The sequence below is a fragment of the Sus scrofa genome, chromosome 7 (genome assembly GCF_000003025.6).
Source record: "Sus scrofa isolate TJ Tabasco breed Duroc chromosome 7, Sscrofa11.1, whole genome shotgun sequence".
In the NCBI taxonomy this organism is placed as follows: Eukaryota; Metazoa; Chordata; class Mammalia; order Artiodactyla; family Suidae; genus Sus; species Sus scrofa.
The window spans coordinates 34,548,692-34,617,362 of NC_010449.5; the positions used below are offsets into that span (position 1 = coordinate 34,548,692).

At 48.9% G+C, this 68,671-nt stretch overlaps 1 protein-coding gene and 1 long non-coding RNA gene across 5 annotated transcripts; one reads left to right on the forward strand and one right to left on the reverse strand.

The window, feature by feature from the left end:
* On the reverse strand, window positions 720-6,895 carry SAYSD1 (SAYSVFN motif domain containing 1). Its single transcript, XM_021098658.1, has 2 exons — window positions 6,590-6,895; window positions 720-1,462 (listed from the first exon to the last, which is right to left on the reverse strand). The coding sequence occupies exons 1-2, from the start codon at window positions 6,794-6,796 to the stop codon at window positions 1,085-1,087; spliced, it is 585 nt and encodes a 194-aa protein (XP_020954317.1). The 5' UTR covers window positions 6,797-6,895; the 3' UTR covers window positions 720-1,084.
* On the forward strand, window positions 5,548-54,088 carry LOC102157750. 4 transcript variants are annotated; one of them, XR_001303288.2, is made up of 6 exons: window positions 6,574-6,707; window positions 26,580-26,745; window positions 32,241-32,347; window positions 33,076-33,139; window positions 46,935-47,329; window positions 49,025-54,088. It is a non-coding gene; the product is annotated as an uncharacterized LOC102157750 (long non-coding RNA). The 4 variants fall into 4 exon arrangements; XR_297197.3 differs by lacking the exon at window positions 32,241-32,347; XR_297198.3 differs by lacking the exons at window positions 32,241-32,347; window positions 33,076-33,139 and having other exon boundaries at window positions 5,548-6,707.

Consider the following 68,671-nt stretch of genomic DNA (forward strand, 5'->3'; position numbering starts at 1 on the left):
GAACCTCCGTATCCCGGGGGATTGGCCCTAGAAAAGGCAAAAAGACCAAAAAAAAAAAGTATTTAATGGTTTGCTTTGCCCAATTTTAATTTACATCATTTCTCACCTGAGGCCCACAGTCAAATGCACTGCTGGCTCTAAGCCCATAGTATAAGAAACAATCCAAGAAGCCGAGAAATTCCACTTCCAGAGATCCCTTGTGTACACACTCAAGAGTTTTTGCTTGCTGAATTCATCACTGATAACCACTTATCAAGTCTACCAATATTGACTCTGTGGAATCTCTCTCCACACCTGCCACTTAGATTATTGTCTAAGCGGGGCCAGAGTAACTGAGGAGCGTGGAAGATGGTAATAAGCAATCAGGGTCTGCTTCCTTTTCTTTCTTTCCCTCTTTCTTTTCCCCTCTGTCTCTTCCTTCCTTCCTCCCTTTCTTTTTTATCTTGGCCAGCCCCCGGCATGCAGAGGTGCCCCGGCCAGGGACTGAACCTGAGCCACAGCAGTGACAATGCTGGATCCTTAACCCACTGAGCCACTAGGGAACTCCTGGGGTCATGATTCTGAGAAGTAGATGTTTCAATAGCATTTAATGACCAAAAAATCAAGATTTAAGGCAGGAAGGAAAGGTTACCCACAAAGCAAAGAAAAAAAAGAAAGAAAGAAAGAAAAAAAACCCAACTTGCCACTTACACTTTTCAAGGAAAATAACTGCTATAAATGATATGAAAAGACTTGAGAAGATTTACTTTTAATACACGGTCCTGATGCATGGAACCATTACTTCAAACAGCTGGATATTTTCAGCAGTTATCTCCCTGAGGCCCTTCTAGTGCTCTAAAAAATCACCTCTCTCAAAGAAACAAATGGATCTCCTTTCTTGAGCGTGGAATTTTTATAAATTGCATCAGACCCACAGTGAGTGTCTTTCAGGGAGCTTCCCCCAAACCAGGCAGAAGCTCTTTCCACCAGGGAAAGCAGGTGGAGTGGTGGGGTCACAGAAGCGGCCCGCAAGCTGTCCTCGGTCTTGGGCACCTGCGATCAAACCCACAAGCGGGGGCCCCGGGAGTGGGAGGGCGGCACGGGGCTAGCCGGCCGCCTCCATGGGTCTGAGATGCAGCTCCCGCTCCAGCTGCTCGGCGCTCAGGGTGCCCTGGATGGCCTCGCAGCCGGGGTTGAACACAGAGTAGGCGCTCTTCTCCCCCTCCGTCCTCTCCTCCGGGCCTCGCATCCCCACGTACATCCAGTAGAAGAGGGACAGGACAAAGTAGGCCAGGCCGAACTCCAGTTCCACGAACAGGCCCAACAGGACCAGCCAGAGGAGCCCCTTCAGGAAGCCGATGTTGGTCAGGAGGGACTGGTCCCCCGGGGCTGGGGCCGGGGCCGGGGCCGGGGCCGGGGCCGGGGCCGGGGCCGGGGGCTGGGCTGGAGTCCGGGCTGGAGTCCTCGGCGGCGGAGTCGCTCCCTAGGACACACAAACAGACCACAGTGAGGCGGATGGGGGATGGGACAGCGCGGGGGGGGGGGGGGGGGGCCTCTCCTCCCTGGGGAAGACTTCCGGCTCATGGGTTTCTATTTTCCTGCTCTACAAAAATAAAAATAAAAATAAAAAATAAAAAAGATCAAGGAGCTCTCTCGAGTCCTGCGCCGTCTGAATCAAAACGGATCAGCACTGGATGACCCTAGGAAAACCTTTCAACCTTTCAGAGGCATCCACCTCTGAGACAGACTTAGCCTCTGAGACAGACTTAACCCGGGGTGAGCCTGCGGCTAACAGATGCTAATTCGGGGCCCATATACAACACGCCCCTCAACTAATAATGCAGCAGCCACACACATGCTTCCCACACTGAACCAATATGTTCGCTGACTGGATTCCATGCGTTAACATTCTGTTGAGTGACATGATCCAAGATGAGGCCTACCCCGGAAAGAGGCAAGGAAAATCCCTTCGAAAATCACTGTGAGTTCCCACTATGGCTCCGTGGGTTCCGGACCCAACTAGTATCCGTGAGAATGCGGGTTCGATCCCTGGCCTTGCTCAGTGGGTTAAGGATCCAGTGTTGCCGTGAGCTGTGGTGTAGGTGGGCAGCTGCAGCTCGGATTTGACCCCTAGCCAGGGAACTTCCCCATGCCACAGGTGCGGCCCTAAAAAGCAAAAAAAAGAAGGAAGGAAGAAAGAAAGAGGAAGGAAGGGAGGGAGGAAGGAAGAAAGAAAAGAAAGAGAAAAGAAAGAAAGAAAAGAATTCGCCATGATAGTCTCTCCATCACTGAGACCATCCTGCATGTCCCCCGGCGCAGGCAGGATCTCCCAACGGGACTCCCCCCAACTCTCCCCTGACTCCCCCTGACTCTCCCCACCCCAAGCCTATCTGTACAGCTACTAAAATCTCTTAAAACACCCACCGACCTCCTGCTCACAAACTTGGACAAATTTTTATTGCCTACAGGTTAAAATTTAAACTTGGGCCGGCATCCAAGGCCTTGCATTCACTCAACAGACAGAAATGCCAGCAGGCAGGTGCCCATGTGGGTACTAACGGCAGACATAGAGCTGTAGGAAGCTTGGTTTCCAGTCCAGTAGTTTCCAAAGTTTTCTGGGAACGACCCACAATACGACATACATTTTGTGCAGCTTATATATAAGTAATAGGAAAAAAGTCACACATCAGGAAATACCGTCTTTACATATGAAGCTTTGATTTTCTATTTTTTAATGCGTTTTAACAGAGAGCCGGATTCTCTAAATGGCTTTCACCACCCACTAATGAGTCATGACTTGCAGTTTGGAAAACAGTGGTCTAAAATTTTCCTGAACAACTCAATCCACGATCTGCTGCTCTAGAAATGAACCCTCTACTTCAGTTCAACTGGTCTCGCGACCCAAAGATACTGCCCCTCTATGGCCCAGAACAGCCTCTGCTTCCTCTCAGTCCTCAGCCCCTGGCTTCCTCCAGATGGGCTCAGCTGGTGCACTGTGTATGCCCTGACCTCTGGGGCCGTCAAGGACTGTGCCCCCACCTCTGCCTCCCAGAGCTCCAACTGTTTCTCCAGCTTACTGAGCACCAAACTATTTGTCACTCAACTGTCTCTTTTTTCTTGCTTTTTAGGGCTGCACCTGCGGCATATGGAGGTTCCCAGGCTAAAGGTCAAATAGGAGCTACAGCTGCTGGCCTGCACCAGGGCCACAGCAACTCAGGATCCGAGCCACGTCTGCAACCTGCACCACAGCTCATGGCAACACCGGACCCTTAACCCACTAAGTGAGGCCAGGGATCGAACCCGCAACCTCATGATTCCTAGTCAGATTCGTTTCTGCTGTGCCATGATGGAAATCCCCCAAAGCCCTTTCAAAGGCCTTCGTTGGGGATGGTAAGGGGAAGGCTTAGCGAGCAGAAGGAGATGAGGTGAGGGTAGGAGTCTCAAATGAACTGGCAAAGGGAATGAACAAGGGAGAAGGGGGTAAGGGAAATGCCTCTGCCTCATTTGGCATTTGTTTAAGTACCATTTGTTTTCTCTGCTGTAAAAGCTGTGTGTGGAAGCATCCGTGGTCACCACAGCATCACTGTGGTTTAAGGAGGGCACTTCTGTTCCTCCAATACCAAGCTGCCTCCCACCTCAGGGCCTTTGTACCTGTGGTTCCCTCTGAGAGGAAAGGCCCTTCCCCTCACACTACCTGGCTAGCCCCCTCTTCTACAAACCTCAGCAAAAAGTCCCCACATGTGCCCTTGGCCTTGGCCCAGGTTTCTGCAAGAGTGGCTCCTTCTTAGGAAAATGGTGAAGTCACCTCCTCAATGAGCCCCCCTGCCCCCCCAGTTTAAAGTGGCACTTTGCACCCCCCAATCCAGTATCACAGCACCCTGGTTTCTCCCCCTTCTATGGCATTCATCATTCTGTTGTTTAATTTCCCCTGCCTCCCCAACTCAGAGGCAAAGTCTGTGACAGCAGGGGTTTGTCTTCATCACACTGTCTCCTGGCATATATAGGACAGTAACTGGAACACGGTAGGCATTACTGCAGCATTTTACTGAATGAACAAATGATGGTGAGGGTAAGGGAGAAATTAAAAGCTGACTCCCAGGAGTTCCCGTCGTGGCTCAATGGAAACAAATTTGACTAGTACCCATAAGGACGCAGGTTCAATCCCTGGCCTTGCTCAGTGGGTTAAGAATCCAGCGTTGCCCTGAGCTGTGGTGTAGGTCGCAGACGTGGCTTGGATCTGGTGTTGCTGTGGCTGTGGCACAGGCCTTCGGATACAGCTCCAATTTGACCCCAGCCTGGGAACCTCCATATGCTGCAGGTAGGGCCTTAAAAAAACAAAACAAAAAAAAAAAAAGAAAAAGAAAAAACCCACACCTGACTTTTTGATTTATGGGGGTGTTGCAAAGGCTGTGCTTGGTCAGGTGATGTCAAGGAAGGGAGCAATTGAGCAGTGGGCCCACCTGAGCCAGGGCTTGGAGGGGAGGAGTTGAAGGATGAGTGTGGGCAACAGACTTGGGGGCTAGATGGTGCACTGGGGGCTGGTGTGGGAGGGGCCTGGGGAGGGAAACAAGGGAGGTGGGGGTCGGTGGGTTTAAAAAAAAAAAAAAATTACAGGCATTTTTGACCCAATGTGGTAGAAGCTTGTCACAGAAAGAAGTATTTTAGGGGATTGGTTTTCCCTGAGCTAAATCTGAGAATGAGGGGAGGAGGAGTGGATGCTTCCTTATCAATGGCCAGCAAAAAGAAGGATTTGCAAATAGATTTGCTAAAGAAGTCTCCGACAAGCCGCTGTGTGCCTCCAAAATTATGAGGTAGAGATTGTAAATTAGAAACAAAACAATTTAATGAGAATTTCACACCAGAGCAAACCTAGGAATGATAACTGAGTCAATGAAAATGAGCTTAAGATAGAGACCCTTATGAAAAAACAGAGTAATTGATAAGAAGCGCTGGAGATCCAGCATTTCTTCTCATCCTCTTGGTCAGGCCATCAGCTTTTGGACTTTTAATAATGGAAATTTTCTCCAAGTTCAGCTTCTCTAGAACCAACTCAGTGATCTCATATTCCTTTGGAAATGAGACATACAGTCAAATACTTATTGTGTGGGCTAGATACTGTTTTGTAACTGCAGGGAGGGAAAGGGGTAAGGAAAAGGATTCTAAAATCTAAGACATTGTGCTCAGTGAATTCAAATCAACAATAAAGTCAACCAGAGGCAAACTACATGCAAGGAAATGGATTGATTAAACCCTGCTGCACACTCTCTTTCTGCAAGTCAGTTGGAAACTTGCATGTCATGGAGAATAATATCTAATCCAAACTGGGTAACAGTGAGTTGTCCTTGATTTACAAAAAAATTTTTTTAAACCTGGAGTTCCTGACATGGCTCAGCGGAAATGAATCTGACTAGGATCCATGAGGACACAGGTTCGATCCCTGCCCTCGCTCAGTGGGTTAAGGATCCGGCATTGCCATGAGCTTTGGTGTAGGTCACAGACGAGACTCAGATCTGGTGTTGCTGTGGCTATGTTGTAGGCCATCAGCTACAGCTCCGATTTGATCCCTAGCCTGGGAACCTGCATGTGCTGTGGGTGTGGCCCTAAAAAGACCAAAAAAATAAATTGTTAAAACCATATGTGGTGCAATTTATCATTTAACACTATGAATGAACTTGAGAGAAGTAATTATAAGAGGAGTCAGGTGCACTTCTCCTCCAATACATTTTAATTTTCAAAAGGCATTTTTAGTTCTTATTGCACTTGAGGTACAAAGGCCTTGCCACACACTGCCTCACAGCGCTGATTTCCCCTTGATGTTTTATCCTGTATTTCCACATAGATACTCCAATTTCACATGCAAGTCACCTAGCCACTTCCCTCATGAGTGAAAACGGTGAAGATACAAAGAGATGTGAATGAGAGATTACCAAAGAATCACAAGGTGAAAAGGCTGTCATACAATCTATAAATTGTTTTTGCCTTGAACACTTGTTAAACTGGAATAGACAAGTACATGCCACCACCGGCAATTACAGTTACCGCACTTTGGCAAGTTTTCTATTCAAATGCCATTTCTAAAGCGCAGGCTATTTGGGCGACTGGTTGCATGTGGCCCAGGTGAGAAATCAAATGATGCCTTAATTACTGCCACTTTTTATCAGTATCCAATTAGACCTTTTACCCTCCATTAGCAGAGGGCTGTGTCTCAACACGGTTATGGAGAGGTTTCCCAAAGCCACCGAGCGCACAACGATAACTCAACTCGCTATGAATAGCTCAAGGGCAGAGGTGCTTTCTTCCAGGTCCCTAGACCCTCGCTTCCCACCCAGGGTCGGAGCGGCGTGGGTTGCCGGCTGGAAAGAAAATGTCAAAGCCACTTATCAGCGCCATAGGAGTGGCTGGAGACGCGAGGCCACGCCCCTGAGATGGTGCGTGGTGCCGCAGCCCCGCCCCGCCAGCAAAGGCGCCACAGGAAAGCAGTGGGGGGCGTGGCCTGCGTACCACCACGTGGTGTCGGGGGCGGGGCCTCGGCCAAAGTTGTCCCCAAGGCCAAGTCGGCTGCCCTGAAGCCCGGTTCGCGGGGGTTGGGGCGAGGCTAACTTCCTCTCACCTGCGTGAGGCTGGGCTGGGTCTGGGCACTCGCGGGCCTCGGTTTCCACGCCAAGAACCGTTTGAGCCAGCCTGGGGCTGCCTTTGGAGTCGCAGCTGCTTCCGCCTTCTGTCCTGAGGTTTGTGCACTCTGACTCGAAGTGGTGGGTTCGGCCGCCAGCCCTGCTCTTTTCCGGGTCGCCCGGAACTCAGCTAACCGCTGCTCCATGGCGCGCGCCCGGTTTCCCGCGCACCCGGGCGCGCGCGCCCGCCCGCAAGGCCCCTGTCCCCGCTTTGCCCGGCGCTAGGCAGCTGTGCGCCTGCGTAGCGGTGGCTCTCTGCTGCGCGTGCGCGCTTGGGGACCGGGACTCAGAGTGCGCTAGGTTTGTGACGTTCCTTAGGCTCTTGGGTACAGCTGGTTGTCCCCTCCAAACGTGTAGACGCGGTGTTCGCCTCCTGAGGCTATGTCGTTAAGACTCCAAAGCATAAAGACTGTCTCATTGTTCCCCTCTCTTGCCCCAAGCTAAGCTCTGCCGTACTCCACATCACTTTGGGGATCTGCTCCCTAACAGGGGTGGCATCCTCTAACAGTCAGGCACCAGACTGAGAAGGTGGTCCCAGGTTGTTGAAGAGGCCCATGATCTGTGGGAGGTTCCGGTGGCAGAAGAAAGGCAGGATACAGCCTACGCTTTTCCTTTTGATGGGTCTGCCATCCTAGCTCCTTGGACGGTGGCTTTCTCGCTGCTCACTTGGCAGGCAGGCTGTGCAGACCTCTCATTGCTCTGCCTCGTTGGAAACTACCGCTAATATGACTAGGTAGGCCACAAACTTAAAGCAAAACAAAACAAAACCTTTTGAGGGTGCAGCTTAAAATACACAAACCTTAAGTGTTAGAGTCAATAGGTTTGGACTTATGTGTATACCTATATATAACTGCTACCCAGATAAAGAACGTTTCTAGTACACTGAGGGCTCCCTCGCGCCCACTCCCAATCACTATTCACCCAAAAGGTCACAGTCGGGGTCAGGGACTATTAGATTTTTAAAGCTCTAGGCATGGAGCTAAGTGCCATTCACATAATTGAGACTCAGAGACTTGTTGAGTTTGAGTCAAGAAACTAGATGAACTAGAATGGAGTCTTTCATTCATGTAGCGAATATTTACCAGGAGCCTGCTGTGTGTTAAGTATGGAACCAGGCACCAAGGGTGGTGGGTGAAGGAAGGAAACCCTTGTTTTCATAGTGCTTAACATTCTAAATGGAAAGACAAATGCATAATTCAGTGCCAAGACCAGCTCAGCAGGATGGGGCTGAAGAATGGGTGCTATGGAACTTAAGGAAAAAAAGTTAACATAAAACAAGACACAGAGACATTTATCTTAAGTAAAGGCGGGAACCGGGGGACTCAAGTTCTCAGGGACCAAGATCCCTGCCTCAAGAAACCACACTGCTTTTATTGTGCTCTTGAGAATTACCTCAAGTGAAAAGGGGGTTGTAGGTGCAGGATATAGGGGTTTTTTTATTATTTTATAAGTTTTTTTATTATTTTAAAAGTCACTTCGCTGGTAGATGGTTAAACTTTTACTCTAAACTTTAGGCATTTAAGAATCATTAGCATTTGAGTTAGCTATCTATGCATAGCATTTCAGAGAATCCTCACTGTGCTTCTGCAAACGTATGCCTATTTGTGGCAACCCTGTGTGCCTAGGTTTGCACCTTGGTTCTCTTTCCTAATGCATATTCTGTTAACGACCACTCATAAACCACTTGGCCATGAGGATGCTCTTTCTCTTATTCTTTAGAGGACATATCATGCTTGTGCAAATGGCGTGCCAATCTGCACAAGTCCGGCTTACCTAGACCAATGTATTATGTCCTCATTCAGCTGACCCCTCGAATCACCCATGCCTTTAGGTCTTTGTTCTTAAGCTTAAGTCATTTACTATCGCTGTGACTGTTTCTCAAGCAGGAAGATGGGACAAAGTAAGGAAGGACAAGATGGAGTTTTCAGCAAAGAGGCTAAGACAATATTATAAAAACATGTCTCGCAACAATTCAGTATTTATATTTAATGTAATGTCAGGCACTGGTGAGCACTGTGAAGAAAAGTAAAGTAAGGAATGGAGATGGTGGAGCTGTTTAGAGCCTTTGACCAGGGAAGGTTTCTCTAAGGAGTTGCCATTTGAGCAGAAACCTAAATAAAATGAGTGGAGGGAGGCATGTAGATATCTGGAGAAGACTGATTCAATCAGAGGAAATAGCAAGTGCAAAGGTCCTGAGACCTCAAGTAGTATGTTTGACCTGCTCACAGAACATCGAGGGTCAGGTCATATAAGGCCTTACAGGTGGAGACTTTGTACTGCATCCTGAGTGTGATGGCAAGTGATTGGAGGATTTTGAGTAGGAAATGACATGATCTGACATCTTTTTAAAGGATCACACTGGCTGCCAGAGGAGGGCCCTTGAAGAGTACAAGTATAGAAGGCAGGAAACCAGAAGTGTAAGAGAGACCGCAGTTGGGCTAGGGTGGTGATGGAGGTGGTGAGCACTGGTTAGATTCTGAATAGATTTTTGAATATCTGAACCAACATGTTACGCAGTTGGATTGGCTATGGAGCGCAAGAGAAAGGAATCAAGGATGATAGATTTCCACCAGTCCTCCTCCCCACCAGTTCACACACCCAAGCCACCAAGTGAAAGATGCTTCAGTCCTCTATTGAAATGGAGGAAGACTAGGAAGAGAGGACAATGCCATAAATGTGGAAAGTTTTGGACATGCCCAGAGTTCGAGGTGCCTATTGGATATCCAGTGTTAAGCAACTGGATAGTGAAACGTGGAATTCAGGGAAAAGTCAGGACTGGAGATGCGATTGGGAGTCATTAACATGTGTGATATTTAAAGCCATGAACTTGGAGTTCCCATCGCAGTGCAGTGGTTAATGAACCTGACTAGGAACCATGAGTTTGAGGGTTCAATCCCTGGCCTTGCTCAGTGGGTTAAGGATCTGGTGTTGCCATGAGCTGTGGTGTAGGTCACAGAGGCAGCTCAGATCTGGCGTTGCTGTAGCTCTGGCGTAGGTTGGTAGCTACAACTCTGATTCGACCCCTAGCCTGGGAACCTCCATATGCCGAGAGTACGGCCCTAGAAAAGACAAAGAGACCAAAAATAAATAAATAAATAAAGCCATGAACTAGATGAGATCGACTAGGAAGTTAGTGTGGATAAGGAGAGAAGATATTTGAGGACTGAGCCCTGGATAGATAATTAGAGATGGCCTGTAAGACGGAAAAGAATGGGGATGTTATACCACAATGACCTGTCATTGAGAAACTGCAGAAAATTTCTTGCCCATCATGGGTGTCTGGAGTAGTTCTGCTTCTCTTGAGGGACTGGAGATTCTATTAGTTATGTTTCCCACTTGATCATCACACTAAGACCTTAGAGCTGCATTTATGATCTACTTCTAGGAGGCGTTTAGACTTAAGGCATACCCTCTGTAAGCTATTGCAGTCAGGGTCTCTGGCAGGAAACATGGCACCTTCAAAAGGGAAGGGAAGTAAAGGGAGCCATCCTGCACTGTTGGTGGGAATGTAAATTGGTAAAACCACTATGGAAAACAGTATGGAGGTTTCTCAGAAAACTAAATATAGAACTAGCCTAGTGTACTCAGTGTGTGAATTTACATTTTATTGTGGAATACTTTGCACATACCAAATTTTATACACACACACACATATATATATACACACAGAGAGATAATAAACATACACATAATGTGTGTACTTGTAAATTATAAGTAATAAAGTACTCATATACCCTGTGATATAGTAAGTCTTTGGCCTCAATTCTTCACTCCACCTAGTATCCAGGCATTGGAGAGTAGACGTGCCCATTCCTTGATTTTGAACTCAGCCTTGCAGTTGTTTTTGCCCAATAGATGATGGCAGACATGGTACAAGGACAGGGCTTGAAGTGTGCTTGTCCTGTTGAGTCGCCCTCTTAATACTCTGCGCTGCCAGGAGATGAACTTGCAACAACCAGCCAGCTGTTCCAAGAATAATGAGAGTCCTGTGGCTGTGGTCACCCAGCTGACTCACTGACCAGCTAAGCCCAGCCTTAAATAGCTGCCCCTGGCTTACCTGAGATGTATGAAAAAAAAAAATACTTGTTTTATATCACAGAAATTTTGTGGGTTTTGTTACACAGAAAAAAATTACTCAAAAAAAACCCCAAAAAACAAAAAAACCCAGAAAGTTTCTGGGTTTTCCTGTGATCCATTCCTAACTCCTACCCACCTCTTCAATCTATTAATGTACTAAGTTACATTAATAGACTTTCTGTAAAACCATCCTACATTTCTTGGAATAAATACAACTCAGCTGCTTTATAAAACAAAAATTCAAAGCTAGATCCAGTTTCATAATCTTTAAGGAATTTTGTATCTATATTCATTAAGGAGGTGTTCCTATAATTTTTTTTCATGTACTCTTTTTGAGAGGTTTTGGTTTTAGGATAATTCTAGCTTTTCAAAATAAGCTGAAGTCTCCATCTCCTCCCCTGACCCCCCATTTTCTCGAACAGTTTGAGTAAAATAGGAATTGACTGGTTCTTGAGTATTTGATAAACCTTAACAGTAAAACCATCTAGACCTGGTGTTTTCTTAGATCAAATAAATATGTGTAAGCTACAGTTAAGTGGATTCATAGCTGGTCAGCACAGCCTTACCCAAAAAGTATTAAGAAATGGATCACCCTCAGTCTGCCCTGTCTGATGGGCTTAAGAGGAGCATGGATGAAAAAATAAAAGATAATTTATCATCTTTCAGGTAACAAAAATTTGATAATCTCCAGTTGTGTCTTTAACGTAAAAAAAAAATAAATTATACTAAAACGAATTTGCTTTAGTCTCTCATGAGTAAAGGGCTGTGTAGATGCCCAGAGGGAACTCTGCCTCCCAGATTTGCATTGATGTTTCGGTATCATTGTTTTCATCCCCTCACTGTTTGTCCGAGCCCTTTTGTTTCAATAGGACTTAGAGCTTTTCCCTGACCCCAGACTGGGGAAGAGGGGCCTGTGTGGGGGATGTTTCAGCTGCTGCAGTCAATCCCATTGGCAGCGTCGGGGAGGACCCCATGCTCTCATGCTGTCTTTGGTCCTGTCCCTGCAGGTACCACATGGAAAGATCTGAGCACCAGATGCCATAGGAATGTCCAGGGGAGAGTGGCCTGGATAATGATGTTTCTCGGCCCTGATACTTTAGACGTTTTGGGGCCAGATAATTCTTTGTTGTGGGAGCTGTCCTGTATCTTGTGGGATTCTTTGCAGCATTTCTGGCCACAGTCAGTACTTGCTAGTAGCACCCCCTGGTAGTTGTAGCAGCCAAAAATGTCTTCAGGCAGTGCCAGATGTACCCCCGGACACAGATAGGCCCCCAGTTGAGAACAACCAGCCTAAAGACCATGTTTTAGTAAGAGTAGTAAAGGCACTGGGTGGTTTAGGCCTGAGAAGAAGAGTTGTAGTGAAAACGTACCAGTTGGCTTTCACAACGATTAAAAGGGCTGTTGCGAATGGGGGAGCCGAATCATTTTGTGGGGCTCTGAAAGGCAGAACTAAGGCCAACAGTTGGAAATGACAAGGTGGCCAATGTGGAATCTCTTTTTTTAAAAAGGAATTTTTCAACAGGTCAGTTATTCCAGGAATAGCAAGTTGCTGGAATAATTTCAGTGCAGCGAGTTCCCTGACATTAGCAGTATTCAAGCTGAGGCTGACAAACCACTTGTCAGGAATGCTGTGGAGGGGATTCTGGACTGAAGAGAGGGCTTGGTTCGTGTAGATGATGACCAAGTCTCTTCCAACTGGAGAACTTTACGGTTTAAGTAGAGCACATGGGGCTGAGAAAATGGAAGACTTTGGGGCATCGGTCCAGACATGTTGCTTGAGGCATTGGTGCCTCTGCCCAGACCCCCTCAGATCTCACTATTGCTGTGTATACAGATGGCTTGTTTCTGCAGCCCCCCGGGGGCTTCCTCTGGCTGCAGGAGAGTATTCACTAGTGCAAGAGGCAGACTAGCAGTGGGATGGGGAATTCTTCCCCCCAATGCTCAGATCGCCTTCTACCAATGGTGGATGGGAGTTGGTGCCTAAATGCCCCAGCTCCCTCACTTCTCCTCAGGATCGTGCTGAGGTGTGTTCCCCAGGGGTCTTCAAGGAGGAATGAGCCGCAGTTGCTCATAGCAGAACCTGCTCAGTAAAGCATCCTGTGTCACCTCTCCTCCCTTTCCTGTCTCACCTCCTTGCTCCCCCATCAGTGCTCCCAATAAGCCTCTTCCATCAGGTTGTTGTCTCAGAATTTTCTTCCAGGAGAATCTAGGGTTAAGATCTAAGCCAGGTCTGTAGAACTGGCTGCAGAAAGGGAAGTAAATAGGAGGACTGGTCAGTATTTCACATTCACAAGACCCCCCAGTCTTGATGTTTGAGGCAGGCCAGTTGACTTGAGGATGGCACAGCCCCAGGAGAATGATATTTGAAGGTAGGAATAAAGAAGTTAAGAAAAAGAGTTCCATTGTGGCTTGGGGTAATGAACCCAATAGTATCCATGAGAATATGAGTTTGATCCCTGGCCTCGCTCAATAGGTCCAGGATCCAGCATTGCTGTGAGCCGTGGTGTAGGTCACAGACGTGGCTCAGATCTGGCATTGCTGTGGCTGTGGTGTAGGCTGGCAACTGCAGCTCCAATTTGATCCCCAGCCTAGGAACTTCCATATGCTGCACATGTGGCCCTAAAAAAAAGAAGAAGAAGAAGAAATTAAGAAAAGAGAAAGGAAGGGGAGGGGAAGGCCATGGGGCCTCAGCTGAAGCAGCCAGATCAGGACAGCTCCTGGGGAGGCGATTTGGCCCATACTTTATATGGAGGATGGAGTCAGAGCCGCTGATCCAGTCATTCTCTGCTTCTGTCCCCTAAGGACTTTAGGGACCATTCAGTCAGTAAATGTTGATTGAGCACCTGCTAAAAGCCAGGCTCTGTGCCAGGCCTTGGGGATGCAAAGAGGAGTCAAATACAGTCGCAGCCTTACGAGTTATAGGTCTAGTTGGGGAGGCAGACTCATTGACAAACAATTACACACGGAGATCTGAGGGAGCGGAGGGTCACAAACTCACGTTGGAAAGTAGTGTGACTTCTTTGGATTTAAATATGGGGAGACCGAGGCCAGAGGAGGAAAGCTGATGGGGTTGTAATTCCTGGGCATTGCTGCAGACACTAAATATTTCTGTTGGTAGTTCATTTCTTTCTAGCTCTTATCTTTTACATTTGCCTTGGAAAGTATGGCCCGGTGACCCCGGCCTCCACCTGCTTTTAGCTTGACAGTCAGGGCTTGCTTTGGCCTGACAGCCACTGCTGGATTGAGTTTTGCCTTTTTGTGCCCTCTACCCCTTGCCCAACTACAGGGATCTTATTGCCCCCAAGAGCCCAGCAGCCTCTGCTGTTTTTCCTGCTCTGTCCTGCCTGGTCCCATTATCTGAAGCTTCCTCATTAGACTTATGAGGAAGTCATTCCTTTAACTCCCTTTAGGTTCCAAAACCTCAGGTTATGACAGTACCCCACCCACCTGATGTGCCTTACCTTTTCCTCTTTTGAATTCGTTAGTGTTTTTCGATGATGCCCAGAGAAATGCCTCCTGCGACTTGCAGGATGATGCTCGGACCAAAGCCCACAGAGTCACAGCAAAGATCATCTGTAGGTAAATCCCATCCCACAACTTCATTTTTTTTCCCTGAAACTATTTAGAGAAGAACCCCTTTGCAAGTTGAGAATGGGCATAAAGAAAGCCAGAAGTGTTGTGTTTCAGATGAACTTGCACAGTTACAAATGGGAGTTGAGTTGGAAGGAAGGCAAGCTTTTGCCCTTTAAAGTCCTTTGAGGAAATGGGCTCTTGCTAAAATATGCAAACACACCCAGAGTGGCATATTTCCTGATTCTTGGCAGCTGCTCAGCCTCTACCCTGGAGACTCTTGCTTCAGGCCTTGCATTTTCTCCCCAGCCATTGACCTTCTGGAGTGCCTGAACATGAAAGTTTGGGGCCCAAATGGACCCATCCTTCATCCTAACAGCGAGAGCTGCTACTGAGGCTCTGAGGTGAGACTGGTCTCTTCTGCATGACTTAGTGGCAGGAACACAGCCAGGGCCCCTGACTCTGCTAGGTTGTCGCCTGCTCGGCTGTTAGTCACTTCAGTGCTCTGCACACTGGGGAGCCGTTGCAGCTTCTGTAGTAAGGTGGACGTGATGGAGGGGAAGTGAGGCAATTCCTCCCCAATATTTGGCCTCCTTCCAATTAGTGTGCTGCTTTTCTAGGCTTGTGTCCTATGAAAAGGAAATTTTCTTAGTTCGTGCTTAAAAAATTTTTTTTTAACCTTGAGGTGACTAATTCGCTATCAACAGTAAATATTTGTTGGGTTCCAATAATAGTTGACCTTTGCAGAATGATTAGTGTGTGCATGATGCTACACCCCCAAAATCCTTATGGACTTTAATTTTCTCAGCAACCCTTCACACAGGAAGGCATTTGGACAGAGATAAAGTAGTTCAATGTCACACAGCAAGCCACTAGCAGGACCATGATTTGAACCTGAGTCTGACTCCAGAGGCCAGGAATCCACTTATTCTGCCTCCTTCTCTGTGCAGACCACTTTCAAGGGTCTGTGACTACAAGCAAGTGTAAGTTGTGATCCCTGGCCTCCAAAGAATTCGAAACTCACAGGGAAGATGAAACACGAATGTGAAATGCTGCGGGAGTTCCCTGGTGGTCTAGTGGTTAAGATTTGGTGCTTTTACTGCTATGGTCCTGGTTTCAGTCCCTGGTCTGGGAACTGAGATCCTACATCAAGCCACTGCAAAAAAAAAAAAAAAAAAAAAAAGGCAATGCTAAATAATGCCAAAAATTATCTGCTAAGTGTCCTATCAGTAGAACAGACAGTCAGGAACTTACCAGACAGAGGAAAGATCTGTGAGGATGGGGTGTTCTAAAAGGCCCTGTGGAGGAGTGTGGCATCTGATTGATCTTGAAAGATGGAAAGTACTGAGGTAAGCCGAGAGGAGGAAATCAACCAAGCCAAAGAGAACTTCAAACATCTGGGTTCACGTCCCAGCTCTGACATAGGAAAGGAAAGTCCTTTCCAGTCATAGGAAAGTCCCTCATTCTCTTTATTGCTCCATGAAGCTAAGGGAGGTGGTGTGGAGTCAGGGAGAGAGCAGAAGTTTGGAGCCAAAAGAGGCTTCAGAGAAGCAGGGAGGGAGGAGGTAGTTATTTGAGGAGGAAGGGATATTGACAGAGTTCTCTCTTGACTTTAGAGGTGGTTCCACAGGTAATTACTGTGATAATCCATTGAGTTGTGGAAGGAAAACAAACCAAACCCCTTATCTTCTGATTTTTATTTGCCTTGGGCAAGGCACTTTCCCTCTGTTTCTTCCCCTGTAAATGGGGCTATCTCACAGACAGATATCAGGATGCGGTAAGCTGATAGGGAGTGCCTACCAGGACCCAGCTCATCATAGACCTTTAGCTAACCTGGGCAACCAGGAAGGTGAATCCAGCGTGGTCCATGCTCAGTGGGTAACCAAAGACCTGAGAAGAAAGAGGAAAGATTTCTTCTCTGATCTTTATGATTTCCTTCCTTCTGCTGACTTTAGGTTTTGTTTGTCCTTCTTTTTCTAATTCATTTAGGTGGTGAGTTAAGTTGTTGATTTGAGATTTTTCTATTATTGAGGAAGCCCTGTATCCAGGCCTGTATCCTATAAATTTCCCTCTAAGCACTGCTTTTGCAGCATCCTGTAGATTTTGAATGGTTGCGTCTAAGAAACAGGAAAGGGAGTTCCTGTTGTGGCGCAGCGGAAATGAATCCGACTAAGAACTATGAGGTTGCAGGTTCGATCCCTGGCCTTGCTCAATCGGTTGGGGATCCAGCATTGCTGTGAGCTGTGGTGTAGGTCGCAGACAAGGCTTGGATCTGGCATTGCTGTTGCTGTGGTATAGGCTGGCAGCAACAGCTCTGATTAGACCCCTAGCCTGGGAACCTCTGTGTGCTGCAGGGACAGCCGTAAAAAGACAAAAAAAAAAAAAGAAAAAAAAGAAAAGAAAAGAGTATCGTCCTAACCCAGACAAATTAGAATGTGTGTGGAGAATTTGTACCTTGGTAGGTTGGTTTTTTTTTTGTTTTTTGTTTTTTGTTTTTTTTTTTAATTAAAGTATAGGGGATTTCCCCTTGTGTCTCAGCCGAAATGAATCTGACTAGCATCCATGAGGACACTGGTTCGATCCCTGGCTCACTCAGTGGGTTAAGGATCTGGCGTTGCCGTAAGGTGTGGTGTGAGTCACAGACACGGCTCGGATCCTGGGTTGCTGTGGTGTTGGCTAGCAGCGGTAGCTCCAATTCGACCCCTAGCCCAGGAACCTCCATATGCTGCTGGTGTGGCCCTAAAAAGACAAAAAAAAAAAAAAAAAAAAAAAGTATAGTTGATTTACAATGTTTTGCCTATTTCTGCTGTGCAGCAAAGTGACTCAGTCATACATATATATATATATATATATGCATTATTTTTATATTATTTTTCATTATGGTCTATAATGGAGATTGGATATGGTTGCCTGTGCTATACAGTAGGACCATATTGTCTATCTACTTATTGGTAGGTTTTTAAACTAAAAACCATCTGAGATGACTGAAGCGAAATTGTTTACATATCAAAAAACTGTCATACAAGTTTTGCTCCTGCCTTCTTCCTGATTCCTGTTACTCTCCAGAGCTTGTGTGAACCGGAATAAACCTCTTGCTCCCATTACCTTGATAGGCTTGGGTGAAATTTACTCAGCCATTGACCTCTTGAGGCAGCATTGTTAGGCCTGTCAATCAGCCAGCCTCCCACAGTGTGTTTGTAGGAGCCACTGGGGATGCCTGTCTGCCTCACAAGAAATCCAGTTGGTAGGAACAACGGACTGAGCCTGTCTCTGTATCTGAGATCTCAGTTATGAAGTTAATAATAGGAGAAACCATCAAGTACTTATCTTTAGCTTGCAGTCTCCTTTCCCTTCTTACTAGGAGCTGCTAAAGACACAGCGAGATTCCATGGAGAGTGACTCTCTGGTTAGAATTTTCATCATGGAGTTCCTGTCGTGGTGCATCAGAAATGAATCTAACTAGGAACCATGAGGTTTCGGGTTCGATCCCTGGCCTTGCTCAGTGGGTTAAGGATCCGGCATTGCCGTGAGTTGTGGTGTAGTTTGCATACATGGCTCAGATCTGGTATTGCTGTGGCTGTGGCATCAGCTGGCAACTGTAGCTCTGATTTGACCCCTAGCCTGGGAACCTCCCTATGCCACAGTGTGGCCCTAAGGAGCAAAAAAAAAAAAAAAGAATTTTCATCATGCCACCAGCCATCTTTTTTTTCCCATACAAAACCCACTCTCAAGCTCCTGCCTCATTACCTCCCATTGCCCGTTCAGACCCTACTCTAGCTATGTTAACCTACAATTTTCTAAACATCCTGTCTTATTTCCTGCCTCTGTAATTTTGCTCACACCTTTTCCTTTCACCTGAGGCATCCTTTCCTCCCCTTCCTTGCCCACCTAAATGCCTCTCATCTTACATACTTGACTTAAATATCTCCTTTTCTAGGAGGCTTTGCCTGCCAGGTAGGGTTTGGTTCCCTCAGGCATGCTTTTGAAGCACCAGGTGCATACCCTATGGCAACCCTTATCATCTGTATTAAGTGGTAGGATGCAGTACCAGGTTTTTGAACAACGACCAAAAGTGGTAGTGGTTTGAACAAAATGGAAGTTTATGTTTTCCTTCTAAGCATCATTTGAGAGTGCCCTTGAGCAGTGACCCAGGCCCCTTCTATCTTGTTGCTCTGCCATCTCTAGAGTGTTGACCAGCATAGTGCAGGTTGGCTCACAGCCACACTAGAATTCCAACCTGCCCTAATTCCAAAGCCAGCCTCTTAGCCACCAGGTCATACTGCCTCTATTAGTGGAGCTGAGCTCGTTGCTGACTGGGGAGGAAGATGTAAAAAAGTTAGAAAAGTTCAGGGTATATTGGGAGATACTTGGAGTGCCTGTGGGGGCTAATGGGAGTTGATATCATGAAGATTGAAACTTAAGATGCAAGGTTTGGAGTTCCCGTTGTGGCACAGTGGTTAACGAACCTGACTAGGAACCATGAAGTTGCAGGTTCGATCTCTGGCCTTGCTCAGTGGGTTAAGGATCTGGCATTGCTGTGAGCTGTGGTGTAGGTCTCAGATGCAGCTTGGATCCCACATCGCTCTGGCTGTGGTGTAGGCCAGGGCTACAGCTCTGATTCGACCCCTAGCCTGGGAACCTCCATATGCCGAGAGTGCGGCTCTGGAAAAAGGCAAAAAGACAAAAAAAAAAAAAAAAAAAAAAAAAGACGCAAGATTTGAATACATCTGATAAGTGTTGTCAAGTATGTCATTTCTCAGGCACATAGTCCACAACCACTATGTGTCTGAAGTGGAAATCAGCTCTAAGCACTTCTTAAGACCCTCCTGAGTCTTTCTTACAACATTTTTAAGAGGCATGAGTCAGATCTTTGCAAAGATAAATGAAGTAAAGATGCTAATACTTAATGAATCACTTCTAAAGCAGGAGGCCGGGAGCCCGAACCATCCACTTTCTGAGCTCTTTCCAATGCTGACTGAACATCAGAATTGCCTTAACATTTGAATGAACAAGAAATAGAATCCTGTGCCCCCTCCATGGCCTTTGACTCTCCAGTGTGGGCTCATGAATTTCTCTGTTTTTATGACATTCTCCCAGTGATTCTGATGACGAGCTACCTGTGGGTACCTTGTACCCTGAGACCCATCACCACCGCGTATTTACTCAAACTGCAGATTCACCAACTGAGCCTCTTTTTCTTTCTTGGTTGGAAGCACTGCTCTCCCTTTGGACCCATGGTGGGGTGATGCTTGTTTGACATTCTCTCTGAACTCTAAACTCTAGGTTATTGCAGTATTCAAAAAAGTCTTGGACTTTCTTCAAACCTGCTCAGTGACAAAACTATTCCCTAGAAACTTAAGTACAGAGCTGAGCAGTTCAAAAAAGTGTGGTTAACCACAAACCCAACCATTTTACATCTTGTAAAGAGGTTTGGAAAATCATTAGATCGCAAAACCTCCAATGGCCCCTGATAGAGATTTTTTTTCCCCCTTACATGCGGCCATCCATATGCCATTATTCTCACCTCATTGATCCTCTGGACCAAACTTTCTGTTTTTAGAAAATTACCTGGGCAGAAACTGAGCCCAATGTTGATAATAGAACCGTTCTTTAGTGCATCATGAGCCATGCGCTTAATAGACCCCATCTCCTGTCAACCCCCTTGACAAGCCAGGCGTATTAGCATTATCAGTTCCAATTTATAGGTGAAGACTCCAAGCCTCAGAAAAGAAGCAGAGCTGGAATTGAAAGCTGGATCTCTTTGAGTCTAAATTCTGAGTTACTTAACTACTCCTCCCCATGGTGTTCATGCAGGGTGGGGGCAGGAGAGAGGAAGAGGACAAGGAATAGAGGTGGGGAGACAGCTTTTTCTCGTTGAGACCTGCTGCCTGTTGTCCTTTGCTGCCCTCATCCCTCTCCTTCATGTTCTCATGCCAGTAGCAGCCAATGCAGGAACAGCCTTTGATGCTCCAAGGCAGACTTTAGCAAAGAAAGTTGAGCTGTTCCTGCAGAAGCAAGCTACCCCTCTGCATCATTTCAGAGCCTCAGTGGACCCACAAATATCATTTCCAGCTAATCACATATGCACCAGGCAGTTATGATATACAATAAATGATTAACACATTCAGCTGGTTCCCTTGAAGACAATTCAGTAGATTTATTGGAAGGCACTTTTATTCAAGATGATACACCGATTCTTTTTTTTCTCCCCCTACATTTCCTCCCTTTGCTGATTCACTGTGTATTGTGTCTGAATCATTTGGCTTTTCTAAGTCAACAGAGCTGAATGGAAGGAATCCAGATATTGTGATGACTGCTGGGAAAATGGTAGACTTGCCTCATGAGAGGGATGATGGGGACACTCTTTGGGATCAAGAGCATTCTAAATCTGAGCCGCTTAAAGAGGGAGATAACCATCACTTTTGGTCCAAAGCTTCCCTTGGAGATTGAGGTCATCTCCCCCAAATGCTCTTACTTGCCCATGGGAGGAAAATTACACTGGATCCCCTCAGTTTGTAGCAATTAGAACGAATTCTCCTGTGGCAGGCTAGGCCCTCCAGAGCTTTAATTGCTTCTAATGTTGAGTGACTTAAAATAATTCACTCTTCCACGGGCTAATCTCTCATTTCCCGGAGCAGATTGAATTGTTCAGAAATGAGCCCTCTGAGAGAACCCTTGCTTCTCATTCAGCCCTAGATTTGTGGCGTATATTTTTAGGAAAAAAAAAAATAAGGAAGCTGATATGGGGGCTGGGTAGGGGTAGGAGGACACTGGCTGGGCCTGTTCTGTGACTCCAGAATTGGCTTCTCCATTCTGAACAGTCTTGCCCTTGTCCCTCAAATCTAACTGATGAACCGTGGATAATGTGCATTAAGAAAACCATTCTAGGAGTTCCTGTCATGGCACAGTGGAAACGAATCCGACTAGGAACCATGAGGTTGCGGATTTGATCCCAGGCCTTGTTGAGTGGGTTAAGGATCCAGCATTACCATGAGCTGTGGTGTAGGTCACAGATGAGGCTCAGATCCAGCATTGCTGTGGTAGTGGCATAGGCCAGCAGCTGCAGCTCTAATTCACTCCCTAGCCTGGGAACCTCCATATGCCATGGGTGCAGCCCTAAAAAGCAAAAAGAAAGAAAGAGAGGAAGGAAAGGAGGGAAGGAGAGGAGAGGAGGGAGGGAGGGAAGAAAAAGAAAGAAAAAGAGAAAGAAAGAAAGAAAGAGAAAAGAAGGAAAAAGAAAGGGAGGGAGATTGATTCTATCCTTTCACCACTCAGAGTACTAGATGGCTGAAAAATAGCCAGGTGTAACAGTATGGAAAGACAAGTTCTTGCCCTGACCCTTCGACCAACTAGCTCAGTGTTTCATCTGTAAAATGAGCCTGTTGTGTCTCTGCTCTCTGAGGACTCTTAAATTTATTAAAGAAGAGTTTGATTAAATACATTTTATTATTCAAAAATAGGGTTTCCCAACCCCAGCAAAAATAGCATGTGGGGTCAGATCAGCCTTTATTGTGGGGGATGTCCTGGGCATACTAGGATGCTGGGAAGCATCCACCGTCTCTACCTACTGTATGCCAGGAGCACCCCCCACCCTCAGTTGCAACAACAAAAATTATTTCCAGACATGGCCAAATGTCCTTTGGAGGGCAAAATTGTTGATAACCACCTTCAGTAGCTCCCTACTGCCAACAGAAAACGCACTCATTTATTAAATATTTAGCATTTATTAAATATTTATAAGACCAATGGTAACCAAGACACAGTCCCTGTCCTTGAGGAACTCATAGTTAGGAGGACAAACAATTATACTTAGTGTGACCTAAGTAATGACCAAGAGAGATTCAGAGGAAAACAGGGGGAAATTTCTTTTATTGTTTTTCAGGGCCACACCTGAGACATATGGAAGTTCCCAGGCTAGGGGTCGAATCAGAGCTGCAGCTGCCAGCCTAAACCACAGCCACAGCAATGCGGGTGGGATCTGAGCTGGACCCACACCACAGCTCATGGCAACACTGGATTCTTAACCGACTGAGCGAGGCCAGGGATCAGACCCATATCCTCATAGATACTAGTTAGGTTCATAACCCCCTGAGCCACAACGGGAAATCTGAAAGGGGAATTTTTTGAGAGGGAAGGCAGAGAGAGTTCAGAAAGCTTTTTGTAGAACTTAATGATTAAATGAAATATCAAAGCATGTGTAGAAAATAGCCAGGCATTCACAGCTGCAGAGACAGCCTGAGAAAAGGCATAGTGGTGAGAATAATGACATGGAACTGGGGAGATGTGAGGATGACCGAGACCAAGAGACGACACCTCTCCCATCCCAGCTGTGTATGGGCTCTTTTTTTTTAATTATAGTGTAATCGATTTACAACGTACCAATTTCTGCTGTACAGCAAAGTGATGTAGTTTCTTTTAACATTCCATTTTTGGGAAGGCATTCAAAACCCCAAAGAACTCCCAGCCATTGTTTTGCTGGGTCTCCAATAGACATTGCTGCCACAGAGCTCTCCAGGGTACTGAACCATATCAATCTGAACAGCAACTCACTAGCTAGGAATCCGCCACAACCCTGCCCCTTCCAGACCCTGATTCTTGCCTATGCCCACTGCCTGTGGCTGATGCCACATAGTAGAAGGAGAACAGGTTTACCAACCCAAATGATTCAAATTAAGAGACAGACAAATACATGATAAATTACGGTTGTAAATTATAAACTAGGGGTGAATCCCTACAAATAGTACACAGTATTTTGGTGGCCTTTTCAAATGTTTTTAATTTGGAATTTTATGTTTTCTAAGATATGACAGTGAACGTATTTTTTACTCTGAAAAATATTTAAAATAGGAGTTCCCAGAATTCCTGTCAAGGCCCAGGGGAAACAAATCTGACTAGTATCCATGAGGACACAGGTTTGCTCCCTGGCCTTGCTCAGTGGGTTAAGATCTGGCATTGCCCTGAGTTGTGATGTAGGTCCCAGATGTGGCTCGGATCTGGCATCGCATAGGCCGGCAGCAACAGCTTTGATTAGATCCCTAGCCTGGGAACCTCCATATGCTGTGGGTGCAGACCTAAAAAGCCATTTAATAAAAGGAGTTCCTGTGGTGGTGCAGCGGTAATGAACCTGACTAGTATCCATGAGGATGCTGGTTCAGTCCCTGGCCCCACTCAGTAGGTTAAGGATCCAGCATTTCCATGAGCTGCGTTGTAGGTTGCAGACTCAACTCAGATCCCACATTGCTGTGGCTATAGCATAGGATACAATTCAACTCCTAGCCTGGGAACTTCCATATGCTGTGGGTGTGGTCCTAAAAAGCTAAATGAATGAATGAATGAATAAATAAATAAATAAATAATAAAACAATAGGAGTTCCCTTGTGTCTCAGTGGAAATGAACCTGACTAGTATCTGTGAGGATGTGGGTTCCATCTCTGGCCTTGCTCAGTGGGTTAAAGATCCGGCATTTCTGTGAGCTGCAGTGTAGGTCTCAGACACAGCTTGGATCTGGCGTTGCTGAGGCTGTGGTGTAGGCTGGCAGCTGCAGCTCTGAATCAGCCCCTAGCCTGAGAACTTCCATATGCTGCAGGTGCAGCCATAAAAAAATAATAATAAAATCAAATAATAGTGTTTTGGAATTAAAGGACTGGGGTATGAATCCTAACTCTGCCACTTAAGAGTGTCTGACCTCAGGTCAGGTAATTTAATCTTCAGTGGTCACTACTTACTCATCTGAAAAAGTGAAGGGAAAAAAAGGGACAAACCTTCAGTAATTCCTCAGTGCCTACAACACAGGCTTCTTACAGTCTTAAATGAGCTCAAGCACATGCATCTACTACTGTGTTGCTTAAATAAGAGAAATACTTAGAAAATTCTTGTTTATTTCCTGCACTATCACTTGGTGCTTAGTTTTCTACTACAGCAAGGGCAAGCCTGGTGTATAACAGGTGGCAATAGGTTTAGTAGGTATGGACATCCTTCCCATTCTTGAGGCCTTCACTAAAAGCAGGATGTTGAGGAGTTCCCGTCATGGTGCAGTGGTTAACGAATCTGACTAGGAACCATGAGGTTTCGGGTTCGATCCCTGGCCTTGCTCAGTGGGTTAAGGATCTGGCATTGCCGTGAGCTGTGGTGTAGGTTGCGGACGTGGCTTGGATCTCGTGTTGCTGTGGCTCTGGTGTACCTCCATATGCCTCAGGAGTGGCCCTAGAAAAGGCAAAAAGGCAAAAAAAAAAAAAAGCAGGATGTTGAAATACGATTAACTCTGAGCGTAATTATGTGTTATTTCCATACCTGGCTCCCAGTACATTAGCATCTAGACCCTCACCCTTGTGGCAGGATGCTGAAACACCATTCCCTGGGGTAATGTAACCATCGGAAAAGTAAGCACCTAAAGAATTTGGTGTTCTCCCAACAAACAATTAAGCCAGATCATCCTACTTCAAAGCTCAAAGTTCTCATGTCCCTTCCAATTAGTTTTTCTTAACCTTCCTTCATTATCATGAACATACAGGCAATTTCTACATCTAAGAAAAGGGATCCATCTCCTTTTGGAGAGATTTAAAAAAAAAAAAACAAAACAGAAAAAAGGCAATTTGGAGAAAGCAAATACTATACAGAGAAGGAAAATATTCCAAATAAATTCAACACTTAATATACTTTGAGAAATAAAAGAAGAACTTTCATGAAACAAGATGGGGATACAATTTTAAGAAAAAAATCCAAGGAACTCTTAAAGAGCTCTTGGAAATGAGGAGTTCCCGTCATGGCTCAGTGGTTAACGAATCTGACTAGGAACCATGAGGTTGCGTGTTCGATCCCTGACCTTGCTCAGTGGGTTAAGGATCTAGTGTTGCCGTGAGCTGTGGTGTAGGTTGCAGATGTGGCTCAGATCCCACATTGCTGTGGCTCTGGTGTAGGCTGGCAGCTACAGCTCCGATTCGACCCCTAGCCTGGGAACCTCCATATGCTGAGGGAGCAGCCCAAGAAATGGCAAAAAGACAAACACACACACACACACACACACACAAACTCTTGGAAATGAGAAACGTGAGAAGAGAAATGAAAAACTATAACTGGGTAAGAAGATAGTATTGAGGAAACTTCATCTCACTCTCACTTCCCCCTCAAAAAGAGCAAAAGGAAAATAAGAGAAAACAGACTAAAAAGAAATGGGACCATCATGAATGTCCAGCATTAGAATAATGGCAGTTCTAAAAACAAAGAACAGAAAAAAATCAGAAAGAGTAGGAAATTCTCATAGAAATAATGCAAAGAATTTCCCAGAACAGATAGAAAGGACCCACTAAGTATACAGCCTAATTAATGAAAGAAGAAACACACAAGGCACATGCATCAATGTAAAATTTCAGATCAGTGGGGACAAAGAAAAAATTTACAAACTACCAAGGGGAAAATATATGTACATAACAAGGATCTAGAGTCAGAATGACTTTAGATTTCTCAATAGAAACATGTGAAGCAAAAATACAAAGGAGAAATGCCCTCATAATAGTGAAGGTAAAATTATCCTCATCTGGAATTCTATACCCAGCTCAACTATAAATCAAATACTATTGAATAAAAACATTTCTAAATGTATACAGTCTCAATAAATCTCTTCCTGTGCATCCTTCCTCAGGGAATTACTAAAGTATATGCACCACAATAAACAAACAAACAAATAAATTGATAGGTAGGGAACATCTTTTGTGGCTCTGTGGGTTAAGAACCCGACTAATATCCACAAGGATGCAGATTCAATCCCTGGCCTTGATTGGTGGGTTAAGGTTCTGGCATTGATGTGAGCTGTGGTGTAGGTCACATATGTAGCTCAGATCCCATGCTGCTGTGGCTGTGGCTGTGGCTGTGGCTGTGGTGTAGGCTGGCAGCTACAGCTCTGATTCAACCCCTAGCCTGGGAACTTCCATATGCCACAGGTGCAGCCCTAAAACATGCACACACACACACACACACACACAAAGATAGATGGATGGATGGATGGATGGATATATAGATAGATAGTAAGCCAAAAGAGAGAAAGACATTGAATACAAGGGACATGAGCTTCAACACTGGAGAGGAATGAAAGAAATACCCAAGAAAACAGTGAACAGTGATCTCAGATTGACAGCTGTGTACCAGACATAGAGGACAACCAGGCCAGATTGGAATAAAATAGAATGCCTTAAAACACAGATATGCACAGAGTTCCCATCACCCAGATCCCTACTTCTATTGATCCTTTTTTTTTTTTTTTTTTTTTTTTTTTTTGGCTGAGGACAGAATTCCTGGGGAGGGTCCAGCCAAGCTGATCTGTTCCTGACTGGCCTTCATCACTTCCGATGAGGTCATTTCTCTTCCTGCTGCATAACCTGTTTTGGGGATCCGAGGAGGAGGTTCCTTTCACCCCAGGGAAGAACTCCGCATGGATCTACTGCAGGAGCTGGAGGTAGGCTATGGTGAAGCAGAAAGCCCAGAGCAGTGCACGCTCTGGACCACACTCCTTCTGGATACCCGGTGTCTGGCCCCCATGCAGCTCCTCCCAGATGCCCAGCTTTGGTTTCTCCAGACTCACCCATGACCTTGTCCACCTACTTCCCCACAAGGAGCTCTTGTAAACTCTTGGGGAAACCGAAACCAGGGGCTCTGGTTTAGCTTCCCTCTCTCCCAGATACCATCAAACAGGGCTGACATTGCCCTTTCATGCTCAGCTAGATCTGGGCTTCTGCTCAGTATGCACTGTTTAGGAATATATGCCTAGATAGTAACACTATGAAGAAAATCAGTAGAGTGATTGGCACAAAAGTCAACGGGGAGGTGGGGGTGACTTCCGAGGAAGAGGTTGGAGGATTTAATTAGGCAGGAGCATTTGGAGAACGTGTAAGTTTCCAGTTAATGTTACTGTCTCTCAGGTTTTGTTGTTTTGTTTTGTTGTCTCTCAGTTTTTGTGGTAAATACATAGGTGTTTGTTAAATGTACGATAGTTTCAACTCTACATATATTTAAAATACTCCTCTATACATATAATAAACTTGTTAGTAAGAATTTACATAGCAAGCAGAGCCATCCTGTGAAGTCATGAAATCATGTACCTTCAGTTCACTGGTAACCTGCAGTTACCAGTTAAAAGTCAACATTTTTGAGTGTCCCTTCTATTTCCTGCTGGGATGCCGACCGATATTTTAATATTTAGATTACATTTTCGGGTTAATATGGATTTGGAGGATCAAAAAGCCCTCAGGAGCCCAAAGAAATAGCTGTCTGATGGGGTGGTGTTTCAGGCAGCGTTGCAGCGGCGCTTCCCTTCCGGTTCTCAAATCCGACCGTATGGAGGGTTGTTTTTACGAGCAGCCTTTTCCAAAGGAAGGGGCACATCTAAGAACATCTCCCTCCAATGGGGGGCCTGCAGCTGTGGCTTTTCAGGGGACAGGTTGTACACCGGTTTATTAGTCGATGAGCCCTACTGCTGGCTCAGGGCAGAAAGGCCTGGGGGAATTTACTTCTGACTTGTGGAATTTTTATCCCTCTTCCAACCGTCCCAGAGAAAAGGAAGGCCTCCATCCAGGGCCTGGCAGAGCTGGGCAGCTCTCACCAGCATCCTCAAGCTACTTGAAGAGAGGGCTCCCCCCGCCCCCAGCCAGAATGAGTCAGATGCTGACAGACTCCTAGCATCTCTGGCCGCAGTCTTCCTGCTGCCCCTTCCCCTCTGGAGATCAAAGCTCACCCCCAGAGAACCTCCAGAGGGAAGCAACACCAGCGGAACCCCCAGGGTCAGGCAGGAAAAGCAAGTAAACAAGTGATTGACGCACTTTGCAAGACAAGCTGGAGGGGCCTCCACGCAGTCTCTGCTGGGGTCAGGCGTGCGCAGGGGAAGCTGAGGAAGCCGTCCAGGATGGGGGCGGGGCTCCGGACGGCTCGGCCGTGCTCATTGTTCCCCCAGGTTCCCAGGGAATAAGGCAGGCCTCCGACAAAACAAACGTGCCAGGAGGACAGGCTATTTGTGTTGATAAACAAGAAAAGAAGGGAAGTGACTGGTTGCGGGGGGGGGGGGGGGGGGGGGGGGGGGAAGGTGAGCTTAAGTGGAATGTGCCTTATCCCAGGCTCCTGGGGGACCGCAGAGGAAGAGGGTGAGGGAGCTGGGACAAAAGGAGGCGGTTGTTTAAACGCATGGGTTCTGGAGGTGGGCAGACCTGGGTTCAAATCCTGGAGCCTCTATTTCCTAATTCTATAACATGGCCCTACTATTTAATTTCTCTGGGCCTTGGTTTACTATCTGGGAAATGGGAAGGATACATCTCACCTATAAGCTTTCCTTGAAGGCTCGAGAAGATAATGCACTTTCAGCATCCATCACAGAATGGTTTTGTGTGTGTGTGTGTGTGTGTGTGTGTGTGTGTGTGTGTGTGTGTTTTTAATGGCTGCCTCAGGGCATATGGCAGTTCTGGGCCAGGGACTGAATCCAAGCTGCAGCTGCGACCTTTACCACATCTGCAGCAATGCCAGATCCTTTACCCCACTGCGCTGGGCTGGAGATTGAACCTGCACCTCCGCAGTGGGATTCTTAACCCACTGCACCATAGCGGGAACTCCAGAAAGTTTCTTGGTTTGTGTGTGTGTGTGTGTGTGTGTGTGTGTGTGTGTTTAAACGTTAACTATTGTTGTTAGGGAGCTTTACCAGAGGGGAGCAAGCAGTGTGCTGCGGGGAGGCAGCTCTGCCTTCTCAAGCACTTGGGTGTTAGTCAAGGCTCTGCCTAAATTCACCTTGTGAACTTGAGCAAGTAACTCCCCATCTCCGAAGCCGAGCTTCACCTGCCTGGAGTGAGGGTGCTGACAAAGATCTTTCAGGTCCAAACTGGTGCCAGAATCATATCCAGGGAGTTCCCGTCATTGCTCAGTGGAAATGAACCCTACTAGTACCCATGAGGACACGGGTTCAATCCCTGGCCTCACTCAGTGGGTTAAAGATCCAGTGTTGCCATGAGCTATGATGTAGTAGGTCGAAGACACGGTTTGGATCCCATGTTGCTGTGACTGTGGTGTAACCCAGCAGCTCTAGCTCTGGTTTGACCCCTAGCCTGGGAACCTCCATATGCTGTGGGTGTGCACACCTGCCCCCCCCCAAAGAATCATATCTGAGATGCAACTAGGACATTCTCTGCCTTCAAACAAAAATAATGCAGAAGCTGGCAAGCGAGATATTTGTTCCCATCATGCTGGTCTCCTTGGGAACTTTAGTTTTATTATGATGCTGCTGCCATTTCTCAAAACATTTTCAGATTCATGGGTTTAAAATTACCTGCAGGGCCAGTTCTTGGAGCCATATTAGAAAATCATCTCCTTGCTTTGCAGCAGTCACGTGCATCTTTCTTTGTGTGTCTTTTAAGTTTTGACCCAAGAAAGCTCTCATTAGATTCCAGTTCCAGTTTTGCCACTAACTAGTGGAGGAGTTTTCTCTCTTCTGACCTTGGTTTCCTCCCCTGGAAAAGGATGATAAGAGCATCTGCCTGTAGTGTGGCCATAGACGAGCTGGGGACCTGGGCAGCAGTCCCAGGTGGGGTACTGGGCTCAGGGTGGGCGGTAGAAGACATGAATACATCCATGTATTCATACCTTTCTTCTGTCATTCCTTCCCCACCCTGACTACCCACTTCACCACCTTATCCACTAAATAAATCCACAGCCCATGAAACCAGAGCATACAAATGCTCTGTATTGGAGAAACTGAGTCTTTTTTTTTTTTTTTTTTTTTCCTATCTTTATCCTTTACTGTCACACAGACTGCTTCACGTCTGACCCGTCTGGTCAGCAAGCAATTCTCTGACAGCAGCTGGGTGTCCTGCAGTTTAACTCCGTTCTGAGACTGTCTACTTGGAAATAGCATCCGATCCCTCAGGTGAAGGGCTCAGTCCCAGGAGACTGCCCCCCCACCCCACGTCCGAGGCCAATCACAAGGCTAGGTCCCCGGTGACCCACACCTTCTGTCTAACTTGGCCACGAATCGGAGGTTCCTGCATTCCCTCCTTGGGTTGGGATAATTTACTAGAGCAGCTCACAGCGCTCAGGGGAACATTCGCTTCCACTTACCAGCTCATTAAGGATACGGTAAAGGCTGCAGATGAACAGCCAGAGGAAGAGGTACGCGGGGCAAAGCCTGGGAGAATCCGGAGCCCAGGAGCTTCTGTTTCTGGGGACTTGGGGTGCCTCCTCCTCCTGGTGGACGTGTCCATATGCCTGGAAGCTCTCTGAATCCCATGCCATGGGCATTTTATGGCAGTTGCCCTGCGGAGGCGCGATCAAGCATGAACTCCATTTCTAGCCCCTCTCCCCTTGCTGGAGAAGCGGGAGGGGACTGCACATTCCAAGCTTCTAAGTATGGCGTGGTCTTCCTGTTGACCAGCCCCATCCACGACCCCCTCCAGAGTCTCCTCATTAGAACAAAGTTGCTCCTAGTGCTCTTGTTACTTAGGAATTTACAGGGGTTTTAGGAGCCTTGGGTCAGGGACCAGGAATGAGACTGGACGTAGATCTCTTCTTATGCCTCACAATGTCACAGACTCCACATGCTTTCCATTCATCTCTAAAAATCAAATATACTTACTGTGAAGGATATCCAGAGGGATGTGCTCAGATCCTACAGAGTTTTCTCTGGACTATAGACTACGCGTCTGTGTGTGTATGAATGTGTGTGTGTACCTTTGGAATTTGGTAGAATCCTCAACCCCCGTGCGACCAGCAGCGAGACCTGCAGCCAACACGACGGTGCTGGACCCGTATGTGGTTTCAGAAAGCCAGGGCTCAGGGGGATGCCCAGCGGCAGGGAAATACTGAGGCGAGCCAGCCAGCCCGGCCTCCAAGCTCAGGGAAGCCCACTCTGGCTGCATGGCCTGTGTCCCTCACATCATCCTTACAGATTTATTCACTAGAAGCGTGGGGCAAATAATATAAGCGTCATAAAGATGCACAAAGGGAGTTCCCATGGTGGTGCGGCAGAAACGAATCCGACTAGTATTCATAAGGATGCGGGTTTGATCTGTGACCTCACTCAGTGGATTAAGGATCCGGCATTGCCATGAGTTGGAGTGTAGGTCACAGACTCGGCTCAGATCCCTTGTTGCTGTGACTGTGGTGTAGGCTTGCAGCTGTAGCTCTGGATCGACCCCGAGCCTGGGAACTTCCATATGCCACAGGTGCGGCCCTAAAAAGCAAAATTAAAAATAAATAAAGATGTATAAAATGAAATTAATTTTAAAGCGGGACAAAAATTTAACATAAAATTTTCTCTGTTGTTTGAGCCACTTCCCACTCCTCTTCAGTGTGCATATACATTAACTAGATCCCCTTAGAAGACAGAGGGGTGCCTGCTTGCAAAAAAAGGAAAGAAAAAGAAAGAAAAAAAGGCAATTTTCAGAGTTCCCATCGTGGCGCAGTGGTTAACGTATCTGAGTAGGAACCATGAGGTTGCAGGTTCGATCCCTGGCCTCGCTCAGTGGGTTAAGGATCTGGCGTTACCATGAGCTGTGGTGTAGGTCGCAGATGTGGCTTGGATCTAGTGTTGCTGTGGCTGTGGCTCTGGCGTAGGCGGGCAGCTACAGCTCTGATTGGACCCCTAGCCTCAGAACTTTCACATGCCATGGGATGGCCCTGGAAAAAGACAAAAAGCCCCCCCCCCCAAAAAAAAGGCAATTTTCTCTTGGTGCCAGCAAGGTAAGGCAATAACAATTCTTTCTCAACCCTGTAAAGGGTCATGACGGCCCCCCCGTGTGCCTTGTTGAATTATGTGAACTGTTGATGTGTTACTTTGATCTATAAGCCCTTTGTCTCAAACACCAGCGTAACTGCTTTGACGTCTGATGGGCAGAACAGTCCCCAGAGCTTTCTGAAAGACTGTGTCCTGGGTTCTAATCCTCAGGTTGGCTCAAATAAAATTTTACATTTCTTTCCTAGATTGAATATTGATTAATTTGTCTCCTCGACAAGATGTTTATGAGGATCATATCGGCTAGATTTGTGAACACGAGGAGAAGAGGCACCAGTGGGTGGGAGTGTTCTGGGTAAAGCGTAAGACACGGACATGCTTTTACCATATCCGGGGGTGGTGGTGGTGGGGGGATGGGGTTGCTCCTCCCGCCCGTGGAGGTGCTCCAGGGGGGCAGGCTGGACCAGGTGAGGCCCCAGGACCAGGTGCCGAGCTCAGCCCTCTTAGTGACAGCCTGGTGGGCATGCTCAACAGCTGACCAAGAACATGATACAGAAGCCCGTGGCTGGGAGTTCCCGTTGTGACTCAGCAGAAACAAACCCAACTAGTATCCATGAGGATGTGGGTTCGATCCCTGGCCTCCCTCAGTGGGTTAAGGATCCGGTGTTTCTTTGAGCTGTGGTGTAGGTCTAAGACACTCAGTGGGTTAAGGATCCTGCATTGCTGTGACTGTGGTATAGGCTGGCAGCTGCAGCTCTGATTCAACCCCTAGCCTGGGAACCTCCATATGCTGTGGGTGCGACCCTAAAAGACCAAAGAAAAAAGAAGTAGCTGCCCATGGCCAACCCCTTGGTGAAACATCGTGATGCAGACGTCCAGAACTTGATCTGCTTTGTTTCTAGACACTACATCCAGAAGCTTCTGTAGAGATGCTTAGAAAAGCTCTGACAAAGAACGCCTGAGAACTGGGCTGCCCATTGGGGTTTTTAGCCTCATGAGCCCTTCTGAGGCCCTCTAATTCCTAGGGTTTTGTTTTTTTTTTTTAAACACAAGCTATTTTTCAATTTTTTTTTTTTTTTAAAGGAGAACAGTCATCCGAGGGCTCTGGGTCCTCAGCCAAGGAGGAGTGGAAACAAAGACAGAAAAGGTGAGAGATCCTTCACCACAGAGGGGCCTTGGCCCCACCATCCCCACCACAGACGCAGCCAGGAGGGGTGCAAGATCTCTCCTTGGCAGACAGCTCCAACAGGGCAGCTGGGGCCTTCACACCAAAACCAGGTCTGAATGGGGAGTTCCTGCTGTGGCACAGTGGGAGTGCTGGGACCCAGGTTTGATCCCCGGCTGGGCACAGTGGGCTAAGGATCTAGTGTTGCCGAAGCTGTGGCATAAATTGTCACTGAAGCTCAGATCTGATCCCTGGCCCGGGAACGCCATGTGCCGTAGGGCGGCCGAAAAAAAGAAAAAAAAGGGAAAAAAATGTCTGAGTAGAGGCAGCAGAAAGAGAACGCCAAGCCGAAAGAGACAATCCTGCCACCCAGGACCCTCAGCAGCCTGCACAGGTGCTCAGATGTTGGAGGTTGGTCAACAGGGTGCTCCCAGCTGACCAGATGGCAGCCGGGCTTGAGAGGCTGGAAGCAGGTTTAGTAAACATAGCCCAGCATCTCATGTCTCCTTGAGGTGGTGGACAAGCCACCCCAACCCTGTCCCAGGGCGGCCTCTGGAAAGACCGCGCTCCCGGGCTGATGGCCAGTTCCCCTGTCCCCCGGGTTTGTCCTTTCCCAGGGCAGCCGTTCCTCAGCCTCCTGTGCAATCCATTCAGCACCGAAGCTGCCACGAAAGTGGATGAAAGGCCTTCCCCTGAAGCCCCTCCAATTGGTTTCTCAGCCCCGGCACTGGGAACATTTCCTTACAATGAGCAGTGACATTTACGGCTTCCAGAAGTACAAAGGAAACATTTTTCTTGCCGACGCCGCGCTCTCTCTCTCTCTAATGAAGTGGGCATTATTGCCTTTCAAAGGTGGACTCTGTCGGTCAAAAAGGTGCCATAACGTCCCCCAGGAGGGAGTGTAAATGTCAGAACCCTGATAGTTCTGTCTGAGGTGCATACAATCAGCGCCTTGAACATCGTAAAACACAAGCATTTCTTCTGGTTCTGCAGCCGAAGCTGGCTTCTCCGGTCCACCACCTGCACAGTCACAGGGTCCTGAGCTCAGAAGAGGCTTGCTGGTGCTTTCACAGCCTGCCTTTAAACCTGGTGTCGCACAATATAAAGAACTGAAATCCGTGCTCACAGTTTAAACCCTTTGTTTGTCTTTATTGAGAGGATGTTAAATAGCAAATAAAACCCACCGTGATTTGTTGAGAAACCATGGGAAAAAAAAAAAAAAAAAAACTCTCTATTTTTGTACATTTACCAGCATTTTTTGCCCTGCTTTTTGGACAAGGAGCCCTACGTTTTCATTTGGCTTTGGGCTCTCTGCAAATTATGTAGCCAGCTCTGTCTGCAGCAGGATAAAAAATAGCAGATGTTTCTAACATAAGGAAGAGGAAATAAAAATAAACACAATTACAAGCACTTTGGCGTAATTCACCTAATGAAACCACTTGAGTCAAGATGTCTCTTCCCAGCGTGTGGTCTGTTCCCTGTGTGTACTTGTTTATTCTTCCCTGCACTGAGAAGCTGTCCACTGCTGGACACACAGATTTCTCTCCATTTCAATTGCATGATATTTTGTCTGGGATTGGATATAGAATGCTTTTTTTAAGTAATTGCAATTATGTTGAGCTCTCTGTGAATGTGCGAAAACAAGACTCTTTCTTCTTCCTCCCGGGCCATCTCTCAAAGGTCTATCTCTCCATCAGTTACAATAGCACGTTAAAGCCTTTGATAAGTCCTCCAATGGAAGCAGACAAAACAGCCAGCCTATTTTGTTTTGATTAGCCCAGAATTTTCTGAACTTGTGTTTCTCCAAACCGGTTTCAATCCCCTTCTTTGGTATATAGCACCTCTCAGAGTCAGTAGGGTAGCACAGTATTCATAAACCTTGCTCTGAGCTCGGACTCTGGATTTGAATCATGCTTCCCCCCAAGGTCCTGGAGGAAGTCTCTTCATCTCTCTGAACCTCAGTTTTTGTTTTGTTTTGGCTGCACTCACGGTTTGCAGAAGTCCCGGGCAGGGATCGAACTCACACCACAGCAGTGACAACCCCAGATCCTTAACCTATTGAGCCACCAGGGAGCTCGTAAACCTCAGGTTTTAAATGGGATTAATCATCCTACCTCAGGATGGTGAGGATTAAATAAGATCATAACTGAAATGTATGCAGTAGGCACTTGGTAAAGGTGAAAGCTATTTTTATTAAAAACCTTCAGGCAGTGTTTCCCTTCTGTAAGTCCCCCCTGCCCTCAGCAGTCACAGCCTGTCTTCCTGTCCCCTGGCCCTCTGTCTCTCCCTGTTTTCTTGATCTTCAACTCTGGGTTCATTGTGAAGTCAGCATCCACCAGCTCATGGTGCATCTGTGCGCCTCAGCCAGCTCAGTAGGGGTGGTTTTAGAAATTCCTCTTTTATATCACCCTCCTGACTGGGCTGCCGAGGGGCATAGGGCAGGGGAGGTTACGAGGCCACTTTGGCCACCCCATGACGAAGGGTCTGTGGGCTGTGTCCTTATTTGGGGCGTGTGCGTGGTTTGCGGGGAAGGAGATGTTTCTTTAAATATCCCTGAATGTTTCTAGCTCTAAATACCACAATGCAATAAAATCTTGCTGCTGAGGACAAATGCCCAGTCCTGGGCTGAGCGACATCCTGAGGCAGAACATCGTGTTCACGGAAGATTCCAGTTAGTGGAACCGTCCTTCCCTGAAACTTTGATCCAGAGCTAGAGCACTGTTGCAGCTGATAAAATGCCCTGGCTTAGGCTGGCCGTTAGGGATGCTTTCTCGGATTCTTCCAGCATCATGACAGCACTGAGAACAGGGCCTTGTCTCCCTCTGTTGAAGAGGCTCCAGGGCAGCTTCCTGGACCTGGTGGATAGAGTACCAGCCCGTGGAGCCCCAGGACGCAGGGAGGAGGGCATCATGAAGTAACCCTCAGTGAAGTCTTCTAGAACTGTCGGGATTCAGGATGGAAAGAGAAACAACTCTAGTGTTTCAAGCCCAAAGCAAGTAGACTCAATATCAGCAATTAAATGCTTGCAGGAGGAGTAAGAGTCAGGGGTTGGTTCAAGGTCATACCTTCTCAGCTGAGACCAGAGGTCAGGCAACTCGTGTTGCTATTGCTGCCAGCATGGTGTGAACCCCTGAAGCTGGTGACCAGTACATGGAACTTGGCATCTGGCAGCAACGGGCACATCTGCCCGGTCCTGCTTGCTTCCTCCTTCTGAATCATTCTTGAGTTTCTCTCAGTCTAAACTCTCTGGCTGCAAAGGAGTCCAGCAAAGCATGTTTTGAAACTTCCTTATAATACGATGGAGGTGGGAGGACATGAAAGAGAGTGGACCACGTTCCAACAGATCATGTGGGGCTTGTCTTTGACCTACAGCAAGAGCATCTTTCATTTATGAAGCACCTACGATTTGCCAGATGCTATGTTAGGTGACTTACATAGTCAATTTTATTTTCATGGAGGTCCTCCAAGAAAGATATAATAATGGCCCCATTTTACAGATGAGATAAGTGAAGATCAATGAGATTAAATATGTTACTCAGGTCTGTGGTGGTTAATTTTACATCCAATGTGGCTAGGCTAGGGTGCCAAGTCATCTGGTCAAACACCAGTCTAGATGCTGCTGTGAAGGTATTTTTATTTTTTAGGGCTGCACCCACTGCAAATGGAGGTTCCCAGGCTAGGGGTGGCATCAGAGCTATAGCTGCCAGCCTACACCACAGCCACAGCAATGCCAGATCCCAGCCGCATCTGCGACCTAAACCACAGCTCACACCAACGCTGGATTCTTAACCCACTGATCGAGGCCAGGGGTCGAACCCACAACCTCATGGTTCCTGGTTGGATTCATTAACTGCTGTGCCACCACAGCACCTCCTACATCAGTAGACTTTGAGTCAAGCGTATTATCCTCCCTAATGTGTCTGGGCGTCATCCAATCAGCTGAAGGCCTAAGAAAAAAGTCTGAGGTCATCTTCTCCCTCCCTCCCACCACCACCAGGAAGCAGGATTCTGCCTGTAGACCACCTTCAAACTCAACCCTGCAACATCAATTGCTGCCTGAATTTCCAGCCTGCCGGCCTGCCCTGAAGATTCTAGACTTGCCGGTCCCCACAAACACATGAGCCAATTTCTTGAAATCCCTCTCCTGGAGTTCCCTGGTAGCTTAGTGGGTGAAAGATCCAGCCTTGTCACTGCCGTGGCTTGGTCATTGCTGTGGCACGAGTTTGATCCCTGGCCAGGGACGTATGCGTGCCATGGGTGCAGCCAAAAAATAAATAAATAAAACCCAAATCCTTTACTTATAAGAATGAGAATTGGATGTCCAGACCAGGAACCAGGCCAGGACCAAACTAGATTCCCTGGATCTAGTTTGGTCCTGAGGAAGGAAGGAGAAGGGGTGCTATGAAGAATCACACAGTCGAGCCACGTTGCCGGACGCTCATGAGTGTGAGCGAGGTTTTACTTTAGTGCCAGGCCAGTGTCTGTGTCGATGGTCTGAGGAGACGTGGACGCACACTCACATTCCTGGGTTATAGGGAAAATTCCTGCGGGTCTGGAACCTAACTTCCTGCATAAACTCCTGCAAGTGTGAAGAAACAATGCTCCTCATTCAAAGCTTATTCATCAGAACTTTACAGAATGGCGACTTCTGCTTCTGAACGAGACGGAGTAACAAAGACTGGATTTACCCTCTGTTTGAAGAAAAGAAAAGAAAAAAGCAGACAAAGCATTTGAAGCAAAGATGTTTGAACTATTGGATATCTTTCCGTGATGTTCAGCAGTCCCCGAGAGACAGGAAATAAATGAGGCAAGCCCGACAGTTGTCCCGGGTTTCTGCAGAGAGAGAGATTTTAGATCCTGCCATGCAGACTGGGAGACCCCATTGGAGCCTGGAGGGCTCTCAGTTCAGTAGACCTGAGAGACTCAGGGAACTGAAGTTTTCAGGGGAAACATTCAGAAAGAAATGAGCTTCTGGAGTCCCTGTCATGGCTAAGTGGTAGTGAACCTGACTGGTATCCATGAGGACATGGGTTCGATCCCTGGCCTCCCTCGCTGGGTTGAGGATCTGGCGTTGTCTTGAGCTGTGGTGTAGGTTGCAGATGCGGCTGGGATCCTGCGTTGCTGTGACTCTGGCGTAGGCTGCCAACTGCAGCTCTGATTTGACCCCTAGCCTGGGAACTTCCATATGCCGTGGGTGCAGCCAAAAAATAAAATAAAACAATGAAATGAAATGAAATAGATAAATCAGGCAATTGGAAGCAAGGGATTCCAATGGAGCAGAAAACCCCTGGCCAGGGGAGTTCCTGTCGTGGTGCAGTGGAAACAAATCCCCCTAGGAACCACGAAGTTGCGGATTCGATCCCTGGCCTCGCTCATTGGGCTAAGGATCTGCCATTGCGGTGAGCTGTGGTGTAGGTCGCAGATGCAGCTCAGACCCCGCGTTGCTGTGGCTCTGGCATAGGCTGAAGGCTACAGCTCCAATTAGACCCCTAGCCTGGGAACCTCCATATGCCACGGGAGCGGCCCTAGAAAAAGGCAAAAAGACAAAAAACAAAACAAAACAAAACAAAAACCCTGGCCAGGCTGCTGTAGTAGCCGCGATGGGGCTCCAGAGGAGCAACTCCTCCGTGAGCCATCTCTCACTTCTGGTCTCAGCATCCCACCCTCACCCCTCCTGCTTCAGCGCATGGCTGAGGCTCTGTGCCCTCCCCAGGCATCAAGGTCACTTTGATCCAGTTTTCTAATTGCTTATTGCTGCTCCTGTGGGCTGCTGGCACGTCGATCGTAAAATCAGCCACCGCCCCTCATAGGGTCAGGGGTTGGGCGAGAGAACTTCATTTATCTCCATGGCTGGGGTTATATTTTATGTCGAGCAGCGGGGGTGCGGACTGTGCGCGCCACAGCCTCTGCACGCAGCCCGGCTGACTGGCTCTCTGAGGATCTGAGGGCTGCTCTCTGGAGTGGGATGGGTAATACCTGGACTCTCAGATGGGAGGGAAACATGCCCTCGAGATCATGAGAGTACACTTGGCTGGCATGGATGAAATTTAAGCAATAGGCAATCAGTGAAAGAAGTGGACGGTTTTATTCGTGCCAGCTTTCCGGAGTATAACCCAGGAACAGCAACTCAAAGCTCCGAGAACTGTTCCACCCATTAGAAGTCAAGGCATGGTTAGAGAATATTTTTGAGACAGAGGGCTGGACATTAAAAGGCGTATTTTCAGAGTTCCTGTTGTGGCTCAGAGGTAACAAACCCAACTAGTCTCCATGAGGACTTGGGTTTGATCCCTGGCCCTGCTCAGTGAGTCAAGGATCCAGGGTTGCCGTAAGCTGTGGTGTAGGTTGCAGACGTGGCTCGGATCTGGCATTGCTGTGGCTGTGGCGTAGGCTGGCAGCTGCAGTTGCAATTTGACCCCTAGCCTGGGAACTTCCATATGCCGTGGGTGTCGCCCTAAAAAAGAAAAAGACGTATTACTGACAGTTTACACATCCCTGTCTAAGCCCCATCATGACCCTTTATGAGATCAAGAAGGAATATTATCTTTGAGGAGTTGTTATTATCATTATTATTTTTGGGGCTTAACCCTCAACATGCGGAAGTTCCCGGGCCAGGGATCAAACCCCAGTCACTGCAGTGACAATGCCAGATCCTTAACCTGCTGAACCACCAGGGAACTCTAGGCATTGTCTTATTGATGCTAGGAGGACGTTACTCTGCAATGGGGAAGGTTTGGTCAATGCACACGGAGGGGAGAGAGGAGGCCAAAGGGCAGAGAACATTTTTTATTTTTAAATATTTCTTGGAGATCCCATTGTGGCACAGCAGAAGCAAATCCAACTAGGTACCACGAGGTTGCAGGTTCGATCCCTGGCCTCCTTCAGTGGGTTAAGGATCCAGTGTTGCCGTGAGCTGTGGTGTAGGTTGCGCATGTAGCTCAGATCTGGCGTTGCTGTGGCTGTGGCGTAGGCCAGCAGCTATAGCTCTGACTGGACCCCTAGCCTGGGAACATCCATATACTGTAGGTGTGGCCCTAACAAGCAAAATAAATAAATAAATAAATATTTCTTATGAGTTCCCTGGTGGCCTACCAGGTTAAGGATCTGGCATTGTCACTGGCTTGGGTCACTGCTATGGCATGGGTTTGACCCCTGGCCTGGGAACTTTCACATGCCCTGGGAACAGAAAAAAGAATTCTTGTCTTGTTATAAAATATGCATTTTATTTCACACTGGAGACGGTCTCACCCAGTCACCTGTCATTCCTACACTGGGCATTCCTCCCTCCCCTGATGTCTTTATTCTTGAAACGGATGGAGTGAATACACGGCCGATGGATGGAATCTGTTTCGTTAAACCTGACAAGTACGAGTGCCAGAGGGTTCGAAGTGAAAGGGCCCCCACCGACCTTTGAGTCCAACACGACACCTGAGTTTCCAGACCCCCCATCAGGGGTCCGGGAGGCTAACCTGGCTTCAGTCTAGTCAATAACAACGGTTACTAGGGGCAGGGCTGCTCCTGGCCCCGATGATGCCTCTTTGCTGGTAAGAAAAGGCATTCCTTCCCCCCTGACAGACACAGCTCTGTTCTGGGGTGGGTGGCTCAACAGGCAGCGTGGCAGCCGGACTTCAGCCCCATGGGCTCCTCGGCCAGGTGCCCTTGTACCATGAATGACCTTCATGATTCTCACTGGCAGCTCTGGCTCAGAAGTGCAAAGTTTGTCCCTGAGGACAGGGCCTGAGCCGTGTTTACCCCAGTAAATCCCACCTCCTCATCGAGCGCTGTGCCTGTCCTAGTGCAGGAGGAAGAGAAATGTTTACTGAAGGAGACGAGGGTCGGGGGTGGGGCGGGGAAGGAGCGATGTACTAATTTCCTTGGGAATCTGACACGTGACACTTTTGGAGCAGAACGAGTCGAACCCAATGAGCCGATTGCTAGGTCGAGCACAGGAAAATAAAGCAAAGTAAAATAGAGTCCAATTAGTTTGCTTAAACAATATTAAACTCCAAAGGAAAACGGAAAGATAGCCCTGCTGACATTCCTTCGAGCTGCGTAGAGGGGCCAGGCAATTCTATTAGGGAAAACAGATAAGTACGTGAGTTGCCAAATAAAGAAGCAATCACAGCGATAAAAGCAGGCGCTTTTCCCCCAAAAGGAAAACATAACTAAATCATCTATCAACTTCCTGTGCAGAGCTCAGGCACCTGATCTGGTGACAAATAAGGGTTTTGTTTTTGGCTTTTTTTTTTTTTTTAAATGATGATATCTTGAATTGGCTGATTCCTTTGCCTCAAGCTAATTTGGGTTAATCTGTCTCCCCAGGAGGCTATAAAATTCTTCTGTTCCTCCATAAACCTTTGGAAGGACAGATGATCACTCATTTGCAAGTGAAGTTTGTATGTTTGTTTGTTTTGCTTTTTTTAGGGCCGCACCCTCAGCATATGGTGGTTCCCAGGTTAGGGGTCTAATTGGAGCTGTAGCCTTCGGCCTGTGCTACAGCCACAGCCATGCCCAACCTGAGCCGCATCTGTGACCTACACCACAGCTCAATGCAATGGCAGATCCTTAGCCCAATGAGCGAGGCCAGGGATCGAACCCGCAACTTCGTGGTTCCTAGGGGGATTTGTTTCCACTGCACCACGACAGGAACTCCACAAGTGAAATTTGAACCCCTTCCTTATTCCCCACGGTGGAGGGTTAGAGAGGAGGAGTGGGGGAGGGGTGTCAAGAGCAGACAGAGGAGAAGCATCAACTCTTTCAGTATGTTCAGTAGTTCAGTAGTGTCTTGTTCTGTCTCCTTTATTTAGACAACAAGTCCCTGTCCTCCTTTCAAGATAAATTTGGCCTGTGTCACCCCAGAGCAGGGATTTTGTAATTTTTCTGGAGTCACAGATCCTGAGGACTATCTGGTCAAAGGATATGCCCCCCCCTTCAGAAAAGACACACATAAGCTTACACAACTTGACAAATAATTTCAAAGGATTCGTTCATCCCTTGAAGCCCATCCTTGGATCCCAAGTTAAAAGCACCTGTCTTATCGCCTGGACAGGAAACTTTTCTGGAGGGGATCCTTGACATTTAATGATAAAGCCTAATGCTGTCCACTTTGCTTTTAAATGAGTTTGAATTCCTCAATTGCATTATGAGGAGCAAGTTGGAAATGGCCCATCTTAGAATCTTCAGTGGGGGCCCTGCTAACTGAGACCCTGGGGAGAAGGGGAGAAACTGGCAGGGAAACGCTAGCACAATCTTTGTAGGACACCTCAGCATTCAGGATGTTAGGTCTGTGTGGAAGTTTAGCCTGTAATTTATGAATGCTACCACAAGGTGGCAGTGCTGCAGTCATATGGCCCTTCCAAGTCCACTTCTGTGTGCATGTTCCAGGGTTCCAAAATCCAATCAACGATTTTTCATTCAACTTTTTTGATAACTCAAGAACAAATGCAGAGAGCCAAATACTCACCTGTCAAGTGCCCACTGCTAATCTAGGTATTGAGGGTGCAAAGATAAAGAAGACACATCAGTGTCTTTAGATTCTACTCTTTCTAGAGTTCTCGTCATGGCTCAGCAGTTAACAAACCCAACGAGTATCTATGAGGATGCGGGTTCAATTCCTGGCCTTGTTCAGTGGGTTAAGGATCTGGCATTGCTGTGGCTGTGGTGTAGGCCGGCACCTGCAGCTCTGATTTGACCCCTAACCTAGGAACCTCCATACGCCACGAGTGCAGCCCTAAAAAGACAAAAAATTTAAAAAAATATATACATTCTACTTTTTATTTCCTGCAGCAATAATAGGCCATTCTGGGGCTAGATTTGCATTCCTGAAACTCTTTCAACCATTTTTCTTTTCAGAGTCAAATAGTGATTACCTGTACCTCTTTCCAGCTCATTTCACAAAATCTTTTTGGGCTATGCCCAGCACTTTTTTCTCTCTAAATTTCTTGAACTCTGAGACAATGTGGTCTCTTTTCTCTGAATGATGAAACAGGAATTATTTATTAAGCCAGCTAACTATTATATGGATGAAGAAGAATCACTAGTCACCAAGGAGCTCACTAAGCTCTCTTTATAACCTACAGGTATTGTTCCTAGATGCCCCCACCCACCCACCTCTAACACATATACACACGAGTGTCCTCACACACACACACACGAATGCATGCGTGCACACACACAAATACACATACACAAACACATGCGTGCGTGCACATGCACACAAACACACACACTCTTTAGGCTGTTGGGAGGTAGGTCTGTGAGGAAGTTGAGTTCCGCTTAGCCCTTGAGGGAAGTTTCTCTGATTATCTCTTTCCTTCTCTGAATTCCCAAGTCTTTATGACCTGGCATTTATCCTAAATTCCCTATCATTTCAGCTACTTGTGTACCTGTCATGTCCTGTAGGATGTGTTTCCATCTGTCAGAGCATCTTTGGTAAAATGCTCAGGAAGTGACAGTGGTTGGATATACCAGTCAGCAGGATATGAATGGTCAGAGAAAAGTAGTGAGGGAGGGAGCAGGCTGAGCAGGATGCCCAGGTAGGAAAGCTTAAGGCCAGAGTTCCCATCGTGGCTCAGTGGTTAATAAACCTGGCTAGTATCTGTGAGGACGTGGGTTCAATCCCTAGCCTCCCTCTGTGGGTTAAGGATCCAGCATTGCCATGAGCTGTGGTGTAGGTCACAGTCGTGGCTCGGATCCGGCGTTGCTGTGACTGTGGTGTAGGCTGGCAGCTATAGCTCTTATTAGACCCCTAGCCTGAGAACTTCCATATGCTTCAAGTGTAGCCCCAAAAATACAAAAAAAAAAAAAAAAAGAAAAGAAAACCTTAAGGCCCTCACAGGAGAGGGTGACTCCTCCCAGTGTGGCCAGGAAGAAAGTATCACAAAGGTGAGAGGAGACGGGGAGGTGGGGCGCAGACACAAGGAACGTGAATATCAGCCTAAAGAATCTGGCATGGTTCAGTAGGCAGCGGGGAGCCAGGGAGACCTTCCAGGTAAAGACGGTCTCAGCAAGGTGCAGAAAGGACAGTGAGGGCCAAGCAGGGGCCAGTAGGAACCCGCTACACCCCTTCAGGGATGAGAACATAATGGGGCTGGATCCTGTTACTCAATGCCCTTGATGGTGACGATGAAGGATGACTCGAGTCCACCTCAGAGACTTCATGAAAGAGTGAATTAACAGAACCTGGCGACTGCACGTGGAGTTGCCAAAGACGGTGACCTGGGGTCAGAGGGAGAGAACGAAGGGCCAAGACTCACATTCAAAAGGGTATCAGGGAGTTCTCTCGGGGCTCAGTGGGTCAAGGATCAGCATTGTCATTGCCCCGGTTCAGTGGCTTAGGTCACTGCTGTGGGGCGGGTTCAATTCCTGGCCCAGGACCTTGTGCATGCCAAGGGTGTGGTCCAAAAAAAAAAAAAAAAGGATCAAATATAAATGTTTGATGTTATCGCCAAATGAATGTGGATCTATAATTACAAAGACACATGCAAACAAGATTCTTTGTAGATATAGATGAGCTGATTCCGAGACTTATATGAGAAGGAAAAGAAACTTGAATAGGCCAAACAATTTTGAAATAGAAAATCAAAATCAAGAGTTCCTACTGTGGCAAAGTGGAAATGAATCCAACTAATATCCATGAGGATTCGGGTTCAATCCCTGGCCTCACTCAGTGGGTCAGGGATCTGGCATTGCCATGAGCTGTGGTGTAAGTTGCAGATGTAGCTCGGATCCTACATTGCTGTGACTGTGGTGCAGGCCAGCAGCTACAGCTCTGATTGAACCCCGGCCTGGGAACTTCCATATGCTAAAGGTGCAGCTGTAAAAACAAAGAAACAAAATTTAAAAAAACCAAGCAAACAAAAACTGGGGGTCAGGGTTGAGGATCGTGAGGGAGAATCTGCCTGTGCCTCTCTCCTCGTTCTGGGGGTTGTGGGGTGGGGGGCGGCTGCTGCTGTAACAAGTACCCCAATTGTGGCCACAGCTTCAGAATTGGATAACGAATGGGCAGAGGCTGGAGCCGTTTGAAGAGAACCCAGAGTGCCGTGAAAGGGCCTTGCTGGGAATGTGGATGTCCACGGTGACTGTGAGTGAATGTCACTGGAAATGGGAGGAAAGGCCGTCCTTGTTCTCTGTGCCTCGGGGCTGGGGAGGAAAGACCTGATGGTTGTTCTGCAAACGTGAGGGCTCTGAGGCCCCAGGATGGTGCCCTGCTGTGGGGTCAGCACGAGGCGCCCCCCAGGGAGGGCTGGAGGGACAGGCCTCAGCTCCAGGTGGGACTTGGGGGTGTGAGAAACTGCAGACCAGATGAGTTTCTTTCTTTCTTTCTTTTTTTTTTTTTTTTGCTTTTTAGGGCTGCACCTGCACCATATGGAGATTCCCAGGCTAGGGGTCAGATTGGAGCTATAGCTGCCGGCCTACACCAGAGCCACAGCAACTTGGGATCTGAGCTGCTTCTGTGACCTACACCACAGCTCACAGCAACGTCGGATCCCCGACCCACCGAGCGAGGCCAGGGGTCGAACCCACGTCCCCATGGATACTAGTCGGAATCATTTCCACTGAGCCACAACAGGAACACCCTGAGATGAGTTTCTTAAAGGCAAAGGGGTGGGGAATCCTGGGGGCCTGTGTCTGGGGACCCAGGTTGAATTCCTCCCTCCCCTCTCCTTTTCACAGTTGCCTCCTGCAAACTCCCCAGCACGGCTTTCTCCAGGCTGGTTCCTCCCAACCCCACCCCTTTCTGCTCCCCTCTTGACAGTGACTCTGTGTTCTGGACCCTTGGTACCTGCCCTTGAGGTTGACAGGACAGGAACTGTTATTCTCACTTTATAAACGAGGATGCAGAGGCTCAGAGAGGTTATCTGACTTTGGCAAGACACACAGCATTTTGGAGGCAGTGGTCTTCCAGCCCCCTGTCTTGTCTCTAGACTCCATGTCTTTGATTTCCTACATTGCTTGTTCCGGGAGGCTTGGCCTGAAGGAGGAAGCCAGGCCAGAGGCAGAGATACTCTGAGTTCCCCAGACCTGACCCCTGCCAAGAGAATCCAGCTTTGGGGAGCTCTTCACCCTGAGGCGCTAAAGCCATCCCACGGGACAGACGCCTCAGCTGTGCTGGGTGTGACCACAAGGGGGCAGTGGCGCCCGTGTGATGATCTGCCGGCAGGTCCGCACTTGAGGGCGGCAGAGGTGGGGGAGGGACTCTGCTTCCAGGGACCTATCAGGGCTCCTGGCGGCCAGGCCCCTTCCCAGACCCCTCCTGCACGGAGAGGCCCCTCACCTTTTAGGATGTGTAACTCTGACTCAAATTGATCGGTTTCAGGGTGTCGTGAGCTGGGGCCGGGCTTAATGCTGGGGGAACCCGGGTCTCCCATGGCAGACACCCACATTCAGGCCCAGCTCAGAATCCCTGGAGCCCCTCACCCCTGCCTCCCTGATCTCTGTGGGCAGAGAGGGTTGGCTCCATCCTTTTGTGTTTCATCTCCCCTAGCTCAGGATGGTAGAATTCTGTGAAAACGGTCCCCGGGGGCTTCTCAACCTGGGTTCAGCAGGGCTTATTGGATCGCTAGAGGGGCTCCAGGGAACCCATGAGGAGAAGGAGGCAGGGGACTGAATCCAGCCCTTCTTTCCCCTCCCCCTTTAGTCAAAGACCCTCTAGAATCAGCTATTTTATATTTTGAGCTTTCTCTTAAGATTTCTTTTGAAGAAAGGGCTCCACTGCTTGAGGCGGGAGAGGTGAGGTCTTTGAGAGTCACTGAACCAATCTGTTCTCCTCATTTCACAGCTGGAAAACCTGAGACCCAGGAGCAGAGACCTGCCTGATGACATGCCTCGAGGGGAACAGAATCAACCCTGGAACCCAGGCCCACCCCACCCAGCACCCCTGTAGGTGCCTGGCCTGTGTGCATGAGATGGGAGTGGAGAGCGGAGGAAACTCTTGAACGGTCAGAAACAAGAGTCCAGAGTCCATGAAACCACACCAGCCGACAATCTGTCACTCAGTCAACAAACATTAATTGAGCAGCTACTCTGTGCCAGGCTTCTAGGTACATGGGATGCAACGGTCAAGCAAACGAACACCTCGGCTTTCAAGAAGCTTACATTCAAGGGAGAGTTCTCATTGTCCTGTGATAAAACGCGGGGAGACAGATGATGAAAAGCCCACCTGACCTCATCCAGGTTTGTAGCTGCTGTGCTCACACACCACTCTCGTCATGCTCTGTGCTCTGTTTTCTTTGTACCCCTGTCTTTCGCGCCCATGTCTTCCCTGGTTCCCGGCATCGTGACAGGCAAGAAGGGGCCTGCCCTTCTGCATCCACCCAGGCCAAGGGATGAGCACAGAGAGGGCTATTCACGTGGGTGGCCCGGCAGGAAGGGAGGAAGCTGAGAGTTCGGCTGTGCCAAGCCTAGAGCAGCCCGCCCTTCGGCCCATGACTGGGGCCCAGGCGTTGGGTTTGCTGACACCCCAGGAGAAGGACTTCTCTGTCAGGGGCTGTCTCAGGCCGCAGGCCTCAAATTCCATCCCTGTCTGCCTGCAGCAGGGGGAGGGGCAGGGTCCAAGGCTTAGGAGGGAGCGCAGGAGTCAGGGCCCAGGCAGCCCCGGGGGGGTCCCAGGCCTAGAGTCCATCCAAACCGTCTCTGTTAATGAGGCCCTCTGGGCTGGGCCTCCCTAAACTCCAGGCTGGAACAGTGCATTCCCTGGACGTTTCTAAAGAAGCTCTGAAGACGGGGGAAAATAGGCTGGCCACATACTCAGAGTATCTGCACAGCGAGTGCTTTGGTTCCTCATTCCTGGGTGGGTCAGCTGCTCAGGGAGCCCCCGACTGAGGGGAGACACAGCCCTGCCTCAGGGACCTCAGTCTGAGGGGGACACAGCCCTGTTGAGGGGAGACATGTAGTCTGAGGGGAGAAAGTCTCCAAAGGTCTCTGTTGGGGTGTCCTTCTGTGTCCCTGCCACTGTCTTGCTCCCTCCGTTCCTTTCTGTCCCTCTTTGCGTCTTTCTCTCTCTCTCATGTGCGTGCATGTGCAGAAACACACAGGCCTACACCCATGTGCCTTCAGAAGAAGTCTTAAAAACACTCAAGACCAAATCACAATAAATGCCAAGAACGCAGTCCAAAGTCCAAGAACTATGGATCCCCAGACTCAGTGATGAGCCAGGAAGATCTTGGGGGTGAGCTGCAGGGGGGTGAGCTCCAGGCCTCGCCTGAACTCAGGCCTATGGCCTCTGAGGCTCTGAGCGGGACAGCATCCCCAGAGGATGCGTCCTCCGTGGTGACTAGGACGGGAGTGACCCCACCCCCTCGATGCGGTGGCTTCCAGCCTCACAGCCTGCCCTGGTCCATGGTCTGAGTGCCCAGGAAGCGGGACCTGGAGGGCCCAGGGGCACGGAGCATCCGAGGGGTGAGGTAGGATGGGAGAAGTGGGGCTGCCTGCCAGCTGTCCAAGCTCCCGCACAGGAGGCCAGGCCAAGGAGCCGAGGACCATCCCCTCACCCCCCGCCACACATGCCGGCCTTGACTCCCGGCACCCATGGGAGAGAGTACAGGCCATGGCTTGTCCCTTTGTCTGGGCCTCCACGCTGGGGGTGGGGGCGAGGGATGGGCCAGAAGGGACCCTGAATGGGGTTCCATTCCAATTAGGTTTGGAAAACATTCTCTGTCTCTTGCATGACCTTTGTCACTTTCCGTCCCTAGGAAAGGGTCTCCTCCAGTTCGTTCATAAACATGGAAACTGGAGGCTGTGCCCGAGAATTAACATTGTCCGCATGAAAGGCTGAGGGGACGAAGTCCCCAGTGACCGGGAGATGCAGAGAAGCTTTGAGGTGACTTTTCTGGAATGCTTTAAACTTAGGGACCAATCATTTTCTTGCAGTTCAGCCAGCCTGGAGGCCAAGGGATGAAGCATTTGACATCTGTAGGAGTTCCTGTTGTGGCTCAGTGGGTTAAGGAACCCGACATTGTCTCTGTCGAGGATACAGGTTCGATTCCTGGCCTCACTCAGTGGATTAAGGAAGGGTCTGGCCTTGCAGAGCCTCAGATCCCGTGTGATGGTGGCTGTGGTGTAGGCCTCAGCTGGAGCACTCATTTGACCCCTGACCTGGGAACTTCTATATGCTGCAGGTGCAGGAGTAAAAAGAAGAAAAGAAAAATTTGACACCTGTAACCTCAGAAACTCAAAGCAACAGGTCCCACCTCTAGTGAGAGGGCGCCTACTCTCTTTTACCTTCACCTTGGTTCCAAGCTTGTGAAGCTGCTGGGTCCCCTGCCTGCCACCTGCTTGCCGCAGACCCCAGCAAAGAGGAGGACGGGCGCTGGAGCTGAGATCCATTTTACAGGGAGCCCCAGAGCCTTCTGGGCTGAGTCTGGGCTCTCGTCCTGGGAAGACAGATTCCACGAATGGGATTTTGCTCTGCAATGGCTCCATTGTGCTCCCAGTGGCGCCAGGGCGGTTGGGTGGCGCGGCGAGGCTGCGCTCTGAGCCGGTGTGAAGAAGGTACCTCTGGCCTCGGCACCGCCTGGACCCATCAACAGGCCTGGCGTGGAGCCTCCTGCTGGCATTTTCCACGCCGGATTGTGCTTCAGCCAGACTTCCTGTGCAGAGCTGGCCCGTCGTGAGGCCTGCGGGGGAGGGCAGGAGGAGGAGGGTGAGCCCTGGGGCTGCTGCCTGGTGGACAAACAAGATGTTTATTCAGGGGAGAAGGAGGAGGAGGCCCGGGAACGAAGCTACTGGTGCCTGGGTCTTTCCTTCCTGCCTTCCCCGCCTTGCTCTGCACACACACACAGCACTGCACCGGGGGCAGCGCCCAGGACATCAACCCTGAAGGACTTGAGGACAGACAGACGGACACACATACTCACACCATACAACAAGGGGATCCCGTGGACAAGCCTGTGTTCACATTTCTGACATAACCTTCCTAAACACACACACACACACATACACACACACACTACCTTTGCATTTTAAAGTCAATTAACCCTGGCAAAACAGAGTTAAAGGGGTGGCACTTGTCCAAGGGCGTCACAGCAGCCACCAATGCCAAGATGGAGAATCAGTCCAGAGACGGAAGGAGGTGGTGGCTGGCATGGGGGTGGGGTTGCCAGGTTTGTGATGTGGCGCCTCTGGGGTGAACAGATTGGGCCTTGATCTTGGATACTGTCCTGGGAGGCTGCAGGGATGAAGGTGCCTCCCTGGACTAAGGAGCTGGGCTCTGGGGCCCCCTGCAGAGACAGAACCTGAGAGTGGACAGATGGACAGATGGACTCCTAGAGGGAAGCTGAGGTGCCCCAGGGCCTCGCCCCTCAAAGTGGATCACAGCTGGCAGCACGGCATGGAAGCTTCTTAGAAATGCAGCATCTCGGGTCCAACACAGACTTACTGAGTCAGAGCCTGGTTATCCATTTACATATTCAAGTTCTGGAGGCTTTTCTCTAGATGCTTCCTGGACCCTGAATGAGGGTTTCCTTGTGGACAAGGCATGAATGACAACATCGCTCTTAGCAGATTCCCTTCTCGGAGTCTGCAAGTCGCCGTGTGAGGTCAGCCCAGCCATCTCCCAGACTGCAGGTACGGCTGGCTCCGCCTGTGGTCTGCCAGATGTATTTATTCATTCATTTCACAGTTGTTTGCTGTGCACCATATCATATCATTTGAGATATGATAAGCCAAAACCAGACGTGGTTCCTACTCTTGTGAAGTTTTCAGGCTTGAGGGATTGGCCGATAAGGCTTTCCTGAAGAAGTGGTGCTTGAGCTTTTGAAGAGGCGACTTTGGTGAAGAGGAGAGAGAAATGTATTCCAGGCAGAGAGAACAGCACAAGCAAAGGCCCTGGGGTAAGATGGAGCATGGCTGGTCTGAGGAACTAAAGAGCAGTACAGCTGGAGAGGGCAGAGAGCAAGAAAGACCATTGTATTAGTGAGACTGGGTGTAACAATTTCCAGGGAGCCAGAGTTCCCTGGTGCCTGCCATAGCCCTTGATGGTTTCAGAGAATCCTAGAATGTCAGAGATGGAAAGAACTTTGGGCTTCATCCAGGCCAGTGCTTGAACCTGGCTTCAAGCCTTAGCTCCATCATAAATTAACTGTAAATGTGACCCTGGTGCAAGAAATGACACCCACTTTGCCTAGGCTGGGAGTAGCTCATGTAAGACTTCTCTGAAGAGTTATTTTAGTTAGGATGCGTGTTAGGCTGCTATTAAAAAGAGACCCCAAAATATAGTGGCTTAAACAAGAAACAGCTTCATTTCTCTCTCCTGTCAAAAGTCTGAGTAGATGGTATGGAGCTCAATGATGGCGGAAAGCTAGGTGTCTTTGGCCTTGGTGCTCTGTCACCATCAGCACATGGTTTCATGTGGTCCAAAAGGATGCTTCAGCTCCTGCCATCACATTTGCTCCCTTCTTTTAAAGATCCAGATATTCGGAGTTCCCGTGGTGGCTCAGTGGTTAACGAATCCAACTAGGAACCATGAGGTTGAGGGTTCAGTCCCTGGCCTTGCTCAGTGGGTTAAGGATCCAGCGTTGCCGTGAGCTGTGGGGTAAGTCACAGATGCGGCTCGGATCCCATGTTGATGTGGCTCTGGCGCAGGGCAGCGGCTACAGCTCCGATTTGACCCCTAGCCTGGGAACCTCCATAAGCCACGGGAGCGGCCCTAGAAAAGGCAAAAAGACCAATAAATAAATAAATAAATCCAGATCCATGATCCAGATGCTGCCCCTGGCACTTCTGCTCATATCTCATTGGCCAGAAATTAGTCATGTGGACTCATCTAGATGCAAGAGTCTAGGAAATGTAGTCATGGGCTGGGCAGCCATGTGCCAGCTAAAAATTCTATTACTGTGTAGAATGGGAGAAGGAATATTGAAGGGCCACAGAGTCTAAAATAGAGTTGGAGCCAAGGAACCCCACCAGATCTCTCCAGTATTCTCCTCTTGGCCTTAAGCTGTCCTGGCCTCCTTCACTGAGTTCATCAAAGCCAGGATCCAACCTGCCCCACAATTTTCCTCCATTTCTACCAAGTTTGGGAAGTCAGTGCAGCCTGTGGAGGCTTTGGTAGTGGAGAGTTATAGGCATGGAAGGCAGGCCAGCCCTTGTCTGGCCCACTATCCCACCTCACACTGATTCTAGGAGGGCTTCAGGCAGGCTGTTAGGACAGATTCAGGAAGAGGTAGGTTTCCATTGCTCACATACATCAGAAGCTACTCCTCAGCCCTCACGGCGGCAGGAGAGGCCAGTCTGAGATGGGCAGTGGGCAGGCTGTATTTTCATTACCTGCTCTGAGCCAGCACCAGGGGTAGTTCCACAGTCAGGTAAACAGCTGGCAGCAGCAGCTAAAGTGGCTAAGGAGAGCTTTCCCACCAGATTGTCTGACCCCGAGAAAGCCAAAAGCAATACTGGCAGATTCCTGAGGCTGCATCCCGCCCACTGCCTGGGCTACACAGCACAGCTGGCTGCTGGCAATGGCTTCCTCTCTCGGCCTCTGCTATCCACACACATCTCCTCTGAGAGGGACAGGGGACGGTATGTGAGGTAGGGGTTACAGGAGACTGGAGTTTCTCATCCTCAGTGATATTGACATATTGGGCTGGAGGATTCTTTGTCGTGGGGCTTCCCTGCACGTTGTAGGATGTTTGGCAGCATCCTTGGCCTCTACCCACTAGGTACCAGTAGCACCATCCCCCTCCCCAGTTGCAGATGTTTCTTGGGGGAGCAGTGCACACTCAACCCTGGTTGAGAATCACTGGTGTAGATTGACAAGGTCCTGATTTACCAAAGGAAGAAGTCAGGGATTGATGGAGAGAGAGGGAGAGAAAAAGAATGGGAGGGAAAGAAAAGAGAAAAACAGGGTGAGGGGGAAAAGAGGGAAGAAGAGATACCAAAAATAAGAAAATGATATTAAAAAGGAAAAGAAATAAAGTCTCTGGCCATGCTGCTTTTTTAGTGGGGTTGGAATTTGGCATGGTATCTCTTCCAGGTTTCTCTAAGCCTCAGTTTTTACCCCCAGAGAATGGGCTATTGCTTAAGAGAAAGTATGTAGGACTATACACTTTCATCTCTTTGATCTCCTAAACCCCAACAAGATGATCATGATGAGGCACAAGGACAAGAAGTAGTTGGCAAGATTCTGGAAGCTGAGAAGGGATGGACAGTTACTTAGCATGGCAGATGCTGCACCCTAGCTGCCTGGGGTAGGGGGTGGGGGCTGGGGAGAATGACAATAAGAAGCTGGTGCTTCAAGCTCTGGGAGCCTTGAACGTATTAGCACTTGGGAATGCCAGATCCCTCTAAGGGGTGGGGGGTCCCGGAATGGGGGCTGAGGACGATTGGTGGGAAGTGGGTTAAGGAGCAGTGATAATCCCAGATCCCCTCCTCCTTATACAGCTGGATACTGCCTTCCCCACTCTGGCAGAAAATGGTCTGGCTTACCAACAGAGAGGATTACACAGCTGAGGCAAGGGATTAAGTGCAAGTCTGAACACTGAACAGTAAGTTTCCATGAGCCCTTCACCATTCAACATCAGAACATTGGAAACAGGTTTATATCCCCCAGCAAATTCCAGGGATTCTCTTTAGGGAAATTGTCCCAAGAGAAGAGTCCTACAGATATTGACATTTTAAGGTTTCTCAATGAAAAATTCAGCTGCCATCAAATCCACTAGGCACAAGTCCTGTTTATATAATCAGAGCCTTAATCTTAAAAATGAGGAGTTCCCGTTGTGGCGCAGTGGTTAACGAATCCGACTAGGAACCATGAAGTTGCGGGTTCAGTCCCTGCCCTTGCTCAGTGGGTTAACGATCCGGCGTTGCCATGAGCTGTGGTGTAGGTTACAGACGCAGCTTAGATCCTGCATTGCAGTGGCTCTGGTGTAGGCCAGTGGCTACAGCTCCTATTGGACCCCTAGCCTGGGAATCTCCATATGCCGCGGGAGCGGCCCAAGAAATAGCAAAAAGACAAAAAAAAAAAAAAAAAAAAAAGAATAGGCAATCCATTGTAGCTCAGTGAGCTAGGGACCGGATGTTGCCTCTGTGAAGATGCTGGTTCGATCCCTGGCCTCAACCAGTAGAATAAGGATCTGCTCTTGCTGCAAGCTACAGCATAGCTCACAGATGTGGCTTAGATCCGGTGGTGCCATGACTGTAGCATTGGCTACTAGAGAGTTTAGAGTTACATATGTGGTTCACATTACATTTCAGTCGAACATCATTGACCTAGATGGTAGGGAAAAGAATGTTAGATATATTTGTTTTTCAACTTTTCTATATATTTGCAATTTCTCTTAATAGAAATTTAGAAAGAAAAAGAAACCAAATAAAAATAAAGTAGAAGAATTTAGAAGATTTTTTTTTAATAAATAGGATTGGAGATAACATTTAGAAAATCCTCTTTGAAAGTAGAATAAGATGACAACAAGTAGAGATTAGAAAATGAGAGAACTGGAGTTCCTGTCATGGTTCAGCAGAAATGAATCTGACTAGCATCCATGAGGATGCCGGTTCAATCCCTGGCCTCACTTAGTGGGTTAAGGATTTGGCATAGACGTGAGCTGTGGTATGGGTCACAGATTCTGCTCAGACCTAATGTTGGTATGGCTATGGTGTAGGCCAGTGGCCACAGCTCCAATTCAACCCCTAGCCTGGGAACCTTCATATGCCATGGGTGTGTCCCTAAAAAGACAAAAGAAAAGAAAAGAAAGAAAGAAAGATCAGAGAACTAATCTCAGAGGCCTAACTCAAAAAGAAATAAGAAAGGAACCAGACAGGTCCTTGGAACCAGAATATCTAGATTAAAGAGGAACCTGAGGACTCAGCATTGGGAATGACAAAACACACCATTCAGGGAGTCCCCTGGTAGTCTAGTGGTTAGAATTTGGCACTTTCACCGCTGCAGCTGGGAACTGAGATCCCACATCAAGCCACTGCATGCGATGGCCAGGAAAAAAAAAAAGTCACATACAAAGGCTCCCAAATTAGAATGTCACCGAACTTCACAACCTCCTAGAAAGCTGGAAGACAAAGGGACAAAACTCTCAAAATTTTGAAGGAAAAAATTTCCAACCTAGAATTAGATACCCAGCCAAACTATCAATCAAGATGAAGGTAGAATAAATATATCTTTAGACATAGATGGCCTCAAAAATATTGCCCCTTATGCATTTCCCAGAAAGCTATGGAAGGAAGTGCTCTGTCAAACAAGAAAATAAACAAAGACAGATGGCATTGTCCATCAGAAAACAGGGAGTCTGATGGAGGCAGAAGACAAAAGGAGCTCTCAGTCAGTGGTGAAAGGACTTTTCGGGAGTTATGCTGCAGTCCTAGAGAGGAGTAGAAAATGTTTGGCTCTGAAAGCAACTCACCAAGAAAAAAACAAATAGAGCAGCTAGATTATTCTTCTGAGAGAAGTTTTACAGTTGTAGCAGAGAGTTTGGGAATTTATTAGTGATATGAACATACAAAATTAAGTCAACAAACAAAAAACATGACAAACAAAATGTCATGCAAGGAAAAAATTATACCCAGGTACATTATGAGTTGCACAGTTATAATAATGTTAACATTGAGTTGAAATCTATTTGAGGAGGATAGAAAAAGAAATATGTGTGTTGGGGATGGAATGGAGCTTATCCTCATCTTTCTAAAATTTTTAAAATCTTTTTGCTTTTTAGGGCCACACCTGTGGCATATGGAGGTTCCCAGGCTAGGGGTTGAATCAGAGCTGTAGCTGCCAGCCTACACCACAGCCACAGCAATGCCAGACCCAAGCTGCATCTGCAACCTACACCACCGCTCACAGCTAGGCCAGATCCTTAACCTGAATGATGCCAGGGATCGAACTTGCGTCCTCATGGATACTAGTCAGATTGGCTTCTGCTGTGCCATGACGGGAACGCCTATCCTCATCTTTTGTAGGAGGAAGATGATCTGTATTAACTAAAGTCAAATAACAAAATAATAATGGGATTAAACATTGTTATATGTTATTTAAAGAAGTAGAAAGAAATGGCTGGAAAGTCTAAAAGAAGTTGCCTCTGGGGACTGGGAATGGGGAAGGGTGAGGCAGGCAATTGCTGTTTTCCGTTACAATCTCTGTAGTATTATGTGACTTTCGTAAAGTATTTATATACATATAGCACTCTGCTAAAAATAAAAGTTGAATTAAAAGATAAAAAGAAAACCCAGGTCATCCAGGGCAGGGCAAATGACTGCCCAGAACTGAGGGTCACTCCAGGTGTCACTGCCTGGCAGCTGCCTACGTCAGCAACTCCGGACATGGCCAGAGGGAGCCTTTTTGGAGAAACATTATCCTGCTTACCCCCGTGACTCATAGGTTCCCATTGTTTCCACACCCCTGCCTCTCTCCCACCACAGGGATGTGTGCTGATGTGGGGGGCGGGGACTGGAGGAACTTTCTTGGGCTCTTTGTTTACTGTGTGCCCCACTCCCATCCCCAGGGGTACAGGCTTCCTTGCCAGGGACCAGGTGTCAGGCATGGGGCACTGGATGCAGAGAAGGAGACCAAACACTCTTAAAATACCTCTCTGCCTGCCCACTGTGGAATTTCAAAATCACGTGGTTGAGCAGGGCCTAGGAGATCAACTTGTCAACAACTCCAAGAGGTAGACTGCGACCCTTTGCCTGAGCTCTTTGGATAACAAGGAACTCAGTGTCTCAGTGGGTCACTGTTAGGGGTTGGGGGAAAAGTAAGGGTCTTTGGTGCCTAAAGGCTTTTGCATGAGCCATTCCTTGTGCTTATATTGGCCAGGGGCCTTTAAGTGTCGGGGGAACCCACTGGATATAAAAAGTGAGGTTCAATGAAAGATAACAGCTCTCAGGACAAACAGGACTTGCCCAGTCCCCATCTCTGCCTCTCTTACCAGGTGTGTGTGCTTCATCCTCCTATTTTTTTTTTGTCTTTTTGCCTTTTTTCTAGGGCCACTCCCATGGCATATGGAGGTTCCCAGGCCAGGGGTCTAATCAGAGCTGTGGTTGCCAGCCTACACCAGAGCCACAGCAACGTGGAATCCGAGCCGTGTCTGCAATCTACACCACAGCTCATGGCAATGCCGGATCCTTAACCCACTGAGCAAGGCCAGGGATCGAACCTGCAACCTCATAGTTCCTAGTCGGATTTGTTAACCACTGCACCACGACGGGACCTCCTCCATCCTCCTACTTCTGCACCCCTTCCTCGTGCTACCCACTGGCTCACGCCGGACCCAAATGTCTGCCACCACTCCCAAGCCTCCATGACTTCAGAGTTCAGCACCCCACAGCTCCTGGTGTCTGTCCTCTGCTGTCTTAATTTCACATGCCTCGGCCAACCGTCTTACTGGTTCACCTTGGTTCACGTTTCCTCTCCTCGTCTGATCAGCTTTACCAAGGCGAGTCACTTGGTTCAAAGATGGCTACCTAGGCCTTCCATCTTCAGGAAGAACTTCGTCTTCAGGAAGAATACATCAATTGGATCCACCACCCTCACTGCCTTTCTCTCCCTCCCACTCGCATTCACCTCTGTGTAAACCGAAGCTTGGCACTTAGCCCTCAGCCTCTACACCGGGTAAAACACGAGCCACTGCAGCTGTCGGCCCGCAGTGGCGCTCAGGGTGGAGACCAGGAGTGAGACACTCTGTGCTCTGGGAAAACTGGAAGAACAGGTCTTCAGACAGTTGGATAGTTTTAAGAGAAGATTTTATGAGCCCAATTCTTGCATCTCCTCCTATCTAGAAACACACTAAAATCCTTCCATGATGACTGATGTCTGTGACTAGTAATAACCTTCACGAGACCAGCAGCAAATTTCTGTAAAATGGGTGCATGGCTGCAGGTACCTCCCCCTCGACCTTTATGACTTGTGTCTTGATATCCGCCCCCCCCATCCTCTTTTTTTTCTTTTCCTGCCTTTTTAGGGCTGCATCCACGGCCTATGGAAGTTCCCAGGCTAGGGGTTGAATCAGAGCTACAGCTGCCAGCCTGCACCACAGCCACAGCAATGCAGGATCCAAGCCACGTCTGCAATCTACACCACAGGTCACAGCAACACCAGATCCTTAACCACTGAGCGAGGCCAGGGATCGGAACCTGCATCCTCAGGGATCCTAGTCGGGTTTGTTAACCACCGAGCCACCAAGGGAACTGCCCGCCTTTCCTTTTTGGGGAGAGGTATCTGAAATACTGCCTCCTAGGCTGTAGTTAAGTGGACAAAACAAAAGATGTCAGGGTCCCCGTGAGAACAGCCACTCCCAAGGCGGGTGGGCAGTGAGCCCTGAGGGAACTCAGCAAAGAAACAAAGACTGGTCCGAGGCTGAGGTGCATATCAAAGGAGGGATTCCAGTAAGCCCAGAATTTTACATCTTCCCATAGAAACCAGCTTTCCGTAAAGCTTTTTCTGTAATCTGGTAAACCTTTTGTTCCTACCACCTTCCCTTTGTTGCAAAAACTCCTGTCCCAGCTCCCTGCCTCGCCTCCTCCGAGTGCTTTCTCAGGGCTGCCTGAGATGCTGTCTTCAGGGTTTAAGTCCTAATTTCCCCCCAAATAGAATTTAACTCTCAACTTCCAGGTTGTGCATTTTTTTTTCAGTTGACATATGGAGGCCTTCAGCAAATTCTTAACAAGTAACTTCAGAAAGAGCACCAGGGCTTTGAAGGCGGAGGACCCGGGCTCAGATTTGTGATTCTGGGCAAGGCCTTGCCCATCTATGTGTCTCATATGTCTATACGGTCCCTCCTCAGTAACATGACGGGGTCTATGCGTCAACTAGATTGGAGGTTATCAACCCTGGGAGATTAGAATCATTTAGGGTATTTCTTTTCTTTAAAAAAAAGTTTTTTTAATTAAAGTACAGTTGATTTACAATATTCTGTCAATTTCTGCTGTACAATAAAATGACCCAGTCCTACATATATATATATTCTTTTTCTCATAGGGAGTTTTAAAAATAAAATTCTGGGGAGTTCCCTGGTGGCCTAGTAGTTAAGGATCCAGCATTGTCACTGCTGTGGTGCGGGTTCGATCCCTGGCCCAAAAGCTTCCACATGCCCTGGGCACAGCCAAAAAAAAATTCTGATAGCTGGCCTCGCCCGCTCCCCCATGCAAAGATTCTGATTTCATTGGTTGGAGTAAGATCTGGATAACATACTTTGAAAAGGGGAGTTCCCGTTGTGGCGCAGTGGTTAATGAATCCGACTAGGAACCATGAGGTTGCGGGTTCGGTCCCTGCCCTTGCTCAGTGGGTTAACGATCCGGCGTTGCCGTGAGCTGTGGTGTAGGTTGCAGACGCGGCTCGGATCCCGCGTTGCTGTGGCTCTGGCGTAGGCCGGTGGCTACAGCTCCGATTAGACCCCTAGCCTGGGAACCTCCATATGCCGCAGGAGCGGCCCAAGAGATAGCAACAACAACAACAAAAAGACAAAAAAGACAAAAAGACAAAAAAAAAACCATACTTTGAAAAGGCCCCGGGAATTCCTAACACGCAGCCATGGTTGAGAACTGCTGGCTTAGAATCTAATTGCTAGACTATCACTAATATTCAAGGACGAAAATGGTACCTGGCTTACACCAGATGCTCGATAGATTCTTCTTGAAGGAATGAATTCTCTTTAGCTGTAACGTTCTGCTCTGAGTTGAGAGGTAGGTTTGGGGGTTGCTGGGGAGATCTGGCGGGACTAAAATAACGTTTGCTGGAGTTCTCCATGTGGCTCAGTGGGTTAAGAACCGACGAGTGTCCTTAAGGATGCAGGTTCAATCCCTGGCCTCGTTCAGTGGGTTAAGGGTCTGGCATTGCCATGAGCTGGCGTGGCTGTGGCTGTGGTGTAGACTGGCAGCTCCAGCTCTGATCCAACCCCTAGCCTGGGAACTTCCATAGGCCTCACCTGTGGCCATAAAAAAAGAAAAAGAAAAGAAAAAAAGAGTTTGCTTGGAGCTGAACGAGGGGCAGAGAGACCCAGGAGAGGAGGGTCCCTGCCAGTTAACGAGGAATCAATCTCAGGAGTGGCCCTTTGGAGTCAGACCAAGCTGGATCCTCGGACTGGCTTGCTGCCTCCTGCGGGTGGAGGCCCAGAGGCTGGAGGGCTGCCCGGGGGTGAAGATCCTCCTCTCGCCAGCTCTGCGGTCTCGCCCAGGCACTGATTTCCACAGGCCAGGCGGGAACACGGAGTCCACCTGCACCAGGCGGAGGAGAGGATTAAGGGAGACAAAGGATCGGAATGTAAACAGTTATTCACAGGCGGCCTAATCTCAGGTAAATCTCAGGTTATCGCTGCCTAAAACCTCCTGGAGGGAGTGGAGAAGGGGGCACTTGATTGTCAGGCTCTGACCTGGAAAATAACAGCTGTCCAGGCGCAGGGCTCCCTGGAACTTCAATGAGTCGCTGCGGCGTTTCCTAGGGTCAAAGAGGAAGGTAACCCACCTGCTCGCCCTGGGGCCACTGGCCTCACGTGCTAACCTTTCAAGCGGGTTACCCTTCCCAGTTTTCCTGAGGAACTACAGAGGCCCAGACAGGTTAAGTGACTTGCTGGAGGTCAAGCAGCCAGGAGAGGTCTGAGCCTGGAATTTGAGGTCACCCCAGAACAGTCTCTGTCCTACCCTCTCGTTGGGAAGATGGGGCTGATACCTGTGAAACCTCTAGAAAACAAGCCAGCAGCCACACAAGGAATGTTACCTGCCAGGTAGAGAAGAGCAGAGTGGAAAACCCAGGAGAGGCAGGGACTGCTGAGATAATCTTTCCAGAAGGTTAATGTAGGACCAGGGCAGCCCCTGGTGGAGAGGCATGAAGAAATGACTTCTCATCAGTTACCATCTTGGGGGGCTTCTCCTGGGATGGTGGGAGGTCAGGGTCTCCGGGGTTGAGAACTGAGGATGTTACAGAGAGGGCTGTCCCCATGGTGAGAACCAGAGACCGCTTTAGCTAGCTCACAGTACCAAGAGTTTGTGGTCAGGATTCTAATGTTCAATAAAACGTGGTTGTTAGGGGAGCTCCCACTGTGGCTCAGAGGAAACGAATCTGACTAGTATCTGTGAGGACGTGGGTTCGATCCCTGGCCTCCATCAGTGGGTTAAGGATCCGGCATTGCCCTGAGCTGTGGTGTACGTCACAGATGCGGCTCGGATCTGGCGTTGCTGTGGCTGTGGTGTAGGCCGGCAGCTGCAGCTCCCATTTGACCCCTAGCCTGGGAACTTCTATATGCCGCAGGTGTGGTCCTAAAAAGAAAAAGAAGAAGTGGTTGTGGGGAGATGGCCCCACAAGTGGGCTGTACCGAGGTTGGCTTGGAGAACAGCTGCTGGACAGATTCTGAGGGTGGGGCTGAGGGTGAGGGACCCCTGCAGCTGCCACTTCTGACGGGGCATCCTAGACTCCTATGTGGAGTCACCCCCTTCCCTACACTGGGGGCGGGGAATTTCTGGAAGCCCTTAGCCTCCTTCCTGTGTTGGCTTAAATCAGGCACAGGAGCCTGTGTGTCAGTGTTGTTTTTGCTCAGCAGTACGAGCAAAAACCCTTGCAGCCTTAGTCTGGATCCCAACATACCCAATAGCCCTGGTCCAGTTACCAGACCTAGTGTTTGCAAGAGGGTCTCCCCTTTTGTTACAAGGATGCCCAGGGGATGTTTGGGAGAGTGTAAGCACCTCTGGACTAGGCTTTGGGCAGCCTGAGAACTTAGGCTGAAGGCAGAAATGCCTTCCACACCAAGCCCATGTGCCCTTTTCTGCCTCCAGTTTGGAGCGAGACCCCATGTGTACATACACAGGGCAGGTACCCGTGTCACCTGCCCACCCATTGCCCTCACCGTCAGCTTCTATGGCCCTGAGTCTTCACCTCCACTCAGCGGTGGTCTGCAGGGCCCACATGGCATTGCAAGGGACGCTTTAGGAATGATGTTCCCCCTGAAACCCAGACTCTACTTGCTCCTTTCCAAGGTGGGCAAAAGTTCACTGCCTCCCACCCCACCCAGTCCACACGGCCCATCCAGGTTGGCACTCTCCCAACCACCCCTTGGTAAATGTTTAACAACCGGGTCTCGGCGGCGAGGAGAGCCCTAATTTACAGTGTTTGCTCATTTCCATGGTGTAAATACTTCCGCTATGGCTATTTTAAGCTACAGCATGAAGTCACAAAACGTGAGGCTGGGAAGAGAAGCCCAGTAATTTACCATTATGTAATATTTTCACTGGACACCTCCAAGGGATGTCAATAACTTCATGTCAAAAGCATGCAGAACAGGAACGCACAAAGTAATTAGAAAATGATGAGGGTATTATTACCATTTTTTGGGCCACACTGGTGGGATCTCAATTTCCAGACCAGGGATTGAGCCCAGGGCTGCCGTGGTGAAACCCCCGAATCCTAACCACTAGGCCACCAGGGAACTCCCAGGAAATGATGAGCTTTGAGTGTTTATTCCCTCTGTTTAATACAGTTTAATTGCATGGTGATATAATTTGATTTTTAATATAGCCAGCTTGTAAAATTTCTGAAACTTTAACCACTGGCTCTCCTAAGCCGGACTGAATGGGCTCCAGACCGTTCTGAGTCAGAACCCTTGCCCTGGAGTGAACTACTGAGTGTGGAAATGTGAGTGGACAGAGAGGTGGAGAGAGAGGGCCTGACTGCCCGGTGGGGACAAGCTGTCTGCCCTGGTGTCTGTTCCTCCTCGGTCACCACCTCAGGTGATCTAGGCAGCAGAGACTCAACAAGGCCAGGTCATTTGAATTGAATGGACTGTGATGTCAACACCGCAGATGGAGCCACTCAGCTGGCCAGAGGCGCAGGTGAAGGGATCTAAGAACGAGGGGGGCGTTTTCAGTAACTGGAGGTAAACACAGATTTCAATGCAGAATGAAAACACAGGCAGGAGATGCCAGAAACACAGAGCCGACCCGCCCTTGGAGATGTGCAGCCAGGCACTTCCAGAACCTGGGGATTTCTGGGCTTTACCCCAGATCAGCTGAGTCAGAATCTCCTGAGACAGAACTCCAGAATCCCCAGGGGACTGCTGGGGAGTCACCGAGGACTGGCATCCGCTGACTGGCTCACCTCTCTGGTCCTGCAGAGGAAGAGTGGCTGGGAGCTGCAGCGGGGCCGTTGTCTCTGGGCCCCCTGGCCCTGGAGCAGGAGAGCCCTGTCTGGCAGGCTTGTAATGGTAGTTGGGAGCACAGGCTCTGAGGCCTCAGGTTTGAAGCCAGGCTCTGCTTCCAGCGGTGTGACTTCAGGCAAGTGACATGACCACTCTGTGCCTCAGCTGCCCAGGGGAGATAATAATACTGGCCTCGCAGGGTGGTGGGGATCAAGTGAGATGCGAGGTCATGGGTGTGAAGTAGCCTGTGTGCTGGATGCAGTAAGCATTCTATGAATGGCCAAGGTGGCTGTTTAGGGCGCATGGCTCAATGGTAGCTGAGCCCAGGCCTCTCAGTACTGTTCAAACATAGCAGAAAGGACTAGAGACCCCAAGGTAGAGGGACTTCCATTTCTTTTTTTTTTTTTGTCTTTTTGGGTCCGCACCTGTGACACATGGAAGCGCCCAGGCTAGAGGTGGAATCAGAGTTGCAGCCACTGGCCTACACCACAGCCACAGCAATGCAGGATCTGAGCTGCATCTGTGACCTACACCACAGCTCACGGCAACGCCAGATCCTTAACCTACTGAGCGAGGCCAGGGGTTGAACCTATCCTCACAGAGACAACGTTGGGTCCTTAACCCCTTGAGCCACCACAGGAACTCGGACTTTGATACCTTGAAGGTGAAAAACTTTGATCTTGCTTAAGGCAACGTGCTCCTGGTAAGGAGTTTCTGCCCCTTCAAAGAGCTTTAGTCTCAGGGCCGTAGATGGAACTTGGGCCCCATGTCCCCTTCCCTCAGCCGCTGCAGTTGACAGTGTGGCTAGAGGGGACAGTCCCATATATGCTGCCTGGGCTCCCCCTTGGGGCACCTCGGTGCCTCTCTGCACTTCCACGCCAGAACTTTCTCTGAAACCTGGCATACGGTCTCTTAGCGTTGGTCTTGCCATTAGCTATGGCTGCATAACCAGCCCCCCTAAAACTTAGAGGCCAATCATTTCTTTGCTTGTGATTCTGGGATTTGGGGGTGGTGGTATGGTTGGTTCTTCATGTGGCCTCTGCTGGGCTAGAGTGTCCTAGAAGACTCCTGGGTTGGGCCGATGCCCTCCACAGCGTAGGGCTCTAGGGACTCAGACTTCCCACCTTGCAGCTGGCTTCCCCAAGAGTGCCAAAGGGGAGGCTGCTAAGCCTCTTAACACGTGGGTTTAGAAATCACAGAAGGTCACTTCCAGGGTATTCTAGGGATCTAGACGGACCCAGGGCCAGCCCACGTGCAAGGGAACAGACCTCACCTCTTGCCTGGGGAGTGGCAAGGTCCCTTGGCTGAGGAGAGGGTGGGATGGTAGCCGTCTGTGTGGAGCAGGGTCTGCCACGTCCAGCCAGTGTGGGAGGGAATCGGGGGTTATGTCCGTGGGGGCGTCCTTGACCCGCAAGGCAGGAACTGGTGGATAAATGCAGGTCTCATGGCCTCAGAGGGACACGTCAGAGGTGTATTCAACAGGCTCTCCCGGGGGTCCCACAGGAACGAGCCCCCACTGCCCTCGGTGGGATTAGCTCAGCAATGCGCCTTTCTTTGCCTCGTGCTCTTTCTCCATCTTCCCCCCCCCCCCCCCCCCCCGCTTTCTGCTGCTTCCTCCCACCAGCTCTCAGTTCTTGTCTTAGGCATCGCTCTCCTGGGAAACCAAACCTAAACACTCAGTTTCCTCATTAGAAAAAAAAAAACCTCCTTAAATCTGGCTATAAAATATTGCACCTGGCTCCTGGGCTGTTGAGTAATCCCACAGGAATGGATGTGAAAGGGCTTTGTAAACGTGGGTGGCCCAGAACCGAGGCGAGGGGTCACTGTGAGCAGAGGTAGCACGGGTCGGGAAGGGGGTGGCTGGCCAGCGCCCCCCAGCACCCCTCCTCCTCCGTCCTCAGGGGCTGGTGACCAGAAGGGACACTGCTGCCTTGGAGATGATGAGAGGTGAGGACAGGGAGGTGGGGGGCAAGGGGCTTCCCGGAGTGTGGAGGAATAAGGAGAACCATGCCCCCTACCTGCCTACGGATTCAGGTGACCTGGCACAATTAGGTGACTCACCAGGCCAGTGCAACCTGTGACAAGGGCCCTCGAGAGCATCCATCCAGCCTCGCAGGGACTTGCCCTCGAGGAAGAAGCCTTGCCTCCTGAGTTGGCCTCTGTCCGGGGAAGACAGGGACCAAATGACATAGGGATGGCCCGGGATTCTGGGTCGCTTCCTCTCCATTCCAAACAGAGAAGCCAATCCCTTTTCCATGCTGGCCCCGCGGTCGGGACCCAAGGTGAACGAGACACTCCCTGCTCTCTCAGAGGCCAAAGACCAGGAGGCAGGCCACGTGAACAGCATCGAAGCAGCCGGGTTGCTGGGGGCAGGGGGCTCTGGACTCAGAGCAGGGGCCTCTGACTCCGGAATCTGGGAGGGGGCTAGTAACTGTGGATGTCTTCCTGTAGAAGCTGATGTCCACCTTTGCCGCCCTTGCCAGGAGAGGGGACCGGTATCCCAGACGGAGGAAGTAGCATGAGCAAAGGCAGGGCAGCCCACGCTCTGGGAGACCTCACTCTGTCTGGAGCCTAGAAAGGCAGAGGGGTGGCAGATGGGGCTGGAGGGAGAGGCGCGGCGGGAAGAGTAACGGGAGCCCCACAGGAGTTTAAAGCAGTGGCTCAGGGGTTCCTGTTGGGCTCATTGGGTGAAGAACCCGACAGAGTGTCCATGAGGAGGCAGGTTCAATTCCTGGCCTCACTCAGTGGGTTAAAGATCCAGTGTTACTGCAGCTGTGGTGTAGGTTGCAGATGTGGCTCAGATCTGGCATTGCTGTGGCTATGGCCTAGGCCTGCAGCTGCAGCTCTGATTCGACCCCTAGCCTGGGAACCTCCATATGCTGTGGGTGCAGCTGTAAAAAGAAAGAAAAATAAATAAAGAAGGGGCTCAGGCTTGAGGTTGGGCTCCACCCTCCTGGTTGCAGTGATCACCACTGGAGACCAGCTAAGGGGGTTCATTCATTCATTCATTCAACAAACAAGGGCTCCGTGGTGCCCTCCAGGCATCAGCCCTTGTGCTGCAGGGGGCGTCCAGGTGAGGGGCTGCAGTGGCTTGGATGGTGGCCAGGATGGAGAGAAGAGGCCAAGATTCGGGGAGGCGCTCTCACTGCATTTACCCAAACACATCTTGGCAATTCTCAAATGGGCCTTTGGTTCCTGGACCAGTTGTGTATGCATTTGGAAATTGGGGATTTGCTATTTCAGGGGTGGATGCAGATGAGCAAGGCTGAACCCAAGCGTCAGGCAAGTCCCCCACCCCCAGGGAGGCAGCCATTCCCAGAGATGCCGCCCAGAGCAGCACAGTCCAGGCTCCCTCCTTCCTCTCCCTGCCTCTGCTGCCCCAGGCTCCAGAAAGCTCCCGTGCAATCACCCCGAAGATACCCTTTCCAGGAAGGGGCTGAGACCCAAACATCCCGGTTTCTGTTCATCGGTGCTGGCACAGAGCTGAGTGACTCCTCCAGGATCACACAGGTCACACAGCCCCAAATGGGACTGAGTTCGGGCCTGTTTCCTCTTTCTGTGCTCCTCTCCCCCTCGGACCGCCCGAAGGTCTCCTCCATCTGATGGTGGGTTTGCTAAGGATGTCTCCTCCATCAGATTAGGAACGCTCTGGAGCAAACGCGAGTCAGGGAAGACTTTTTGCCACCATTGAATAGTGGTTGGCATCTGTGAAGAATCCTCTCTTTGCCTCAGTCTCCTCATTTGTAAAGAGGGATTAATAACAATAACACTACCCATTGTGAGGGTTAAAAGACATAAAATAGAAGAGATGAAATTAAGAGGCTTGGGGGTACAGACGGAACATAAATACCAAGCACAGACCATGCCAAATAGCCAGAAATAAGAGCAAAGGGGACCAAACTGTGGGTGCCGTGGGGGGGATTTTGTCTATTTTCCACGCTGTCATTTTCCAAGTGCCAGGACAGAGCCTGGTCCACAGCAGGTGCTCAGTGAACGTTAGTTGAAGGGAAGAATGACGAGTCTGGGTGGCGACGGCGGAGAGCAGCGCTCACGATTGGGGTGGGAAGCCTTCTGGAGGTAGCAGGGCAGGCCCCGCAGCTGGGGGGCTGCTGGGAGTGGGCGTGTCTGCCTCGGAACCCATGACACTGGGGGTTGAACAGCGCATCCCCTGTAGGTCTCACTGACCAGGGTTGTGTACCTGGTGTCAGTGGGGAGACTTCCGGGCCAGGGTTTCCTCTAAACCCTCCTCCATCTGCCGTCCACCTGCCGTCCACAGGCCGCACCCGGTACCCCGCCTCTGCTCTTGAGCCCTCAGGAATCCCTCCTGGGCCCCACCCTCTGCTCCAGCTGCTCTCCTGCCTTGTTTCCTGACCTTTCCCTCCGAAAGCTAATCTTAGCTCAGGTGGCCCAGGACCACACCTCCACCGTCTTCCGTGTTCTTATCATCTGAATTGTTCTGCGAAGAAGTCATACACCCCAAGCCTTGACTGCCTTCACCGCCAAGGTGGCCACACGCCCCCGGGCCACAGGGGGGGCTCCGAGCTGCTCTCAGAGGGCTTTGTGAGACAGCCAAGCATGAAATAAAGGTAGCAAATAAAACCATTCCCTCAGAGTTCCTGTCGCGGTTCAGCGGTTAGTGAATCTGATGGGCATCCATGAGAACTCAGGTTCGATCCCTGGCCTCGCTCAGTGGGTTAAGGGTCCGGAGTTGCCGTGAGCTGTGGTGTAGGTCACAGACGTGGCTCAGATCCCACGTTGCTGTGGCTCTGGTGTAGGCTGGTGGCTACAGCTCTGTTTAGACCCCTAGTTGGGAACCTCCATATGCCTCGACTGCGGCCCTAAAAACCAAAAAAAAAAAAATTGTTACCTCAAGACTGGAAGGGATCAAAAGTAAAACCAGAGCAATTTGGACCTCAGTAGGGGAGGGAGCCAGGGATAGAGAGAGGGGAGAAAGTTGGAGAGATGTCTTGGAAAGGGAGGCTCTCAAGTCATTACAGAATTGGTTGATATTTAAACACATATGATCCTTTATAAACACAGCCACGCCCTCATAAAAAAATGTGCTTCACTCCTGAAATCACAGAACTTAAGTTTTTTTCCAACAGACTCAAAAATTTTTCTTTTCTTTTTACGGGATCCGAGCCAAATCTGTGACCTATGCCAAAGCTTGAGGCAATACCATGTCCTTAATCTACTGAGTGAGGCCAGAGGTCTAACCTGCATCCTTACGGAGACAACATCAGGTCTTTAGCCCACAGTGCCACACTGGGAACTCCAGACTCAAAATCTTAACCCAGGTCCTGTGCCCATGGGAAGAGGGCACTGACGCTGGCATGGAACAGGCTGAACTCAAAACCATTGAAGCCATGAAGCCTGACCAGTCCTCCCTTTAAAGGGATGCAAAATGGGCCCAGCTGGGCATGTCCATCCTTAGTCACATCCTTTCCAGCTCACATGC

Coding starts and splice junctions, on each gene's coding strand:
- SAYSD1 (XM_021098658.1), bottom strand. CDS start 6,796: ATGGAGCAGCGGTTAGCTGAGTTCCGGGCGACCCGGAAAAGAGCAGGG. Junction 1,463..6,589: donor CCCAGCCCAGCCTCACGCAG/GTGAGAGGAAGT, acceptor TGTGTGTCCTAG/GGAGCGACTCCGCCGCCGAG.